Source organism: Haliotis asinina, chromosome 4, assembly GCF_037392515.1.
Source record: "Haliotis asinina isolate JCU_RB_2024 chromosome 4, JCU_Hal_asi_v2, whole genome shotgun sequence".
Taxonomy (NCBI): Eukaryota; Metazoa; Mollusca; class Gastropoda; order Lepetellida; family Haliotidae; genus Haliotis; species Haliotis asinina.
The window spans coordinates 54,057,569-54,126,586 of record NC_090283.1 but is presented as its reverse complement, the minus strand read 5'-3'; the positions used below and the strand labels follow the sequence as shown (position 1 = coordinate 54,126,586).

At 39.4% G+C, this 69,018-nt stretch overlaps 2 protein-coding genes across 2 annotated transcripts; both read left to right on the top strand.

Annotated features, from left to right (window-relative positions):
* The first annotated feature begins 18,359 nt into the window (after positions 1–18,359).
* LOC137281673 (sodium/hydrogen exchanger 1-like) lies at positions 18,360–68,645 on the top strand. The gene is made up of 23 exons (XM_067813069.1): positions 18,360–18,678; positions 29,599–29,874; positions 30,997–31,042; positions 31,415–31,456; positions 33,476–33,547; positions 33,942–34,023; positions 34,912–34,939; positions 36,949–37,064; positions 37,493–37,568; positions 39,214–39,296; positions 39,419–39,530; positions 40,975–41,152; positions 41,730–41,854; positions 42,396–42,478; positions 43,200–43,334; positions 44,231–44,320; positions 45,394–45,459; positions 47,167–47,273; positions 50,995–51,054; positions 52,827–52,891; positions 54,950–55,038; positions 63,416–66,877; positions 67,512–68,645. Exons 2-22 carry the CDS (start codon positions 29,676–29,678, stop codon positions 63,611–63,613), a joined length of 2,052 nt encoding a protein of 683 aa, XP_067669170.1. The 5' UTR covers positions 18,360–18,678; positions 29,599–29,675; the 3' UTR covers positions 63,614–66,877; positions 67,512–68,645.
* Positions 55,342–56,348, top strand: LOC137282097 (uncharacterized). Its single transcript, XM_067813829.1, has 3 exons — positions 55,342–55,429; positions 55,713–55,846; positions 55,922–56,348. The coding sequence occupies exons 1-3, from the start codon at positions 55,342–55,344 to the stop codon at positions 56,339–56,341; spliced, it is 642 nt and encodes a 213-aa protein (XP_067669930.1). The 3' UTR covers positions 56,342–56,348.
* Positions 68,646–69,018: the final 373 nt, after the last annotated feature.

Here is a 69,018-nt window from a genome sequence, read left to right as displayed (position 1 = left end):
GATGATGATGTTGATGATGATGACGACGACGATCACCATGTAAACACTGATCATTTTTCACCTGCCAAAAATAGGTCGGATGCACAAAATGATTTACATGTCCAAAATATTCTACACAGTGATACTCTGTATAGCCATGATGATGATGATGATGATGATAATGATGATGATGATGATGCTAATGGAAATACGGATGATGTTGAAGATGTTGATGATGGTGATAACAACGTTGATGATAATTACTGAGTAAACACTGACCATATTAAACACGCTACAAATGTGTCGGATATCCCAAAAGAACTACATGTAGATAATATTGCACATAGTGCTATCTGAAATGGTAGCTATTAAGTGAGAATATTGATGACAATGTTGAAGATAATGATGATGATGACGATGATGATGATGATGATGATGATGATGATGGTGAAGATAGTGGTGTTGGTGGCAATAGTGATGGTGATACTAATAATCCAAATGACACGTTGAAATTACGTTCATTAAATGTATGTAGTCTTAGAAAACGCTTAGACTACACAGAATTACAAGAAATGGTATCAAACAATGACATTGTAGGATTTCAAAAAACCAAAACTGATACCTTCGGACGAAATATCCCAGGTTATAAGCTAGTTCTCCAAAGCAGAAAGACATCATGTAGGAAATCTGGTGGTATTGGGGTTGCTTTTAGACATAAATATGAAAAACACGTGACAGTCGTTAGAGAAGAATTTTGTGAATCCATATTATCAATAAAATATATAAATCCCTATTTAATGTTCATGAAGACGTTTATTTAGGTATTGTATCATGAAAACTCATGAAAACTCATGAAAACTCAAAATATTTTACAAGTGAGACATTTAATGATATCGAACATTCTGTACTCTCTTTTAGCTCCATGAGTGAACATATTATATTGATGGGAGATTTCAGTGCCAGAACTAAGCAGCTCTGTGACTATATTTTGTTTAATAAACCAATGTTGAGTGCAATGGACATGGAAGTAAGTGATATTGATTCTAACCTTGATCCTAATACACCTGAGGAGCTCAATCTACCCTTGATTAGAGCGAGTGAAGATAAATCTAGATTAAATAACTCTGGTAATAAATTGATTGAAATATGTAGAAATCTTAGCTTATTCATAAATTATGTAATGGTAGAATCGGCCATTACAAAAAATATTGGTAGATGCTAGTGTTGTTGACAATGTAATATATCCTGCCTCATGCTTACCTTTAAGTACTGATTTGAATATACTTGACTTCTCACCCTTGTATTCAGATGCTCACTGTCCAGTAACACTCAACATCCAGTAATATCCCGCAGACTCCAACAACAGGTCTCCAACACAATGTCAATAAGTCACATAAACATCAGCGTAGGCTACGACGATATAACGAAGTCCAAAAAATGCATTAAAAACTTAGACACCATAAGGATAAATAACCTGAGCCACATGGTACAGGGCACATTTAGCCAGGCTTGAGCAAGGTGGCCCAGTAGTAGTGAATGGCATCACCGATGAGTTCGCGCACGTGCTGACAGAAGCCGCACGAGCAACCTTTGGAGTTCGCAGTCAGAGAGGAAGATGGAAGAAAATGTTAAGAACTCTAAACCGTGGTTTAATGTAGCGTGTTATAATGTCTGGAAAAGATTCAACAAAGCGAAACGTCGACGTCTATTTAAAAAATCAAACTCTGTTTATAAGAAACTCGCCTACAGGCTTGAATCTAAGAACTATAAAGAATGGATAACGTATGAAACTATACAAAGATGAATTAGGCAAAATGTTGAGAGAAAAGCAGAAACATGACCCGAAAGAGTTTTGAAAAAAAATTAAATGGTAAGTCTAACCAAGAGGATGACAATACTTGTCTAGATGTCAACGTATTTTACGAGCACTTCAAATCACTAAATGAATCAGGACAACAGGAACAAGGAGATAATGATAACACTTACAATGCTACACAGCTTACTTGTGATGTTTTAGATAGAGTTATCACGAAAGAAGAAATCATTACTGCTATTAAACAACTCAAGAGACAGAAGGCATGGGGGATAGACTTGATAGTGCTGATCTGATTGTCTCATTGTTAGTTGAGACCCGTGAAGGTCCCGGGGTAGAATAGGCCTTCAGCTGCCCATGCTTGCCATGAAAGGCGACTAAGCTTGTCGTAAGAGGCGACTAACGGGATCGGGTGGTCAGGCTTGCTGACTTGGTTGACACATGTCATCAGTTCCCAATTTTTGTACAGATCAATGCTTATGTTGTTGATCACTGGATTGTCTGGTCCAGACTCAATTATTTACAGACCGCCACCATATAGGTGGAATATTGCTAAGTGCGGCGTAAAAATAAACTCATTCACTCACTCACTCACCATTGTTAGTTGAACTATTTAATTTCATATTTGAAACAGGTGTTCTACCAGAATAATGGTCAACGGGAATAAGAAAAAAGGCGATAAACCTGATCCTAACTCATATAGACCAGTTACGCTGCTTAGCTGTTTTGGAAAATTGTTCACCAAAATATTAAACAATCGCCTTTCAAATTTCTTGGATACAAATACTATTTTAACACCTGTCCAAGCTGATTTCAGAAAGTCATTCTCCGCCGTTGATAATGTATTTATTATTTATAACTTACTGCAAATCTTGAAAGATAGGAAACAAAACCTCGATTGTGCCTTTATAGACTTTACAAAAGCTTTTGATACTGTTTGGCGAGTAGGATATTGTGGGGAAAATGCAGACGATTGGCATAGAGGGTAGATTCTTGTATTTTGTTAAATCAATGTATAATAATATCAACTCACTTGTACAATGTAATAATGAGGAATCAAACTACTTCTCATGTAACAATGGCGTCAGACAAGGAGAAAATCTGTCACCACTTATATTTTCCATTTTCATAAATGAATCTCATTTACTTCATTCAGACTGTAACGGTGTAAGTATGAATTATATTTAAAACGAAACTTTGGTGACATTTGTAAAGTTATTAGTTCTTGTATACGCAGATTATACTATAATATTTGATGAATCGCCAAAGGGACTACAAAACTCTTTGAACTCATTTAAGAACTACTGTGATTCATGGAAGCTAAAAGTGAATATAAGCAAAACTAAAATAGTAATATTTTGGGGGAGGACCATCAAAAAGCACAAAAAATAAATTCAATTTGGATGGTATGTTACTTGAAATAGTTGATAGTTATTCCTACCTCGATAAAACGCTCCATAGAAACAGACAACTCGTTTCGAGTATCAAATCTGTAAGTAATATTACTTCGAAAGCAATCTATAATTTACTTTAAAAAGCTAGAAAGTTAGACTTGCCTTTAGATTGCTTATTGTCAGCATTTGACCTATCTTGACCTACGGTGCTGAAGTGTGGTCTTTCGAAAAAAATCATTTAAAATTCTTAAGACTCATTACAGGATTAAGAAATTCAACCCCTCGTTTCATGCAGTATGGGGAACTAGAAAGAATTACCTATTAGACTTATGATATATAAACGTTTACTAAACCTTTGGCACAAGTTAACTTACCGAGAAGGTGTTTTTCAGCTTACCAACTTAATTTACAATTACCTATGATTCCAAAGAAGAACAAATAAAAAAACATAATCCCTGGCTACAGCACGTTAAAAATATATTAGACACTACTGGATTTTCTTATGTTTTTGAAAATTCATCAACTTGCACAACCCAGTGGCTGATCTCAAAAGTTGAATATATTCTTAAGGATCAGTTTATCCAAAACTGGTACAATGACATTATTTCTAGCCCCAAGGGAAGATATTATCAACATCTAAAACCATGTCCTAATTTTGATGAATATTTTATTGCCGATTTCAGATTCAGAACATGTAACCATAATTTACCTACTGAGACGGGCCGCTGGTATAATATTCCAAGGGACGAGAGAACGTGCCAGCTATGCACTTCTAAAGACATTGTGGACGAGTATCATTATATTTTCCATTGTAAAGCATTAGATACTTTGAGGAAGCAATATCTACCCACCCATCTAATCATTTTTCCTAATGAAATAAAGTTTACGAAAATATTATCTGTTAAGACTTCGCAAGATATAGTGAACCTATCAAACTATATTGTAAAACTATCATCCCTTGTCAGAAGCAGATGTTGACATGCTATTTTCCTGCCATATTGGATCTGAGTTGATTTTGTATTTGTATATATGTTTAGATTATATGCTCTTGTACCACCAAGGTGGTTTTTGAGAATAAAGAATTGAATTGAATTGAAATCAGCAATATCCCAGCTATATGGCGGCTGTTTGCAAGTAATAGAGTCTATACCAAACAATCCAGTAAACAACAGCATGTGCATCAATCTACTCAGTTGGGATACGATGACGTGCGTAAACTCTCGATCCCGTTAGTGGCCTCTTACAACAAGCATGGGTTGCTGAAGACCAGTTCTAACCCAGATCTTCCAAGGTGCTTCCCACTGGGAAGGGAAATAATCGCAATACTGTTTTTCTTGTTCTCACTACTTATGGACACTGACGACACTGGATAGGCATGAAGATGACTCAACGGACGTATTCATTTCCTCGTGCATGCGCCGATGTATCAGCTATGGTCGTACCTGGATGAATCGTAAACAAAGGCCGCTTGGAAGAGAGTAGAGAGTGATACGATGGCACATGTACCAGTGCGGGCGACGTTGCCATTCCGGCACTCAAGCGTGAGGAAGGGTGTTACACATCGTCGATCTCGTACATCATGCTTGACACTCGGCTGCATCTTCCACCTGCCCCGGAAAGACAAGAAGACAGTGAGATACTCGTACTTTCCTCCGAGCCCTGAGTCATACATAAAACACGAGAAGCATATTTACGTGTCCTGTCAATCACAGGAAAATTAACTGTCGCACATATACTTCTACTGTCAATATACAACCTCAGAAAATACAAGTATTGTACAGGTGGGTAAACAAAAGAAAAAAGACGATCGTTTGTGTGTGAGAATGTTGTTGTTATTGAGAATTAGTTGTTAATACAATAGTTCTTAAAAGATAAAAAATAATTATAAAAAATAATTAACACGTCACAATTTAATTCTGGACTCACAATAGTCCAGAAACTCTCCGCACTGTGACCGCTCTCTCACAAGAGATTTGGCAAAAATAAACATGCAGCTATTATGAATATGTGCTAAGGATGAAAAATTGAAAAAAATTTTTTTCGAAAACTGAAAATTTAAACTCGCTCGCCCATGGGCACGCCCATGGGCGAACAGCGACCCATAGACAGGCCCATGGGCAGGCCCACGGGCGAGAGTGTTTAATTTCGTCCAGAATAAATGTTTTGGAGGTTGTAAATGAATGAAAAAATGTTAATAAGTATCATGACTCAAATTTCAGCTCGATTTGACTTGACTCCGCTAACTGACAGCGATTTTAAAAAATCTCGCCCATGGGTGAAAAACATATTGGCCCATGGACGAGAATATTTACTTTCACTGAAAATACATATTTTTTCCCATGTTTTGCAGTTTGTAAATAAATGTAAGTATATTTATTAGTGTCGTGACACGAAAATTAGCTTATTGTGACTTAATTCTGATAATTTAGAGCGATTTAAAAATATCATTTGGCCCATGGGTGAGAATATTCACTTTTACTCAAATTACATTTTTTTGCATATTTTGGGTGTTGTAAATGAGTGAAAGTATGTTCATAAGTATCATAATACAAATTTCAAATTATTTTGACTTAATTCCGTTAATTTAGAGCGATGTTTAAAAATCTCGCCCATGGGTGAAAAACATTTTGGCCCATGGGCGAGAACATTGCCTTTTACCCCAAATATATGTTTTCACGTGTTTTGGAGGATGTAAATGAATGAAAGTACATTTATGAGCATCATGACAGAAATTTCAACTCATATGACTTAATTCCGCTAATTGAGAGCGATTTTAAAAACTCTCGCCCATGGGCGAAAAACATTTTGGCCCATGGGCGAGAAAATATTTTTTCACTCAAAATAGATCTTTTTACATGTTTTGCAGTTTGTAAATGAATGCAAGCATATTTATAAGTATCATGACACGACATCCAACTCATTTTGACTTCATTCTGCTAATTTAGAGCGATTTAAAAACAATCTCGCCCATGGGCGAGAATATTTCCTTTTACTCCAAATACATCATTCTTTTCCAATGTTTTGAAGGATGTAAATGAATGAAAGTGGCTTTACGAGTATCGTGACACAAAATCCAACTGATCTGATTTAATTTTGCGAATTCAGGGGGATTTTAAAAAATATACGAGAATAATTACTTTTACTCAAAATACATCTTTTCCTGTAGTTTGGAGGTTGTAGCTGAGTGAGGATATGGCACAAAATTCAACTCATTTTGACGTAATTCCGCTAACTACAAGAATCTGCACTTCCACTCCAAATACATAGATTTTTTTATTGTTTTAGAGGTTGTAAATGAATGAAAGTGTGTTTATAAGTATCACTCCTGTCTTAATTCGACTAACCTCGCTCGTGGACGAAAATATTTTCATTTGCTTGTTTTCTTTATTTTGCAAGCATATGTTAAAATTCAAATGAAAATATAATGACAAATAATTTCAGTTTAATTTAGTGAGTTTAGTTCTATGTCACACTCAGCAATATTCCAGCAACATGGCGGCGGTTTGTAGATAATCAATTTTCGACCAGACAGTCCAGTGATCAACAGCATGACCATCGACCTGCACAATCGGGAACCGATGTGGCAATCAAGTTAGCGAGTCTGGCCACCCGATCCCGTTAGTCGCCTCTTACGACAAGCATACTCACCTTTTATGGCAAGCATTGCTTGTTGAAGCCCTGTTCTACTCCAGATCTTCATAGGTCCGGAACGCAGAGAAGTTATTTGTGAAAGTCCTTACTCCAGTGACACAAAGACTATGCTGGGACACAATAAACAGCGTTGTGAGATCTTTAAGCTGTTTTGAAATATGTCTTGTCAATCCCACTGACATTCGCCAATAACCACTTAAATATAGAATATATAGTCCGTGCTCCTTCAGAACAAATAAGTAATTAAGGATCCCCAACTGGGTAATTAAGTAAACAACTCAAAATACTGTCACTTTCTGCCCAGGACATCACGCGTCACCAATCGTGAGGTAATGACCTTGTAAAACCCCTCAGAAGGAAACACAAAGCACCAAAACTGTATTTCTTTCTAGGTGACACACGGTATGCTGTCAAAATTTTCGCTGTGGAATACATTCTATAGTGGGCAAAACCTTACGCTTGGAAAGTGTACCTACCCAGTAGTTTTAAGTGTACCTACCCAGTTTAGCATGTTTCGTTTTAATATTGTGGGATCCACTTTTAGTAATTCTCGTTTGTCAGTTCTTCGACCGAGGTTTTATGGGGTATTCTCCTATTTGTCAGACCAGGAATGATAGGTCACTCTCTTGCTTTCTTTACCATTTGTACCAATTAACATGTTCCTCGCCATGCTCCAGCGCACACAGTCACTTGGTTCGTTTCCAGCGCAACTTCGGCTGCGTTTAACAGTACTTCAGCCAGTTTACTGTATCAGTCGAAATCTTACAATACACCTTACCTAATTAATTAATTAATTAAGAGCAAGATGTATATGTGAATGAATGAAAGAAATAATAAAAGAAGTACATATGTGAATGAATGAAAGAATAAATGATACGCCACGACCATCCCTTCCTAAACATGCTAAATAATGCAAAACTATCGTTAGATCACATGTGTTAACATCAGTTAATTATAGTCTCCCTTGTCAGACATAACAATTTTCAGACAGGTTTAAACAACAAACTATCTGCTTGACTGCACAGCTGCCTGTTGACGTAGTATACCCACCTTACCTAATTTTCCTGCGTAATCTTCATCTACATCACCGTAAGCAGAGAGCACAGAAGGCCGAATATCTGTAACCACTGAACCGTGGCGTCTCACTGGAACAAGCTAAGTTCCCAAGTGCGGGTGTCCTTCTCTACCTTTTCCATTAATCTTTAAAACATCTAACAAGCTCAACGCATGCAACGTTTAACTAAAATGTGATGTTATACATATAATAAAGGTAATTTTTAGGTATTATTCAGTGGATAAATTATCGTTTTATATGTATGACATGCTGGACGGGTATTGGGCATTTTGTGATAATTTACCATTACCATTTTCATGATGCATAAAAAAGACACTCATTAATCTATCACTGAGTTTTGTCATTCTTTCACTCCAATACGGCCGCTAAATCCCCTCTGATCATAGTATATGGACTCTCCCATACCAAATTCACCTGATCCTGAGAAATCAACCAGGCATGACATACCCACATCACCTAATTAATTTTCTGTACCTATCGATCAAAAAATACATAAAACGGGAGGACACCCTGTTCACTAATGGGAGTGAGCCTTGTAGGGAGTACCCTCACTCTCACAAACCAACCGACTGGGGAGAAGCTGCCGTGTTTGTCGGGGATTCTTCTGGCTTTGCTAAATAAATCGTACATAAACATGTAAAATATATTGCTTTGATTGTGTAACTACCCACATTAGGACATTGAGACCATTCTGATTTATCGAGTAAAATACGATTGTATGGTTTAGAGTTTGAATCTTGGCACATCTTACCGGTTTTGCTACTTTTGCACTCTACCTTTTTACCTGGGGCGAGCATATTTTGGTGGTTTAGTGTTTCATCTATTTGTTTAGATTTATTGATTTATTTGTTTTTGTTGTGTTTTTTTTACTGCTAGTGACCAAGCGAGTGAGTCTGCTTTGATAACTGTAAGTTTATTCTGACGCTTGACGAGAGGGACATGAACAAGAACATATATGGAGCCCTTGCATCAATACATATTTAAGACTAAAGGTTTTGAAAAATAAAATTATTCTAGACCAATATTTGTACATAACTGGTGAAATGAAACTGCGCGTTCAAGGTTCATAAGCACGTAGAGGGCACATTTATCCTACTCCATTTAAGAATGTCCATTTCTGATTGCTTCACGTGACCTTTCGAGGGAGAATGTATCAGTTTTACCCCGCCACGTGGGAAAAGCAAGCATCCATGGCAGTCAGTGAACCGTGAAGCAGTGATTCGAATCGACTATAGTCAGTACCATGTTAATAAAATACATTATTTCAGTTTGTTTTGATGCTATATTTACATAAAGTGAGATTTAAACATTCGTTATGGTAAATGCGGTGTAGCATTGTGATCCACCGATCCGAATGTTAGTATCCTCTTTTGGTTCACATCCGGAGTGCCAACTGTTTGATCGAATACACAACTGGGCTGTCGAGAAGCAGCGGAGTGTGAGTGTCGACTGCCTTGGAGAACTTGCACCTAAGAATAGGAGAAGACTCGGCTCTACTCGGCTGTAATTAACGAGGGAGAACACATACACAAAGACATCGGTGAAAGAATTAGCTGTGGAACCAATTCCTGATTGATAGTCGTCGCACGAACAGTAATCGAAAAAGCTGGCATCATCGTGAATCAAGAATCTGCGAGCATTATAAACTGCATATTGTAACAAAGTGGCCACAGTAAAGAAGACAGAAAGTTTCAGCGTGTCAAGGACCAGCTTCAGAGACAAGAGATTTCCATAATAAGCTGTGCTGATCAGACAGTCTACCTCGTTCATAGTGGCCACATGAAAACATGTACTGTTAACGTATTTTGTTTACCTTCTTGTCCGGTGTGTTAACGCCATAGTGTTAACGTCGGGTTACCTCCTTACATATTGGCCGAAACATCGAATTTACAAAATTTCAATTTTCGACAGCCCAGGTGCGTTGTTTATTTACGGAGTAAGAGGATTTTGAGGCATGGTCGACTAGGTTTCTTTGTTTAACTAATCCCACACGGCCTTCACCAATAGAGGGAATGATTTCTGTTCAGTTATGACATTGCTGTTCTCCATATGTTTCTATTTTCTCAACACATCTCCAAGATGTTGTGTTTTTTGTGTGTTTCGTAAACACTGATTGGGACTGGTGAACAAGCTTTACAGTTTATATCAGTACTTCAACCATACAACATATAATACAAAATATAAATGCAGTATGTGTCGTCATCCATATGAACTATCACATAATAACATATGCATACATATCATTACATCAAATACACATCTATCATATAAGTAAACATAAAAAAGAGTTACGGTTTGTTGTGTCTGACTAGCTCTTTGTAGAAACCCTGAACAATTGTGAGAAGGTTATTGATAAGTTAATTAATTTTCTGTAAAAAAAAAACAAGCTTTGTGTTTTCATGATAAAATCATTGACGGATTCAACTATTTTCTGGTTTTCACAGTGTATAAGTTCTTTGTTTCCGTTCACCGAAGTCATCACAGACCACCGTGAGAAAAGGTCCATCTTCAAGCATTAAGGAAGACCACGATAGAGCATGGAGTACTTGTGTCTTCCTTGGCTTGGTCATCTCCACCGTTACCCCCTCCCCCGAATCCACACCCCACAAGGGCGTATAGGATTGTGGGGCCGTGTCAGCGACAATTTGGCTCGGTGGATAAACAGGGACTCCTATAACCCCGTATACCCTTCATCACAATGCTATAATTTGTCGGCTTGGCGTATCCGGTTTTGTGCATTCTGTAATATTGTATAGTACTAGTGAAGTATTAATCAAAGCAATATTTTGCTTGTTAAACGAACGAGATTCTTTGAGAATCAAAAGATGTTTTAATTACATTTTCAAAATTGAAATACAGCATACACACAATAACTAAATTGAAAAGAATATCGTGCAGGAGAAGGTTTTCCAGAGTACATGCACATAAATGCCATTGTCTTTCACAGACTAATATGTGCAGGTCTTGAAGAAGGACAAAGTCCCCATCCCTGTTTTAGTAAATAGGATTGTTCATGCATGTATATATACTGATTTCAATATATATTTACAGTAAAATTTAATGCACATAGAATTTTACAAAAGGTCGAAATTCGAGATTATTCATGTGTATATATAAGGTCTGCATGCATTCCCAGTATAAACAACAATGTATTTAGACTCTAAGTTCACATGGAGGTTTATACACAAAACCGAAACCAATTGGTCAGCTCGACGCCTTATAAAACAATTAATTCGAGATTTCCCTTGAATGTGAGATATTTGGCTGCGCGTCATGCGCAGTCAGTCTTTTTCATCCATATACACTCACGAACACCTGTTCATTTCAAAGCTGGTGTCACCTAATGACCTAGAGTAGTCCATGGATGAGATGTCTATATGACAAGTAAAATACACTTGAAAGCGGCAGCTGGTTTATTCCAATACACAAGACCAGCGGACGAGACACGACGCGCAAATTGTAGCAGGCGCTTTGCGGAAATTACGTAACTGAACGCGGAAACAGAAAACGTCATCGTTTCGCTCAGTGGTCTTGCCTTTGCGAGTTAGGCTGAAATACTCAACAAATTAAGATAAAAGTCAGAATGATGAAGTCGTTGACAAAGTAATATCTGTTCAGGTTATGATAATTTGAAAAACAGAGAAAGTTATATGGATATAGAAGTTCTTCTAATGTAAGCAGCATTTCGGCGTGGGTGTTAAACTCGTTTTCAAGCAAATGATGTCTACGGGGTAGTTATGTAAGTTAAACCTTTGTTTTGGGTCAAGGTCAAAATCGTTTGGTGTAGTGACAACGGTGCTGTTTTAAGGGATTAGACACTGGTTTTCTAAAAAAACACAAAAGAAAATGTGTTTCTTTAGGAAACAAAATACGATACGTGTGCCAATGTAATTGAACCGATATTAGCGAGTTCACCCAGTGACTTTAGTTAATAAAATGAACTTTCCGTTCACCCCTTCCGTTAGTAATGAGTTATTCAGTTTCTTAATAAAATTGCTTGCAATGTGAATTTTGTTTTCTTTATCATTTTAACAACTTCAGTTACGGCAAATGCGCTGCTATACTTTGCGTTTCCTCCTACTTATTTTACGGGAAAACACCTTTTTGTAAACGGTTATATGTTCATTGTGAGAATATTTTTGTAGTAAAAAGGGAGAATGTATCTCGTCAAAAATGAATTTTGAAAGACTGCAGATCAACAGTTCCAACAGTCTCAACAACATAATTTCTAACATACTTAGAGACCACAACCATGGACCTGTACACAACGAAGCCACGGTAAATCTTTTCGACAGTAGCAAAAATAGCGAAAATTTATAAAAAGATAGAAAAGTAAACGCAAAATCAATCTTGAATATTTTACGTATTCCCCATAGCCCAATATAAAGATTACACATTAACAGTATGGATACGTTAATCTATAGTTTAAACTAATCTCTTCAAGTAATCGTGACTGTATTGGCAAGCACAATCATGCATATCAAAGCCACTCCATACCAATAATATAATTACATAACATACATGATAACTACACAAACCTCGTCAAACGTCAGAATAAATTTACAGTTATAAAAAAAATAAAATCAATAAATCTAAACAAATAGATGAAATACTAAAAACAACCAAAACATGCTCGCCCCAGGTAGAAGGGTAGAGTGCAAAAGTAGCAAAACCGGTAAGATATGCCAAGATTTAAACTCTAAACCATACAATCGTATTTTACTCGATAAATCAGAATGGTCTCAATGTCCTAATGTGGGTAGTTACACAATCAAAGCAATATATTTTACATGTTTATGTACGATTTATTTAGCAAAGCCAGAAGAATCCCCGACAAACACGGCAGCTTCTCCCCAGTCGGTTGGTTTGTGAGAGTGAGGGTACTCCCTACAAGGCTCACTCCCATTAGTGAACAGGGTGTCCTCCCGTTTTATGTATTTTTTGATCGATAGGTACAGAAAATTAATTAGGTGATGTGGGTATGTCATGCCTGGTTGATTTCTCAGGATCAGGTGAATTTGGTATGGGAGAGTCCATATACTATGATCAGAGGGGATTTAGCGGCCGTATTGGAGTGAAAGAATGACAAAACTCAGTGATAGATTAATGAGTGTCTTTTTTATGCATCATGAAAATGGTAATGGTAAATTATCACAAAATGCCCAATACCCGTCCAGCATGTCATACATATATGCATCATAAAACGATAATTTATCCACTGAATAATACCTAAAAATTACCTTTATTATATGTATAACATCACATTTTAGTTAAACGTTGCATGCGTTGAGCTTGTTAGATGTTTTAAAGATTAATGGAAAAGGTAGAGAAGGACACCCGCACTTGGGAACTTAGCTTGTTCCAGTGAGACGCCACGGTTCAGTGGTTACAGATATTCGGCCTTCTGTGCTCTCTGCTTACGGTGATGTAGATGAAGATTACGCAGGAAAATTAGGTAAGGTGGGTATACTACGTCAACAGGCAGCTGTGCAGTCAAGTAGATAGTTTGTTGTTTAAACCTGTCTGAAAATTGTTATGTCTGACAAGGCAGACTATAATTAACTGATGTTAACACATGTGATCTAACGATAGTTTTGCATTATTTAGCATGTTTAGGAAGGGATGGTCGTGGTGTATCATTTATTCTTTCATTCATTCACATATGTACTTCTTTCTTTTATTATTTCTTTCATTCATTCACATATACATCTTGCTCTTAATTCATTCATTCATTCATTCATTCATTCATTCATTCATTCATTCATTCATTCATTCATTCATTCATTTCGACTGATACAGTAAACTGGCTGAAGTACTGTTAAACGCAGCCGAAGTTGCACTGGAAACGAACCACGTGACTGTGTGCGCTGGAGCATGACGAGGAACATGTTAATTGGTACAAATGGTAAAGAAAGCAAGCGAGTGACCTATCACTGTTGTAGATTACTCCTGGTCTGACAAATACGAGAATACCCCATAAAACCTCGGTCGAAGAAAACCTGGGACGGGCAAACGGGAATTACTAAAAGTGGATCCCACAATATTAAAACGAAACATACTAAACTGGGTAGGTACACTTAAAACTACTGGGTAGGTACACTTTCCAAGCGTAAGGTTTTGCCCACTATAGAATGTATTCCACAACGAAAATTTTGACAGCATACCGTGTGTCACCTAGAAAGAAATACATTTTTGATGCTTTGTGTTTCCTTTGTGAGGGGTTTTACAAGGTCATTACCTCACGATTGGTGACGCGTGATGTCCTGGGCAGAAAGTGACAGTATTTTGAGTTGTTTACTTAATTACCCAGTTGGGGATTCTTAATTACTTATTTGTTCTGAAGGAGCACGGACTATATATTCTATATTTAAGTGGTTATTGGCGAATGTCAGTGGGATTGACAAGACATATTTCAAAACAGCTTAAAGATCTCACAACGCTGTTTATTTATGTGTCCCAGCATAGTCTTTGTGTCACTGCAGTAAGGACTTTCACTAATAACTTCAATTTCATAGCTCTGCGTTCCGGACCTATGAAGATCTGGAGTAGAACAGGGCTTCAGCAAGCAATGCTTGCCATAAAAGGTGAGTATGCTTGTCGTAAGAGGCGACTAACGGGATCGGGTGGTCAGACTCGCTAACTTGATTGCCACATGTCATCGGTTCCCGATTGTGCAGGTCTCATTCATTTACAACCTCCAAATCACAGGAAAAGATGTATTTTGAGTAAAAGTAATTATTCTCGTATATTTTTAAAATCCCCCTGAATTCGCAAAATTAAATCAGATCAGTTGGATTTTGTGTCACGATACTCGTAAAGCCACTTTCATTCATTTACATCCTTCAAAACATTGGAAAAGATGTATTTGGAGTAAAAGGAAATATTCTCGCCCATGGGCGAGATTGTTCTTAAATCGCTCTAAATTAGCAGAATGAAAATGAGTTGGATGTCGTGTCATGATACTTATAAATATGCTTGCATTCATTTACAAACTGCAAAACATGTAAAAAGATCTATTTTGAGTGAAAAAATATTTTCTCGCCCATGGGCCAAAATGTTTTTCGCCCATGGGCGAGAGTTTTTAAAATCGCTCTCAATTAGCGGAATTAAGTCATATGAGTTGAAATTTCTGTCATGATGCTCATAAATGTACTTTCATTCATTTACATCCTCCAAAACACGTGAAAACATATATTTGGGGTAAAAGGCAATGTTCTCGCCCATGGGCCAAAATGTTTTTCACCCATGGGCGAGATTTTTAAACATCGCTCTAAATTAACGGAATTAAGTCAAAATAATTTGAAATTTGTATTATGATACTTATGAACATACTTTCACTCATTTACAACACCCAAAATATGCAAAAAATGTAATTTGAGTAAAAGTGAATATTCTCACCCATGGGCCAAATGATATTTTTAAATCGCTCTAAATTATCAGAATTAAGTCACAATAAGCTAATTTTCGTGTCACGACACTAATAAACATACTTACATTTATGTACAAACTGCAAAACATGGGAAAAAATATGTATATTCAGTGAAAGTAAATATTCTCGTCCATGGGCCAATATGTTTTTCACCCATGGGCAAGATTTTAAAAAATCGCTGTCAGTTAGCGGAGTCAAGTCAAATTGAGCTGAAATTTGAGTCATGATACTTATTAACATTTTTTCATTCATTTACAACCTCCAAAACATTTATTCTGGACGAAATTAAACACTCCCGCCCATGGGCCTGCCCATGGGCCTGTCTATGGGTCGCTGTTCGCCCATGGGCGTGCCCATGGGCGAGCGAGTTTAAATTTTCAGTTTTCGAAAAAATTTTTTTTCAATTTTTCATCCTTAGCACATATTCATAATAGCTGCATGTTTATTTTTGCCAAATCTCTTGTGAGAGAGTGGCCACAGTGCGGAGAGTTTCTGGACTATTGTGAGTCCAGAATTAAATTGTGACGTGTTAATTAAAGTCCCGATTTAGCTAGATTTTCAATTGCGTTCTTCAAATGTTTTGGCTTGATCTCGGCGACTCCTAGTTAGATCTTTTAACCATAGTTATATAACTGGAAACTTGTCAATCACCCAGAACCATGGCATTATCACCTGTACTCCCATAAAAGGATGGCGTACTGTCACCCTGTTAAACTCTCCATATTGACTTTTATCCTTTGTAATGTTTAAAATTATTAGTGTAGACCAAACTCGTTTCATGCTTGGAAGATACATTGGAAATAATATCACCTTCATATATGAGCTACTCTTATATACAGAATGTGACCGAAATCCAGGTATGTTACTTTAAATCAATTTCGAAAAAAGCTTTTGGATCTCCATGCTGTATTAAAATATCAAGTCAAGCCTAATTGTAAATGAATCTATGTCACTTTGGATATCAGTCGGTCGTGGCTGTAGGCAAGGGGATTCACTATTTCCTTAGATTTTTCTCCTGTCTGCTTAAATTCTCGCAGGTCTTGCGAAACAGTACAGATATTCAGGGCATATCTATCAACGATAGAGATTATTGAGTTGCACACTATGCAGACAATATAAATACCACAGACTCTTGAAACTTTTATGTATATTTCGGAATCAAGAGTAAAGTTTGATAAATAGATTATAAGTCAAAGTCTGGATAGGTGCCCAAAATATAGCATGGTCAAATTTAGGACAGGCTTAAACCTTGAACGGGAACCTTTAAAATTCTAGGCGTATTGTTTCCCCGTAATTGTGATAAAACGAATCAGTGGAAGTTTGAAAGCAATGTCTTTAAAATCGTGTTAGCTATTTAAAAAAGGATGCGCTTATTATAACACTGTTGAGCAAAATTGCTGCAGAAGAAAGCCTTAAAAGATAACTAATATTCTTTTTAGGTTTTTACCGGATAGTAATGTGTGCGCTTAGTTTTACGCCGCACTCAGCAATATTCCAGCTATATGCCGGTCTGGACCAGACAAACCTGTGATCAACAGCAAAGCATCTCTGCGCAAGAGGGAACCGATGACACGTGTCAACCAAGTCAGTAAGTCCTACACTTCATAGACAGACAAGCCTTTGGGCTTAAACTGTAAGCAACACACAATGGGCTTGCCACATCTATCTGCCTTATCCAGTTTTCAGCTTGCAGCCTTTGGAAATGTCACTGTTTATTGGTTTATCGTTATCAGCAATGCAGCAATATAACTGTATGGTCCATACATCTACTTGTTTACATCAGGAGGATCAATCTTTGCAAAATCAGTAAAGTCAAGCCCTATAGTCATCTCTTACGACATCTATGGGTTGCTGAAGACCAATGTTATCCCTGAACTTCAAGGGTCTGTATATTTTCAAGTACCCATATATTTTGAAGCACAAGTATGTTTTAGAGCAGTTGTTCTGACTTCTGTTATGAGACGCCGTTGTTAAACCATGACCTATGTGACCTGCACCCCGAAGTTACAGCTTCTGAGGCTGTCCCTCAAGTGGTTTTACTCACTGGATCTGATACATCTTTGGTGTGTTCAAGAAATTGACGTGAAAGTTTTGCTTACATCTTTTTACTCCACAGCCACAACAAAGTATCATTTCGTTGCTACTGAAATTTATTTGAAAACTGTTTGGCATTGTTGTACAGATTCCAAGTCTGTGTCAGAGTTGAGTTTAAAGCTGCATCTGTTTCCACTGATTAAGGACGAAAACAAATATAGTTTCTTAAGAGGCATTTAGAAGTTGGTGTTGAAAAGTAAAAGGCAAATATTAAGGAATATAACCTCTCCTTTATTGTATATCACAGTAGTTGTTTTTTATTCTTTGCCCCTTTGTCGCAATTCACGTGATGAAGGCCAACAAATAGCCCAGAAACTTTGTGACATACGATAAAGAAAAGCGTTGGCATCCATGATAGTTGAATGCTACTTGAATAGCACCATGTCATTTCCCATAGACGGGTCCAGAAGGAGAGCTGCAGGGCTGCGCTGCCCACCCCACCCCCTAATTTTGTCCTGCAAGTTTGTTAAATAGCCATTGACCACGCAGGTGCAAACAAGGTGTGCACCCCCCTTTTTGTCAGTCTCTTGCACCCCCACTTTTTCAGAAAGTTGTATCCGCCCCTCAATCCTAAGTGAAAGTACAACTGGTGTACATTAACTTCGTTTTTGTCCAATGGTTTCAAGGATGAGTGTGTTTAATTAAAAACTGCTATAGTATTTATTTTTAAATCTACAACTGACCGAAATTACAGGAGTAGTGACTGAATTCAACATGATACATAACCGAATTTTCAGGACTCAAATCCGTTTGGTTTCGTTTTCAATGTAAATAGATACATCATATACGCTTCAACTAACATCCAATGACATCGTTCAAACATGATGCAGCGTTACCCAGTGTGTTAAACCGTAACGATACACTGCAGAGTACAGACAACTTTCGTACCCAGAGTTCTGTGCGGCTGTGTCATCGCTGCGCAGGCGTGTGAATACAGTAAATAGACTGGGAAACTTCCGGTAAACGACAGAAGCTACAGGATTCTTATCTCCAGAGTCCCGTCGATGAGGTCGAGCTTGACCCTTCTGAACCATTTACGGCAGGCATAATATACGCTTATAAACCAACAAGTGCATACATTGCGTGAGGTTTTGCACAAATCCAATAGCCATCGGAAGCATATGATTCAGCTATTCATATGTCACGCCTGAACGAAGATATGAATCACAGTGAGATCTGAAAAGAATATAATACACCTGCGCATGATATACAACGAAGGGAGGGAATCTGAAATAGTGTACAGGTGAGTGTAATGCTCGTCCGTGTCTTGCCTCCTTCTTCTTTATTGTTCTAAGAAACCCACTTGTTCATGAGTATACAGCTCGTACATCTGTCGGTTGTTAATACACAGTTGATAACACAGGACGTCATATTTTGACTCCCCACACTAGTGCTATCCATGTTTAAACGATGCAAAAATAATCGCGTAAGTTAATCGCATAATTGACCCAGACATAACGAAGACATAGCATAGTTTCAAGTCTTCGACCGCTATCTTTGTTGACACTAGCTGATTGACCACTGTGAGAAAGCGGAGCCAGCAAAGGAAAGGAATACAATTATTGGGCTGGTCCATAGCTGCATAGAGGGTACTTGTGGAGATCTATCAGAACGTATACTCTGAATATTATCGAGGACAGGATAGACTTAAATGGGTTCAATTTCCGGCAAATGTTCAGTTGTTGTCGTGTTGCCACGTCCCACCGATTGCTGGAATAATGCTAAAGGGCGTGAAACTAAACTCACTGACTCACTGACTAATACTTGATAGAATTTAGAAATACAACTCTCATTGTGTGTCAACACTTACATAGTTTACCAGAAATGCATTTGTAAGGTAGAAGTGATACATAATTGATGCATTTAGCATCCAATAATGTACCTGCATGGAATAGTATTTAAGGATGTAACCAAACGGAAAACAGTCAATATCCAGTAATGCATCTTGTTCGTGATTTGTGATCCAGATATCAGAATACTTACACTGTTTTTAAATATTTGTATAGAATGCTTCATACGTTGTACAACATATCTCTAGTGTGTATATGGTTAGAAATAAGGTTTGATGGCCAGTCGTAGTATAGGACTCGGCAGGGCCAGGATCCAAAGTGTTGACCATTCTGAAGAAAGTCATGCAACAGATGAGATCATTGGATGAGTATGTAGAGATGATCCAGTGGACAGATAGTCCAATCAGGAAAGACCGAAATTAGCTGCCTGGTGGCGAATCATCTACCTCAGTTTGGATTGAAGCCCAGATGGAACGACTTTGAAGCTGGCCTTGGTAAAGGCCCCTATGACGGCCTTGGCGAATGCACTAAGCATATGAGTCAGCGAGGTGTGGCATATGTGTGATACAGGATGCAAAGAATTTCTTTAGGTGGAGATTCAAGTCTCAAATCTGTGAAGTTCGTTTTTGTCACAAAAGACGATTGCCAAACAACCATGTATGCTGTTATGATTTTAAGTCTGAGCTAAGTTAAAGGAGTCATGGAGAAAGATCCGTGCTGTACACATAGCTGGTCTATGGAATTCATGTGTAACTGTGAGAGCGTACAGCTGTTACAGCCATGAGTGTCTTAATGCCTGGCTGGAGAGCAGAGTCCTTCGTGTTTGCTGAACAACCCCTAGCCGATCCTAAAGCCAAACTTCAGGTCAATGCAGAGCTGAGTGAGAGTGCTGATCCAGACTTAACACAAGATGAAGATGCTTCCTCCGTGTCCAAAAACAGATGCTGTTTTCAGTTGGAGAATTCGTGTCAGCTGTATATGAAGGCCGGGAGGTTTCTTGATCTCGACAGCAAAGATGACACCGTCACGCCCAGGCGGCATCTGTTGATGCCGCACTTAGGTTTTGTGGAAGATTCATCAGGCGCGTAAGCAAGCTAATTTGTTGTATAAGCCCGACAGGCTGCAAGCTTCATAGTTAGAAAGTATTTAGTGTTTACCCAGCCTTTTAAGTAACAGCCATGTGTAAACCCCGGATTCTTTGATAATATTAGCTACGCCCCTGTTCGTGAGTCAGTAACATGTGGCCAGTCACACTGAATGTAATAGATACCTAAACCTGGTTGCTGAGAAGTTTGAAAAGTGAAGTGTCCATTGCCACCTGAAAACCTAATGTATTTGGTAAAAAGCCATGATAGTTCCCATTGTTTTGTCGTTTGAAAGCTGGAGGTCCTTACTGCCAGTTGGTTTAAAGCATTCACTGTCCCCCTCATTGCTACTTCTGTAGTATTTACCTGGCGAAAATGAAGAAGCAGGTGACATGCGTTATATAGCAGATTAAGTTCAGGATCTCACAAACTAATTTAGAAGCATATCTCTACTAGTTCTGTTCCAATATATCGCTCATTTGTATGTTTGACTGTTAAATGAATCATGATCTGAAATTTATTGATTGCTACCAGTTTTTCCCTTGGTCTGTAGGTATTTTCATGTAAATAAAAAGAAAACTTAAAAGATAAGGCTTCCATCAGAATGTTTATTATGGTGTCTGCCTTATACAAACATGTGTTCCACGGTACACCCTAGTCATCTCATGTCACAAACAGATGTGTTCCACGGTACACCCCAGTCATCCCATGCCACAAACAGATGTGTTCCACGGTACACCCCAGTCATCTCATGCCACAAACAGATGTGTTCCACGGTACACCCCAGTCAGCCCATGCCACAAACAGATGTGTTCCACGGTACACCCCAGTCAGCCCATGCCACAAGCAGATACAGAACATTATTTTGGTATTTACCAAATATACGTTACAGTATTGACTTACATGAAAGACAGCTTTACCACAGTGTCTATTTTTATCCGAAATAGGAACAAACACGAAAGTCTTTAAGTACTGAGACGTTGTTTGTTTTTAAACCTTGCAGTTCGAGTTATCAAGTTGTTGATGTTTTCCTGTTCATGTTCAAGAGAGGCATTTATATTGTGCTGACTACCTCCCTCATCCTAGCACTTTTTCTGCTTTTCTGTGACTGAAATAAAACCACTGAAGTATGACAATTTGTTTGTGATCTATTTCCATATATAATGAGCAGAGGTCAGAGAATCTGGCAGCGTACATTTTCAAAACTTTACGAGATGCCAGAAAATGATACTGCACAATTCGTAGCTCAAAATAGAAAAATATCTTGAAAATAATTTAGTTTTGTTATCCCCAAATTACATGTTATGAATAGGTAATCTTTGATATATATTGTTAACGTTTCTCACATACAAACGTACGTTTTCTGGGTTTCAGAAGTCTGCAAGTAAATTTATATAATTAGTGTCAGTAAAGTCAGTAGTGGAGTGTAAAGATAAGTACTGAGACTAAGCTTACACAGACTGGTTTTTCAGTGTCTGCGTGATTTTGTGTCTGTCAGTGGCATCACTTTACACAAAAACATGAACAATTTCGTTCTAAATATCTCAATTTAATTTATTGTATCTATTTCCCATGTCCTGCTGCTTGCTACGATGCTCTTTTCATTCATATTCTAAAAACACAGAGCCACTGAAATAAATGTCTGAAAATTTGGAAACAAAATTCCACTCTGTGTATAAACTGATTATTTTTCACATCTCAAACAAGCGCAACCTTACAAGCACAGTGTTCGCTTCATACCCAAAATGCGTCGTTTGATTTCACCTGGACACGTGGAGTTGGTGAAAATGGCCATTTGTAACATAATTCTGAATGTATGAGGAATTTAGTGACGCTTTTGTCACAGCTGCCTATGAAGTATACGTGATGTAATAGGTGTCTCAATACCGGCCTTCGCGAAACGTGATTTTGCAAACACTGTCCAAAACGGAGGAAAAGCCCACATCGGCGTTCGTTTTTTATTTTTAACGGAATTACGTTTTGTTGTAGCCGTGAGAAACAGTCTCAAACCCGAGCTTAGAGTTTCATCAGCAGTAGATCTATAAGAACTGAAAAAGTAACTTTTCATCTCACCGTTAATAACATCGAATAAGCTGAAAACTGTTATGTCCGCTAAGAGCGTGTTGAGTGTCAATATCATCATCATCATCATCATCATCATCATCATCATCATCACAGCAAACTACGGTTACCACCAACTTCATATGGACGGCTTACGTTTCATTCACTATAACCATTGTTCATAATACGAACGTCAACTGAAACATATAGCAAGTTCCCTTCTTTAGGTCCATTAGTTCTTTATAATCTTGTTTGTTGTGTACGTAGCTAATATTGTTATTAAGAAACTGATTTAAAAATATATATAATCCATCGTTATAAACCTAGGTTACAGTATTGTCATTAACGGGGAACTGACTGAAGAAATTGCATTATCGTTATAAGGTTCTCCGTTTCAAACGTAACTAACAGTAATGTTATTAATCGGAAACTGATAAATTAGGAAATTACATTGACTGGGGAAGGTGGACATATATCTTTTACATAGCAGACAGCCTCGTTACTGTCTGACAGTTAAAAGACTGACCTACTTGTGTGTTGACTGTCGAACCACATGGTTGCATCTGCTAAGTCATACGACTGAGGTAACGATATAATTGTGAACGTACACAAATGAAAGAATCCTCATCTAAGCATGTCAAATTTTACAGTCCCAACTGAATGGCTTCTAAAACGTTAAAGAGTTTTGTGTATAAAGCGAGTTGTTCAGTTGAGAAGATCGGCCGCAGAGACGAAAGTGTCTTCAATGTCATGTAGGATAACCTAGCCATTTCTTCGTCAACAAGTTATGTACATTAATGACACTGGAGGATGATTTAGGTGGAACAGGTTTATTTTCATAACGCAGATTCACGTATGTTTGTTAATAAATTCTCGGCGCTATCTGATAGATGCACATGTAACCGACTGATGAAAATGGTTCTTGGGAAACTGTGCACATTCACTCGTATGTCAGATAATTTTAGAAAGACTAAGATTCTTGATCAATGTATTTTATGGATAAATCTTCTATAATCCATGAAATATCATGGTCATCTACGACAATTATATGTATATGCATGTCGCTAACAGACACTAGATTCCTGGTTTTAGAAATGGTGGACCTCTAAGAGATTATGGTAAATAGTAGAATAATAATTGTAAACGAACTGAATCTGTGAAACTTATATTTACACCAAAAAGGATATGGAGTAAAGCCCAGACGTGTCTTGTTACGTGAATCTAACGTTTGCTTTGTAACGGTTAGCATTTGGTTTTAAATATACAGTCCACAGCACTGTTGTTTGAAGTTAAATTAGAAATGGCGAGAATGAATCATGAATGTTCAGTTTTACGTGCAACACATGTTGCGAAACACGATCTGTTGACCGTGTTTTGTTCAACATGTATATAAATTAACATCCGGTAAAAATCATACAAATAGCTCTGAATACAGAGAGACAGTATGAGAAGGAAATTATGTGTTTAAATTGAAGACGTCTCCCTCTCCAGCAGCGTTGCTCCGTTTGTCCGTCACATTGCATCCAGGTGCAAGTCAATATACATGTACAGTGGAATCTGTCAAAACCGTCATCTGTCCAGTCCGGCAAGTTTCCAATACCTTCATGCAATCTCAGCCCAATTCATGGCTTGTACATTTACCATCAGCTCTAGAATCCAGTACCTTATCAAAACCGGATTATTCCTTCAGTCCCCAAGAGTGCCGGTTTAGACAGTTTCCACTGTATTCGTTGATTATTCTATGTACCCCTTGATGAAATAAACTTTCAGAATATGGTGGTCTGGTTTCCATAATGCTCGTTAACTATTGAGATCATTGATCCAAGAGAGCAGTCCAAGGTTTGCAGGTTGCAGTAAAGAGTTTGCAGGAACTTGTCGTTGTTTTCAAGGTTTGAATCCCCACCACATACCTTAAACATGAGTCTCATTAAACATTTCAGACAATGACCTACTTTTGAGCCGGTCCGAATTTTCTCGTGCGAAAGTGGAAATAATAACACATAAATAATACGAACAGCTATGGTTACACTGAATTCCAATTCCTTGTTTCATAAAAAAATGTTATTTACATATTAATTTTAGTTTTAACGTTTTAAAAAAGTGGTATTTTTATGTCGAGATTTAGGCGGCATGCCGTTAACTAAGACGTTACAGACTGCCTATATATGTTGGAAGGGGTCGTCCAATGATTTACAATTCATCTGGCTCACTGTGTTTCTAGCATTCATTAGGTGTCTTCGATTCTTGTAACGTACAATGAGATTGATATAATGTCAAGTGCGTAACAGACCGCCAAACATTTCTGGCTCCCGTGCCTTGTTTTGAGAGTGCCACGATTTCCAAATTAGTTTCAAGCGATTACATGTATCAAATAATACTGATTAATCTGTATATGTTCAGTTGAATGAGTTGGTCTCAAAACTCTAGACTGGTTATTGTACTAAGTTTCGCAACAGGACGGAACCCAATCAGCAGGAAACGAAACGCTTGTGTAATCAATGTTTTGACGATATGGCGACTGGGTGCACACTGTCCAGCAATCTAGGTCTTTTGCGTGACAACCGGCGAAGCTACCAAAACTTATTCTAAGAGATCACTAACGGGATCGGGTGATCTTACACGCTAAATTGATTGATACTAAGTCTTGCCATCGTATCCCGATTGCGTGAATGCTCATGACTGTCTGGTCCAGCCTGGATTGTTTACAGCCCGCCGCCATATTCCTTTAATATTGCTGTAGCTCTAAACAACTAACGAGCATTTGCACGGCGAGCTAACTGCATATGACTTAATATTTCGCGCACAAAACAACAATCATGTATATGCGTCTTCTGAACACGTTATTCAGACATTTACTTTATTCCTTCTCGGGTTGTTTTTACGCGAATATTTTGTAAATTTTGTGAATTTCTCAATATGAACGAATTACTGGCCGAAATGCTGTCTGGCACAAGATTACATAAGAAATGTGGTGCTTTGCCGTTTATCATTCAAGAAAGAGGGTTAATTGTAATTGTAGTTTATTCCTTTTCGTTTTTTACGTGAATATTTTGTAAATATAGTTAATTACTCAATGTGTACCAAATACTGACCGAAACGCTATCTGGGACAGAACTGTATGAATAATTTGTTGCTTTGCCGTTTATCACTTTATGAAAGACCAGACAAACATGAACGCCTACTTTTATGAGATTTTATTTTTACAAAACTTTGCCGCGAGTATAGCCTGAACATTGCTGAATGCAGCCTTAAACAACAGCCAAAACACAGAAGCCGCCACTGTAGTCTTTAGTCACCTTCCATTCATGCGAAAATGACTATTTTTGCAGGGAACGATTTCAGGATAGGAGATTTTCCTCTAGGAGACCGTGACATTGTCCTACAAGTTGTGTCTTGATTCGCCACATGGCCGCGCTCGGCTAATAACCGCATGACTAGGATACAGAATCACAACCTTGCACAGCTGAATGCATGTTCTACCAAGCAATGCAGGTCTCCACAACCCTGTGGATATATGTTACAGTCAGACATGTAAAGTCAGTCATTTCGTGAAATGACTAAAATCTTCAGTCAATCAATATAATTTAGCCATTATTGGTCGCATGTCTTGCTACCGCAGCATATCTAAGAAAGTACTGGGCCTAGATTTCCGAAGCTCTCTTAGCGCTAATATAGTCGCAAGTTAATGTTAATGTATAGCACTTACGACTATCTTAGCGCTAAGAGTGCTTCGGAAACCTAGGCTACAGTAATAACCTACAGTAATGGCATAGGTTGTCGTGGGCCTCTAGTTTAGTGATTGAGCCACCCGTAGTGGTGGCCTTACACCTGGTAAACGTCTCGAGAGTAACTGTTTCTTAAACAGACGCCCATTGTCCCTACCCCCATCGACAGGATCCTTAACTAGTTTGATCGTCATGGTACAGCCGAATGTGAAAGATGTGTTAGACTGGACATCTTACCACGCCCACGAAATCATGTTACACGGAGTGTGTGAAACCCGGGATTTTACGTAATCCCTAACAGAGTCAGTGACTTTGTGAAATCACTGTGACCACCAGAGATTTCATGTATTTTATGAAATGTCAAGGGATTTCATGAAATCATTACAAGAAAAGGACTAGAAATTATTAATAGAACGCAAGGAAATTGTAGGAAAAGAAATTCAATATTAATGACTGTGACCATCAGAGATTTCATGTATTCTCTAAAAAGTCAAGGGATTTCATGAAATCATTACAAGAAAAGGACTAGAAATTATTAATAGAACGCAAGGAAATTGTAGGAAAAGAAATTCAATATTAATGACTGTGACCACCAGAGATTTCATGTATTCTCTAAAATGTCAAGGGATTTCATGAAATTACTGATTTACATGGTGTTCCATTACACGCATTCCTGTTAGAATATCAGTGAGTGTGTGGGGTTCATGTTTGTACTTTAGGATATTTTGTAGTAAAACAATTTAAGGACAGAGTTTGACAATCTCAAACATTTCTACAGAATGTCTGGTTTAAGATTAGATATTGATAAATGCATTTTGGATACTCTCGGTGGCAGGTAGTGGCATCACTTTAAGCCAGGATCTTTGAGCTTGATTGACATAATGGAGATTTGGGTATTCTAGGAATGAGGCTTATTCCTAACTTAAATAATCCTTGGGTAATTAATACAGGAAAAGGAATAGAAATTGTTAATGGAACGCAAGGGAATTGTTGGAAAAGAAATTTGATATTAATAGGGAAAAGAATTGTTGTTACAGCTTTAGCACTTTCATCATTGGTGGAAATATTCACTTCACTCCCAAAGCTCCCAAACTGACAAATTATACAAAATGCTTGGAGAATATTTTATGAAACACACGAAACTGATTTTACAGATATTGATCAAATCTCATCAGAACCCCAAAATAGTTATTTTATTTTAAGACACTGGCATCTCATAGGTATATACCACATAATGGATTTGTGTAATGATCAAGGTATTGTCATTTGGTGAACGTCAGAAAACACACAAAATGAAAGGCATAAGGTTTCATTACAATGGGTTTTTTGAAGATGGAAAGATACCATTAGAAATATGTTATTGCTTGCACATAATTATCAGCAGACAGGTGCATTGCCAATAAAAATAGAACAATGTTACAATGTGACAGAATATGGTCATCACTATTGCATATACTCCCAGCTAAATATTGATTGTGATTTTCACTATTAGTAGTGCGTACCCGTATGACCTTTTGTCCTAGTTCTGTTGCACTGTGTATTTGGCATATTTGTGTCACTTGATTTGAATGCACGAGTCAAATTGTGGTTGTCAAGGTTTCCAGAATTGTAACTGGGGTCCTAACCAGTGTAAATCAAGACGGTGTAAATGTTTTAAAGCGGGAGTGCATTGTAACAGCCGGTACTATAACAGCCTGTCTTGTAGTAACGATTCAAGCTAATCAGCATATACTCTGAACGCGCATTATAAATGGTTTGTTCTCTATTTCAAGAAAGGCTGGCAGGGGTTTCATGAAAACCTTGAGCTAATATTTCAGTAATTTCATGAAATTCCTGGAAATTTGAGGAAATACATTAAATCCCTGGGGGGCACACAGATATTACGAATATACATACATACATGCATGCATGCATGCATGCATGCATGCATACATGCATACATACATACATACATACATACATTGAAAGGGCTATATCATCACTCTTTTCTAGCATAATGCTCAAGGCTTGTTATAACATGTCATACTAACCCCTATATGCATACCTTCAGTCAGCGACAGGAGATAATGTCAGATAGGCTACCTGTACATATTATTATTATGTCCATCTTTTTCTAATGTCTTGGCGAAGGATTTACCTCATTCAACCAGTATTATTTAATGCCGGGTTTGAGTTGACGAGTCTGTGTATTTTAAGAAGAATACAAAGAACAATAATCTTAAAGCGACCTTCACACGGCAAACAAAAGTCTGACAACACATATGTTGTTGAAGTTTTAAAAGTTGTCAGACTCCCTCTTTCACCTGTCAAACACGTCAGAGTTTTGTGTCATTTGAGCGTCATGTCTCTATCGGTGCGCTGAGTGTTTCGTTGACTGCGATTGATCGTTTCTGAGCAACACGAGTTTGACAACATTTTATACATCAAGCTCGATTTTGACAACACTCAAAGTTTGATGAAAAGTCGGTGAGAATAGAGACAGATCCTATTTCTCGACAACAGTTTGACAACTCTGAAAATGGTGTTGGTGGTGAGTTGCTGGAATGTTTACACTCTCAAACTCGAGTGTGACAACATGTGTTGTCAAACTCTATTATCCATACAGTGACATATAACCGAGTACATGAAAATCATATGTTGCACACGTGTAATAAACCCGAAAACGAATTTCATTGGTCAGTTATCCGACCATGACCTCCAGGACCCCATTGGATTGTGGAACTACTTTTTTCATTCATAACGTTTTACTACACATTTACTGCGAATGTTCAGTCTCGCTACTACGAGAACAAACAAATGAAATGCTGTCAAAGACAAAACGTTACAAACAAACGCTTTTGCACACACCGTGTTTGTTGATATTAAATTACATGTAAAGTTAAAAATTGGCTCGGCTCGATAATGACAAGTGTAGCACACATCACTGACGACAAACGGCTAACTAATCACAGTGCCCGCAAACATTTGATTCAGAAGTTGCAGGGCAATAACGTAGCTCCAACGCATATCATGCAAATGTCTGGACATAAACATGTACAGAGTGTGAACAATTATTCACACTTTTCTGATGCACAACACAGGGAAGTGGGAAATCTGTTGCCTGCGTCCCGAAATCAGCCTGCTCGCTCTCACTCGGGAAATATGAATTTTTCTGAAACTCGTTTTGTAGAAACAATATGACACAATCGCTCGTGCATTAATCTCTGTTTATTTTGTCCCGTGAAGGCCGCTTACGGAAGCAATGCTGTAGGCAAGATATTAATATAGGTGACGTCATGTAATTGATTTCCGACGTCATGAACAATGGATGACGTCATATCATATTTTCACACTGTTGCACTAGGACGTATTGGTGGGTTCGACTAGGCAGCACTTTCTGAGAGTACTCCCATTCGCTGTATGGGCTGCATGTAGAAGGAGGAATGGCCTTGAGTTGATGGTGAGCCCTGGCTGCAGTTAAGTTTTGCATATTAATAAAAACTGACCCTTATTTATTTCCAAGGTTAGTGCCTCAGCGTCGACGGCCCTAAAACCCAGTCTGGAAAAGAACGTGGTTTGTATTTTGGCACAGATTCGAACATGACGCTTGCATCAACTTTATCTCTGTGCATATTCTCCTGCTTTATATATGCGGTATCAACGTCAAGTGCGCCGTCTAGCAACACACATGGGAACAGCACAGCACATGGCATTGAAATCGGCGTTGTCCTGTTTGAAAATGTGAGACAACCCATGATATACACGATCGTTCTCGTTGTGGCAGCCGTTAGCAAAGTTGGTGAGTGAGATTATTGTCTATAGTAGTATATTCATGACAAAAGATATGATCACAACTTATTTATTCTGATTGATATTAGTATTTCTTATATTACATGCACATTACATTTATTACATGGATCCGTTAAGCAACCGATTCGTGTAAGAGGCGACAAACCGAGTGGTCGGAGTCGCTGACGTGGAGTACATGTATGATCGTTGCTGTTACTATAACTAACTGGTTTTCTCATCACGATCCGATTATCTGCTAGCCTCAACGCTAGACTATTTCGGATTGCTGCGTAAAAGCATGCACTCATGCAAAAGACCAAAAATAGCTGTGCGTTCAGTTTTAAATGAAATTTAGAACCATATATTATAATTTCCTTGTACACCTCTGATTTTCCAACACAGTATGTTTATCTCTTAAATACCTTACTGCAGCTTTTCATCATGCTCATTTCCGATTGATATCGCTTTTCTATAAATATGTTGCTGCAGCTTTTCATCATGAGTATTTGATATCACCCAACAGTAGATATATTGTTGCAGATTTCACCATGCACATTTCCGTTTGATATCACCCAACAGTAGATATATTGTTGCAGATTTCACCATGCACATTTCCGTTTGATATCGCCTAACAATACATATCTTGTTTCACCTTTTAACATGTACATTTCCCTATAATATCTCCTAACAATATATATCTTGTTTCAGCTTTTCACCATGTGCATCTCTTTTTGATATCACTGAACAATAAATACCGTTTAGCAGCTTTTCGCCCTGAATTCTTCCGTTTAATACTGCTTAAGAATAAGTAGCTTGCTGTAGTTTTTCACCATGGATAGATCCGTTTGATACCGAATAACAATAAACATCTTGCTGCAGCTTTTCCCCATACACAATGAATATGTTGTTGCGCGTTTTCACTATGCACATTTCCGTTGATATCCCCAACAATCTGTATCTCTTGCAGATTTCACCATAGATATTTCCGTTTAATATCACTTAGCAATACATACCTTGTTTTTCACCAGTGATATTTCTGGTTGATATCGCTAAACAATAATTATTTTGTCGCAGTTTTTTACCATGGATATTTCCGGTTGATACCGCTTAACAATAAAATATCTTGTTGCAGCCTTTCACCACGCACATTTCCTCTCATCAAGGATTCCGGAGTCATGGTGAGCATAAATATTTTGTATTTATATTTGTTTGGTCATGTCACAACCCGTCATTTTATAACATGGCCCAACATCCACTGTGAAGAATTGTGTCTCAAGATCCTCCGTTGTTTCGGTTATATCTCTATGTCTGTCCGCCGCAAAGACCTGCTTCAAGTAATTTCTAAATCAGTATTCGTGGTCTGTCTGAGATATTACCAATGTGACGGATAATTTTCCTTATTCCTTCCCAATCGGGATTACACGTCATGCTATATTTCATATACCATTCGAAGCGACCACAAACCATCACCCGCAACGCTACCATCGGAATCTCCGCTCAAACTGACTGGTCTGATATTGTTTACATCACAAAGCCTTTTCTTTTTTCAGCCTGCTGATCATCCTTGGCCAGATATTCGGGGCGATTCTTGAGTGAGTAGACCCGTAAAGATCCGGAGTAGAACAGATCTTCAGCATGTAAATGCGACTAACGGGGTGGTCATGCTCACTGACAAATCGTAACTACTCGCGTGTCATCCGGCAAGCCTTCTTGCAGGTCACGGAAAGAGGCGAGTAGTTACGAATGACTCGCTGACTTGGTTGACACATGTCATCGGTTGCCAGTTGCGCAGATCGATGCTCATGCTGTTGATCACTGGATTATCTGGTCCAGACTCGATTATTTACAGACCGCCGCCATATAGCTGGAATATTGCTGAGTGCGGCGTAAAACTAAACTCACTCACTCATTCTTCAGTGAGTATGCCGTGGTGCTGTCTTCATTCCACCCTGTTGCAGCGAATCATTTAAAGTTCATAACCTTTAAAGTTCAAGTCTTGAGGAATTCATATACCCTTCAGACAGAGGTAAGCTTTGGCGTATCAGGCCCCCGTGTCGTGCCGATGATTCATGAACGTGCGCCATGAAGAAGTTTATGAGCCATAATTTTTCTTGCTACGAAGTGCAATTGACAAATTTAAACACATTTTACAAAAAAATGATGTTATATCTGGCGCACGTTCGTAATCATCGGCACGACTTCGATGTTCAGATGTAAACAAACTACAGGGGCATGACTTGTGACACTCTCCTAGAGTGACTATCTTTTCCTAAAAACATAAGCTATTGCCCCGACAACACCTCATACCTAAACGCATTTAACACGGGTGGTCAAAGATGGATAAGTATAAAAATATAATAGTAGAAACTAAAAACAAATCTCACCGAGACGGGCGCTTCTTCCAACGACGCCATGTTTTGCTGCGTGAGTTTCCGCTCGCGACCGAAAAATCTCCGAAGATGGCCGATCGTGTTTCAAGTATTACCGACATTGCTTCCGATAGGGCCGATGTATTTCTGTTATTACCGCTAAATTACCGATATCGCTGCAATTGTTTCGCGAGTGGGCTGCGTTTGTTTACATTTGAGATGCAATTCCTTCAAATTTGCTGTAATTCCTTCAATTACTTAGGGGGGCCTGCGTATGTAGTCAGTACGTTCTAGCCTTTCTGAAGACATGTTGTTCTGTGATTAACAGAAATAAATTATTTGACAATAAGGCTTATCCTTTTATGTAATGACGAAAGTATACCATGTAACCGGTTACATGGAGCAGTAAGATAAACTTGTAGAATTCTGGTCGGTCAATAACCAAAGCGTCGAAACCATTTCTGCGGATTTGCCAGTGTGTGAGAGCCTTAGAGGGAATGTGACTGCCAAACAGCTGATCGCTTAGAAACTTCACAATTGGCGTGTATAGATATGAGAATAAACAGAGAAATAAAAGCGTTGCCATGATTTCTTATTTGTTTGATTCAATAGAAATGTTTTAAAAAATAAAACGTTGCTGTAAATCACAAACCTCAAAAGCAAGCATTTTTATCATAAACTAAGCCACCACGAGTTATCTCCCTTAACTTGAGTGTTCACTGTTTCATGAAACGTATAATATAAAGTATATTGTCGTTTTTGGTATTTTCAGTTGAATGCTGGCTTTGATGCACTAAATAAAAATCTCGTGAGGATAATATATTCGTCACATGGTATTTTGAAAGAATGTACAGGACTGAAATACGGAATTTACATTGTCAAGAATCTTACAGTCCCAAAACCCTTTCTAAAGGAATTAGGGCACAAGTAGCCTTTACACTGAGGAAAGTTTGGAGCAGGCAGTAAACGTTTATCACCTTTCGGAAGACAGTTTGTTGTGTGATTAACAGAAATTAGACATATGAAGCAGTTTGTCGCGTGGTCAAGACGGTAGTATCAAGTATATATGTCCGACTGTACAGGAAAGGAATATTATATTGCAGACATGTATTCCCCACTGTTTAGGGTGGTTCGTACAAATGCATGTAAGTGGAGTTTGATACCGGAAGGAGTTTTAATGATTGCACATGACAGATTTGTCCATCTACGTGGTCTGGCTGATTTCATGCCACCTTCTTTCAGATATTCCGGAGGTGCTGCCTACATTCCAGACTTCTTCTCCCCACATGATTTTTTCCAGTATCTTCTCCCTCCGTGAGTACCTTCTTCTCCGTTAATATCTTCTTCCTCCGTGAGTACCTTCTTCTCCGTTCATATCTTCTTCCTAGGTAAGTACCTTTCCTCCGTGAATATTTTTTCCGCCATGAGTACCTTCTTCTCCGTGAATATCTTCGGCCTCTGTGAGTACGTTCTTCCTCCGTAAGTACATTCTTCCTCCGTAAGTACATTCTTCCTGCGTGAGTATCTTTTCCTCCCTGATGATCGCCTTGATATCGTGAGTACATTCTTCCTCCGCTAGTACCCTCTTCGTCCACGAATCGTCCTCTTCTTCCTCTCATTCGTGCTGTGTTACGTAAGACACCACTTGCCTCCACATTATACAGTTACCGATAGCCATTTGTAACGTAGTTTCCAACACGTATTTCAGGATCATCCTGGAAGCAGCCTACAGTCTTCATGACAGGACGTTTGCTGACAACCTCGGATCTGTCCTTCTGTTTGCTGTGGTTGTGAGTTCTTCAAATTTGACATCTGATCAAAGTCTCGTCACGATATGGCTGAGATATTGCCGATGTGACGTTAAATATTAACTCACTCACTCACTCACTCTGATCAAAGTTTGCCCATGTTTTCACGCGCATCGCACGTGGGATTCCCTGTACCATTACAGCGCCCTCTGGGATACTTAAGTTAAGTCATTCGCATTGTCATCACTTCCTGCTCTGAGTAGATTAGTGTATTACTTCAATTAACTTTACTTTTCTTAAATTCGTAGATATTATTACTTCTGGGTACTCTCTTAGTCATATCTATTATTTTAACTTTACACCATTTGTCATATTGACCCAGTTAGCTTTTCTTTATACTTTGTGTATACTATTTAATACTGGGTATTCTCTGGGCATCAAACGTACACATTATGCTTTTCGTGAGAGGCAGCAAACGGGGATCGGGTGGTCAGGATCGCCGACTACGTTGACACGTGTCATAATAACCCCGTAGATTGTGTAGATTGATGCTGATGATGTAGATCACTGGATCACTGATCACATCACCGCCATGATGCAGTTGGAAAATTGTTGAGTGCGGCGTAAAACTAAACTCACTCACATAGTCATAGTGTTTTGTACTCTCTCTCTTTCATTTTAATCTAGTTTGCTTTTTCTTCAAGTCATACGTTTAGTTAATTCTTGGTACGCTCTGTGTCACCTAACATGTGACTAAGGATAAGACATCTTAAGACTATGGCAGTGCGTGAGTTAAACAAGAACTGTAATTGTGGATCTCAAAGGAGACAAACGGTGTCCTCGAATCCATCGAGGGCTAAGTTACTCTGCTGATTACTGATATTATTCTGACGTAAGACTCATTCAGACACTCTCTCACTTTCGTTTCAGGGAACCATATTAGCTTTCTTTGCTCTGGGTGAGTATTTTATAAACGTGCTTCAGACAACATCTTGTCTCCGTAATTCCCTGGTGGATTTTACTGGTAAACACATATAAGATGATCCACGACCTGACAAATGACCCCAGTTTGCATACTTGGGAACGCCCCACAGAACGATCCACTTGAAACAACATTGTATAATATCTAAAATGCTTGTTAATGCCTCATCTATTTGTCTTCGTCTTAACTAAAGGTTAGCGTGGAATATCAGTATCTTACGCCTGAAATTGAAGTCTTAACATTCGAAGGAATATGCGGTGTTGATTTCATGTCACGGTTAGCATGTATTGCACGTGCATAATCGTCAAGCTACCTGTAGCAGCCAAGTGTACTCGCCCAATTCGTTGTACCGCCTCTCTTGTCACAAATGCATTTAGTGCGCAGGATCATCTAGTATGTGTCTAGCAGTCTGTCTGTCTGTCTGTCTGTCTGTCTGTCTGTATGTATGTCTGTATGTCTGTCTGTATGTATGTATGTATGTATGTCTGTCTGTCTGTCTGTCTGTATGTATGTATGTATGTATGTATGTCTGTCTGTCTGTCTGTCTGTCTGTATGTATGTATGTCTGTCTGTCTGTATGTCTGTATGTATGTCTGTCTGTCTGTATGTATGTATGTCTGTCTGTCTGTATGTATGTATGTCTGTCTGTCTGTATGTCTGTATGTATGTCTGTCTGTCTGTCTGTCTGTATGTCTGTCTGTCTGTCTGTCTGTCTGTCTGTCTGTATGTATGTATGTATGTATGTCTGTCTGTCTGTCTGTCTGTCTGTCTGTATGTCTGTATGTCTGTCTGTCTGTCTGTCTGTCTGTATGTCTGTCTGTCTGTCTGTCTGTATGTATGTATGTATGTATGTCTGTCTGTCTGTTTGTCTGTATGTATGTATGTATGTATGTATGTATGTATGTAAGTATGTATGTCTGTATGTCTGTCTGTCTGTCTGTCTGTCTGTATGTATGTATGTATGTCTGTCTGTCTGTCTTTCTGTCTGTCTGTATGTATGTATGTATGTATGTCTGTCTGTATGTATGTATGTATGTATGTCTGTATGTCTGTATGTATGTCTGTATGTCTGTCTGTCTGTATGTATGTATGTATGTAAGTATGTATACATGCATGTATGCATGTATATTCATAACATCTGTGTGCCCCCCCCCCGGGATTTAATGTATTTCCTAAAATTTCCCCCATGTGTCTAGCAGTAGTACTTTCATTGTTAAGAAATTTGACGTATTTCTTCCTGAACCAAGTCCACAAATCAGGGATGCAACATTAACACACAATAATTAGGTATCCGTGAAGATCTGGGCTGACTTGCACGAAGTAATCATAGCGCTACAACGACTGGAACTCCCATTCATCAAAATGGGCCTAAGACAGTCTCAGCGGTAAGACTGCTTTGTGCAAGTGGGCCCAGGATCACGACCGACCTTCAGAAACCCATGCTAAAAGTCTGGTAACAGGATCAGGACGTCAGGCTCACTGACTCGGTTGACAATTCCAGTAGTGTAGCGGTGACTGCCTGGTCCGGACAACAGTAGACGCTGTCTAAACCGGCACTCGTCGGGGCTGAAGAAGCAGTAGTTTCTTTACAGACCGACGTAAACTCAGTAGGATACGGCAGAATTCGGAGAAATTTGAATTTGCTAGTGGATTTTTTTTATCTTTTCTAAAGAATAGAATAAGTACTCATTTGACACCATTTCATAACAGTATATGTCAAATCACCTACCTTGGGAAAAAATAGTGTCCTGAGTGTCTCATTCTCAATGACCTCACTACTGTCACGCAAATCGTGAAGATCTCAGATCTGTAGGACCTGCTGTGTTGGCCAGTAAAGAAAGTAAATCTTGTCAAAACCCTTTTTGATCCACGATATAACAGATATAATGGTATCTCTAAAGCTGATGTGGCTGGGGATTTATCAAAGCGTCCTAAAATAATGTTCATTCACTATTATTTCTAAACGCCGTTTATGCCTGCTGCAGGTTTCACTCTGTACGGCCTTGCCATTAGCGGAGCGATGGGGGCTTTCACCTTCCAGATAACACTCACACAGATCCTCATCTTTGCCGCACTCATCGTCGCTGTCGACCCTGTGGCGGTAGGTAAACGTTGTCATTAGGTGATTTATGTCACCTTTTCACAATGCCAATAGTTATCACGACTGATCCCAACACAACATGGAATCTGAGGCAGCCATATTAAAAATTTAGTTCTTTCTAACATCATGTCACAACATGAATTTGCCACCCAAAAATGTTCGCATAATCGAACATTAATTTAGTAGAGAAATGGACGTATCAAAATGAAAGTAGAGTATGGTAGCCTAGTGGTTAAGGCGTTCGTCCGTATCGCCGAAGAATCAGGTTCGATTCTCCACACGAGTGCAGTGTGTGTAAAGCCTATTTCTGGTGTTCTTCGCCGTGATAATGCTGTCATATTGCCAACAGTAAACTAAAACCAAACGCTGCCTCACATCATAACTTCAGTTAAAGTGTTAAAGCAGACATAAAATTGTTTGTCTTTCAGGTTCTGGCTGTGTTCCAGGAAATAGGCGTCAACAATCTTTTGTATTACCTGGTTTTCGGAGAATCTCTGCTCAACGGTAAGGTCACGTCAAGGCTCTGTTCTACTCCTTACTTTATCTATTGTCATTAGGCAGATGTGATAGATTTACAAATGAATGAATACAAATGCTAAACATAGGAAAGTGACCACTGAATCGCGTAGTCGCTACCTTTCTTGTATTGTCCATTATTTGCTTAAAATGTAAGTTCTTTTTACTCTCAGTAATATTTTCAAAGTTGTATCCAAACGTACAAGATCCATTCATTTATGATAATATATAGTGGAATGATTCACTATGAAATAACACGTAACGTCTGTTGCCACTATATGGCGTGACTGTCGGTTTATTCTTTGATGTCGATATATAGTGGAATGATTCAGTATACAATAACACGTAACGATTCAGTATAAAATAACACGTAACGTCTGTTGCCACTATATGGCGTGACTGTCGGTTTATTCTTTGATGTCGATATATAGTGGAATGATTCAGTATACAATAACACGTAACGATTCAGTATAAAATAACACGTAACGTCTGTTGCCACTATATGGCGTGACTGTCGGTTTATTCTTTGATGTCGATATATAGTGGAATGATTCAGTATAAAATAATATGTAACGTCTGTTGTCTCTAGACGGCGTGACTGTCGGTTTATTCATTGATGTCGATCTATAGTGGACTGATTCAGTATAAAGTAACATGTAACGTCTGTTGTCTCTAGATGGTGTGACTGTCGGTTTATTCATTGATGTCGATATATAGTGGAATGATTCAGTATAAAATAATATGTAACGTCTGTTGTCTCTAGACGGCGTGACTGTCGGTTTATTCATTGATGTCGATCTATAGTGGAATGATTCAGTATAAAGTAACATGTAACGTCTGTTGTCTCTAGATGGTGTGACTGTCGGTTTATTCATTGATGTCGATCTATAGTGGAATGATTCAGTATAAAGTAACATGTAACGTCTGTTGTCTCTAGACGGCGTGACTGTCGGTTTATTCATTGATGTCGATCTATAGTGGAATGATTCAGTATAAAGTAACATGTAACGTCTGTTGTCTCTAGATGGTGTGACTCTCGGTTTATTCATTGATGTCGATATATAGTGGAATGATTCAGTATAAAGTAACATGTAACGTCTGTTGTCTCTAGACGGCGTGACTGTCGGTTTATTCATTGATGTCGATCTATAGTGGAATGATTCAGTATAAAATAATATGTAACGTCTGTTGTCTCTAGACGGCGTGACTGTCGGTTTATTCATTGATGTCGATCTATAGTGGAATGATTCAGTATAAAGTAACATGTAACGTCTGTTGTCTCTAGACGGCGTGACTGTCGGTTTATTCATTGATGTCGATCTATAGTGGAATGATTCAGTATAAAGTAACATGTAACGTCTGTTGTCTCTAGACGGCGTGACTGTCGGTTTATTCATTGATGTCGATCTATAGTGGAATGATTCAGTATAAAGTAACATGTAACGTCTGTTGTCTCTAGACGGCGTGACTGTCGGTTTATTCATTGATGTCGATATATAGTGGAATGATTCAGTATAAAATAATATGTAACGTCTGTTGTCTCTAGATGGTGTGACTGTCGGTTTATTCATTGATGTCGATCTATAGTGGAATGATTCAGTATAAAGTAACATGTAACGTCTGTTGTCTCTAGATGGCGTGACTGTGGTCCTGTATCAGGTCATGCAGACATACAACAAACTCGCTTCGTCAGGTCAAGCTGTTGACGGTGACCAGGTAAGACAACAGGTCTATCAGGTCATACAGACATACAACGATCTCACTTTATCAGGTAAGTACGAATGAATGTTTGATAGACCCACACAGGACATAATCTGACATTTACCTTCTCTCCCCAGATTGGACTCGGTATCCTGAAGTTCTTTGTGGTGTGTTTTGGTGGCCTAGGGCTCGGTGTTCTCGCAGGGATTGCGACTGCGCTCTTGACGAGGTGCACCCGGAAGGTTAAAAGTAAGCAGCCCCATGATTAATGACCAATGCAACGTTTCACAAAAATGTTTACTCAAGAAGGTGTTAGAGTACGGCAATTGAAATCTCGGAAATATGTTGACATGTCATGGTATTACTTGTACCTTTTCTAGTCCTTGGTTTCTGAGGGGATTTTTGTTTTGGGTTTTTTGTTTGCTTGGTTGTTTGGTTGGGGGTTTGTTTTTTTTTTGTGTGTGTTTGTTTGTTTTTTGTTTAGCTATATATTTCTGTATTGGGGTGGGACACATCTAGGAAGGGTAGGTGATGGTTTGCATTCGTTTCCATGGCTGCGTGTTGAGGTGATTGAGCAGTTTTGTGGGATCGTCATGGGGAGCTATGATAGGAGCTACGTCGACTTTGCAATGTATTTGCAGGGGCCCAAACAGCCAATCTTAACATACCTGATGGCATGGCTAGTTGCTTTTACTACCTTCTTGCCATGAGTGTAGCTTTAACTCAGAAGTCCATCCATGGTGCGGGCCCCATGGAACGAGCCTGAGCATATCAAGGGCGTGTTGGAAAATGATGCTTTCAAATTTGTATGGAATAGGCCCATATACAACAGAAGAATCAGAAGAATTCCTGCCAACAAATCTCATCTTGTCCTTTTTGATAAATACAGTAATTTATTTGCTATTAAATTTTCGGCCCCTTTTGACAGCAATGCGATTGGCAAGATTCGGGAAATGCATGCTGTCCTTGCCTTTGCATTGTCTCGCTTGCATTCCCAGTACACTGTCGCAAAACTTCCCATTGTTGTCGGTGCCCTTGGTTTGGTACCTCCTGATCTCATTGCGCAGATCAGGGGGTCCCCGCGAGTGCACCGGGAGCACAGCCTTCCGAATCTCTGGGTAATGGAGATGGCTGGAGTGTACATATTCTCCTGAAAGTTCTTGGTGGATCCGATAGCAGGGCTATGACAATATATCGTAGTATCGATAATCGTGATTCTTTATAGGACGATAACATATCGATACTTTTTATCGTATCGTTGACCTTAAAACTGTTAATTTTCACTAGAAATGTACGGTTATGTCAAAATTTACATTGTTACTTGATAGAAAAAATAAAATATAGAATTGTGAAAAAATATATATCTAAAGATAGCATATGGTGACGAATCGTATCGTTTCAAGATATCGCAATACGTATCGTATATTGAACTTTCTGTATCGTCACATTCGATAGGCAGCATTTCCCGGGAGAAGGCCTATTATCCGGCCACCCATTTTCTCCCGGGTGGACAGAGGCAGTTTTGAACAACTCACGTGTATTACATGTATCACATGTGTTTCGTTGTGGTCCAGAAGCTCTCCGCGCCCAGCGTTGACTGATTGTGACCTCAGCTCGCTCGCTCACTCACTCACTCAACCCTCCACTCACTCACCCCTCCACTCACTCACTCAATCACTTGACGCTGTTCCAGTTGCCCAGCCTCTAATCGTGTACACAATGGTGTATCTCGGCTTCCTCCTGGCGGAGCTGTTTGAGTTCTCCGGCATCATCAGCATCATCGGCTGCGGCCTCGTCCAGGTCCACTACGCCTTCCACAACATCAGCGAGAAGTCCAAGACTACCATCATATACTTCACCAAGGTCATCAGGTTGGGAACCTTAACGTCTGTAGCACACAGGGAACCGCTTTTATCGGGTAGATAATAAGAGGGATAAAAAAATATATTCCCGACTATCCCAAATACAATAGACAGCACGATGTTGCATTCACTATTCAAATAGGCTAAGTTAAACAAAAGAAAGGCAGGTGACAGGTTGTAAATTTTGGCAAATATACGTTAGAGTGTTCTCACTTATTTTGCACATACCTTTGACTTAACACATATCCTTGATGGCCGTCTCGTAGAATACAAATCGTGAAAGAAGCCTTTAATTTTGGATGGACTTAGAGAAGAATAAAGATGTAAAGATTTCAATAGTCCTTTGAGCAATTATAGCAATAAAGTAAGCTTCGTGTCTTGCGAGTAAACAACAGGCTAACATTATCCATCTGAAAGTCAGAAAACTGTGACTTTGGGTTCGAATCCCGATTCGCCCGATTACAGCCCCAGAATCATGATTGGGTTTATGTCTAGGCTTTTTAAAAGCAAAATACTTTTCAAAGCGGCTTCAAACCCAGTTCACTCACTTACTCTTGTATCTCAAAGGCTTCCGTTTATTCATCAGCACCACCAATGAAATCATCATCTTCCTCTTCCTGGGATTGGTGATGTTCCGGAATGACGAGCGTATGTGGCACACTGGCTTCGTGCTGTGGACGGTCTTTTTTTGCTTCATATACAGGTTCATCAGTGAGTAGCAACCACTGGCAGCTAACCAACGTCAAAACCCCTTAGTGTGCTAAAAGCAAAGGGACCATTCTTGTGAATTCTTGAGTTTTCTTAAATGAGGAGCTTGTTGAGAAATGTGACCAAATAAATAGTGTATTGGCAGCAGTTATAACTTTTAAGGATAGCTGTTTCTTGAGTTACATTCACAGCAGTTGTGTTTTAGTGACATCAAATCATCGATATTTTTGTGTAAGACCGATATTTGACTTGTATACCTAAAGAAAAGTGTTCACAAAGTCATTACACATATTTGAATGCATTAAATTCAAAACTGTCCCATTCGAAACTTTGTTTCGAACAAAATCTTTCTTGGAAAATATCACAATGTCAAAATGGTTGTGCTAAAAAGTCAAAATGAAATAATATATTTGCCGGTCCATAGAATGTTCCTTGGGTGCTTTGGGAAAAAGTCCCCACCCACCCACCACCACCCAAATCTAATGGATGTGCCGAAAAAGAAAGAAGCACCGTGTAACTCTGTTGTATTTGTGTATTTCTTCAGTCACGTTCGTCTTGTCCTTCCTGATAAACAAGCTGGATGACGACAGAACCAGGGACATCTCTTATGATGAACAGTTCATTATTGTAAGTACAAGCTGCAGATCCCGCTGTTGATGATTGTACATAGAAGCTACTTATCCCTGAGTTTATAATTGCACCAAGAAGAGACAGAAGCCGAAGTTAATTCGAAATTGTACGTTGAATCTTCAGATCCCTGAATTCATTATTGTACGTTGAATCTACAGATATCAGTGTTTGTGTTTGTACATAGAATTGACAGATCCGAGATTTCATGACTGTACATAGAAACTACAGATCCCACACCTACCATGATTGTACATAGAAACTACAGATCTCACACTCCATGACTGTACCTAGGAACTACAGATCCCACACTCCATGACTGTACATAGAAACAAACAGATCCCACACTCCATGACTGTACATAGAAACTACAGATCCCACACTCCATGATTGTACATAGAAACTACAAATCCCAAACGACTGTATGACAATCAGTGATGCATAATGATTGAGCTTCCCACTCGAACAGAATTGCAGTGCGCTTCAACGGCACTGGTTGCTGTGGTGACAGAGGAGCCGCAAATTTATTTGCAGGATTATGTCTCTTAGTGGTGCCAGGATCTGCGCGTCACACTGGTCGTACGTAGCGACTTACATGATCGGGTGATAGGGCTCCTCATTCAGATTTATAAAGTTCACAGTGTAACATGCATCGTTAGTAACACAGCTACGAACCGGGTCTTTGTGACAAATGATTTCATTCACAACAACTGTTCTCCAGGCGTATGGTGGTCTGCGGGGAGCCGTGGCATTCTCCCTCGTCGCCCTGCTGGATGAGAAATCCCTACCCCCGGGGATGAAGGCCATGTTTGTCACTGCCACCCTCACCGTCATCTTCTTCACGGTGTTCATTCAGGTATTGACGTTACATGTGTCTCACGCCAGGACCGGGCCCTCTGTTGTTTATTGACGTTAAACGTGTCTCACACCAAGATCGGGTCTTTTGTTGTTTATGCACAATGTTAAATGTGTCTCACGCAAGGGTCGGGCCCTTTGTTGTTTATGCAGGTATTGACGTGAAACGTGTCTTACACCAAGATCGGGTCTTTTGTTGTTTATGCATGTATGGACGTTAAACGTGTCTCATGCCAGGGCCGGGCCCTTTGTTGTTTATGCAGGTATTGACGTGAAACGTGTCTCACATCAGTTTTGAGCCCTGTGATGTTCGTACAGATATTGACGTTAACCAGGAAGTGTTGCATATGTTGCAGTCTGCCTCTACATAACGATTTTCTGAAATTTACATTTGAGATTTGTGTGAAGTAGTACTCGCGATAGTGTTGAGCATAAGAGAGTGAAAAGCTTGTACGGTCAACCCTCGCTTATCCAACACTGTGGTACAGCTGAATCCTGTCAGGAAACTCCTTACCCAAATTTTACGGAAGCAAAAAAACTCTTATATATTGCGAGACATTATTCGAGTGATTCGAGCCCAAATGTACATCGCATCCTTCACCGAATACAGGCAAACACAGAAGTAATAAGAAACTTTATAACAGAAAAACGACATTTGCGATTAAACTTCATTTGCCACTGAGATTTCACATGTAAACTGTATTTCTTGCTGCAGGCATTGTTTTACATGCAAAGATTAGATCAGAGGGACTCTTGGCGCAGTTACTTTAGAGGGTGTTTGGTCTACTTATAAACCATTTCTGGTATTCCCTGATGTGATATTGCTGGAATGTTGTTAAAACCGTCGTAAAACTATTCTCACTTACTGTCGTTCATATCTCATGTTCTGTTTCGAAGGGTATCACCATCAAGCCCCTGGTAAGGCTGTTCCGTGTCCGCCTGGCTCAAGAGAAGGAGCTCAGCATGTTCCAGGATCTCAACGAAAACGTGAGTCAGGAACTTGTACTTATCTCACTTTTCACATGAATGTCGGATTTCGGGTGGCTGTGACACGTTCCATTACTTTCGACATACATCTGTGAAGATCTGTATTAGAACTGATCTTCAGTAACCCATGCATGCTTGTCGCAAGAGGTGACTGACGTGAGCGGGTGGTCAGGTTCGCTGACTTGGTTAACACGTCATCATATAGCAGTTGCGTAGATAGATTGACATTGTGTTGATCACTGGATTGTCTGGTCCAGACTCGATTAGTTACAGATCGCCGCCATATAGCTGGAATAGTGGGTTAAAGTGTGGAGTAAAACAGCATGCTATTTTTTCACGCCATACCGAGTGCAATACAGTGATGTGAAACAACTTATCTGGATGTGCACTGGTATATGGAGGATAAAATACATCCAGGGGGAATAAATTTATGGTCGTTTTCTGACGGGTTTTTAGATAAATGGTAGAAATAAACACAAAGGGTAACACCCTAACCAGGTGGTCTTATTGCTGCGGGTGCGAGCATGCAAAAGACGCTGCAATATAATCAGATTTGCGATAATGTATCTTCCTTGTCCACCATGAATATCTGGGTTACCATTGATCTTCAGTGACCCATTAGTGTCGTAAGAGGCGACTAACGGGATCGGGTGATCAGGATCGCTGGTTTGGTTGGCGAATGTCATCGTATCCCAGCAATATGGTACAAAAAGCGGCGTAAAACCATATTCACTCACTCACTCCCTCACTCGAGTAATGTGTCAGGCACATAAGCTTTTCCTTGTGACTCATCACCCACCTGACCGAACTGAATTTTCATTCTGACGTAAGTCTTTAAATGTAGGAGATGAAATTTAAGGATTACAGACGTGACATAGTATAGACAGTTATATTATTGTTTCGGAGCGGTGGGGTAGCTGACTTGTTACAGCGTTGGCTCGTCACACCTAAGACCCGGGTTCGATTCCCCACATGGGTATTGTGTGTAAATATCATTTCTGGTGTTCATCGCCGTGATGTAAATGAACATTAAAAAACGGCGCATGAAAATACTTACTCGCTTATTATTTCAGCTGATAGATCACGTAATGGCAGGTGCGGAGGAAATTATCGGTGTGCGGGGAAGATACGCTGTAAAGGTGGGTCTGCCTTGTCCAGTCTTTCATGTAGCCCAAGTATTTGGCCACATAGTTTTGTACAGAACTTTGATTTTGAGGATGGAATATTTCTGAGTGCAGCGTAAAACTAAACTCACTCACCCATGATTTTGAAGAAAACCCTTATCCACGGAATGCCGGGTAAGACTACTTCCGCCATCTATGATAGCAAGCGACTTTACTATTGGTTAGGGTTAGAGTAAGGTTCAGGGTTAGTGTATGGTCCAGATCGTTAAGGTTCGTAAAGAAAACCAAGGTCAACAGATTAAGCAAGGGACATTCATAGCCTGTTATATACAAGGGTGAGAATCAACTTCTGTAGTATGTAGACAAGAAAGTTGTATGCGCGATCAAAGACAGTGTCCAAAGTTCTAATTGTTGATATTATACACTAATAGAATTGGGATTTTACGCGGCTTCAGCAACGTCCAAGCAATATCCGCCATCATCTGAATCTGGCCATCTCTGCCAAAGGGTTGAATATGTTATTAAGACAACCGTCAACTAGATTATCAGCCTCCCGTCAGGAGGTTCTTACTAAATATATTTGGTTTGAACAGACAAAATTTGTCCGTTAGAGACTGGTACGTGTAATTAACAATATTGTCTGTGGAAATTACAAACATTGGTAACATACACTGAACTGCAAAAGAAACTCAAGTTTGGACACAAAAGTAAGCGATCGTGTTTATGTCTTCTATTTAAATACTCGACAGAAGTGTTTCGTTTCTTTTGCTCTTCAGTTTATATTTGAGGTTGAGTTCCATGAGACGTTCAACCAACACTCTCAGAGTAAGGCATCAGTCACCTCCATTAAAAAGTCTGTCAATGAAGCCGGGTCAATATAAAGTTATCATTGTACATTGTGCGGTTCTGAGCCTGAATCCATATCTCTTTGTGTAGAATTGTAAAAGGTTTTGGCAAAATTGTCTCCGTGGATTGAGCTAAAGAGTTCACACACAGGTATTATAAACCTTCAGGATGATCTGATCCTTTTTGGTTATATTTCCACATTTCGAACTGATGGTGCTCTAGATCTAATTCTTCTGCTTGCTGAATATTGTATGTATAAACATATAAACGACGATGAAAATATCACCCACTTCATGTCATTTCAAGAAGGAATTGTAATTCTATTATTTGATAGATAAAGTAAGATGTTGGAATAACGCACTGTATAATTACTTTGAAAGGAAATGGCCAATCTATGAGAATTTACTTAATGAAAATGTGTGATCTGTTTGCTTGTTGAGGTCTATGCATGGGTATGAAAGTGAAAGAATGATGTTATTTATTTATTTATTTATTTATTTATTTATTTATTTATTTATTTATTTATTTATTTATTTATTTATTTATTTATTTATTTATTTATTTATTGGTATTTGAAAATATTGTTTGTTATTTAAATTATACATTTTAATTGTTCATGTCCTGTAGTATATATCAGATAAATAAGAAAAATATGCAATATGTTTATAGGAATATCACAAGGTACGTGATCTCGACTATCACATGTCAGACCTCTGTATTTGTTGCTGGTGATGACACGTCATGCCTGTGGGGTGTCTGAGACAAAGTAATATTTATACGACCGTTGTGGTGTGTCGAACCTTTGCCCCTTGGGGCCATCTTATATTTCGACCTACCTCCACTGAGTTAAGACCACCTAACTCACTCTCGACACAGGGGGAACTGGATCGTTTTGATGACCGCTATATCCGGAAGGTGCTACAAATAAATCCAGAACTCGGACAGACCCAGTTCCAGGAGCTCCACAACATGATCCTGCTCAAGTGAGTGTCACGCGTCCATGAAATGTCGGAGGGTGTTTGATTATTGACAACGCATCTTAGCAAAGCCCACATGGCCCAGTTTAAAGAAAGTGTGAGTTCCTTGTTGTGCGAACCCGTGAAGATCCGTTCTAGACCTAGTCTTCCGTAACGCGTCCATGAAATGTCGGAGGGTGTTTGATTATTGACAACGCATCTTAGCAAAGCCCACATGGCCCAGTTTAAAGGAAGTGTGAGTTCCTTGTTGTGCGAACCCGTGAAGATCCGTTCTAGACCTAGTCTTCCGTAACGCGTCCATGAAATGTCGGAGGGTGTTTCATTATTGACAACGCATCTTAGCAAAGCCCACATGGCCCAGTTTAAAGGAAGTGTGAGTTCCTTGTTGGTGCGAACCCGTGAAGATCCATTCTAGAACTAGTCTTCCGTAACGCGTCCATGAAATGTCGGAGGGTGTTTCATTATTGACAACGCATCTTAGCAAAGCCCACATGGCCCAGTTTAAAGAAAGTGTGAGTTCCTTGTTGTGCGAACCCGTGAAGATCCGTTCTAGACCTAGTCTTCCGTAACGCGTCCATGAAATGTCGGAGGGTGTTTGATTATTGACAACGCATCTTAGCAAAGCCCACATGGCCCAGTTTAAAGAAAGTGTGAGTTCCTTGTTGTGCGAACCCGTGAAGATCCGTTCTAGACCTAGTCTTCCGTAACGCGTCCATGAAATGTCGGAGGGTGTTTCATTATTGACAACGCATCTTAGCAAAGCCCACATGGCCCAGTTTAAAGAAAGTGTGAGTTCCTTGTTGTGCGAACCCGTGAAGATCCGTTCTAGACCTAGTCTTCCGTAACGCGTCCATGAAATGTCGGAGGGTGTTTCATTATTGACAACGCATCTTAGCAAAGCCCACATGGCCCAGTTTAAAGAAAGTGTGAGTTCCTTGTTGTGCGAACCCGTGAAGATCCGTTCTAGACCTAGTCTTCCGTAACGCGTCCATGAAATGTCGGAGGGTGTTTGATTATTGACAACGCATCTTAGCAAAGCCCACATGGCCCAGTTTAAAGGAAGTGTGAGTTCCTTGTTGTGCGAACCCGTGAAGATCCGTTCTAGACCTAGTCTTCCGTAACGCGTCCATGAAATGTCGGAGGGTGTTTGATTATTGACAACGCATCTTAGCAAAGCCCACATGGCCCAGTTTAAAGAAAGTGTGAGTTCCTTGTTGTGCGAACCCGTGAAGATCCGTTCTAGACCTAGTCTTCCGTAACGCGTCCATGAAATGTCGGAGGGTGTTTCATTATTGACAACGCATCTTAGCAAAGCCCACATGGCCCAGTTTAAAGAAAGTGTGAGTTCCTTGTTGTGCGAACCCGTGAAGATCCGTTCTAGACCTAGTCTTCCGTAACGCGTCCATGAAATGTCGGAGGGTGTTTCATTATTGACAACGCATCTTAGCAAAGCCCACATGGCCCAGTTTAAAGAAAGTGTGAGTTCCTTGTTGTGCGAACCCGTGAAGATCCGTTCTAGACCTAGTCTTCCGTAACGCGTCCATGAAATGTCGGAGGGTGTTTGATTATTGACAACGCATCTTAGCAAAGCCCACATGGCCCAGTTTAAAGGAAGTGTGAGTTCCTTGTTGTGCGAACCCGTGAAGATCCGTTCTAGACCTAGTCTTCCGTAACGCGTCCATGAAATGTCGGAGGGTGTTTCATTATTGACAACGCATCTTAGCAAAGCCCACATGGCCCAGTTTAAAGGAAGTGTGAGTTCCTTGTTGGTGCGAACCCGTGAAGATCCATTCTAGAACTAGTCTTCCATAACTCCTGCTTGTCATAAGAGGTGACTAAGGAGAGTCGATGGTCAGACTCGCTATCTAGCTTGACATATGCCATCGTATTCCTCTTGCGTAGATGGATAGTCGCCATGTTTATCACAAGATTGTTTGGTCCAGGCACGATTATTTAGAGATTGTCGTCACTCTCCAGTTAACATAACATAACAGGGCCGGTACTAGCATCGTTCCGGCCTGTAGCGTTGGTACTGGCATGCTGTACCACGGTACAGAGTCAGTGCTGGACCACTGATTGTTTTCTGTCAGAGGCCCGTTACAGGCATAGCTGTACTGTGGTAGGTTACCGTAAATACTGTACCGCAATACTGTACTGGTCCAGTGTAGACAGTGACTTCCTGTCTGGTGAATTGTGGGTAATTATCTCAGGCCCATGTCGTCCTTTCGAGAGACATGGCCAAAAGGTAGAGCCTGACATTTTCATCATTTCTGAATGTAAAGTTACTTACTGCTTGACAAGTATTAGATGACCCACGACCTGTCAAATGACCCCAATTTGCATATATGGGAACGCCCTCGAGAACATTCCATTTGGAACAAGAGGGGGACAGGTTTTCGTTTTAATTGTCGTGGTGGTGTTTTACTGAACTAAATCGGTCTACGAGACACGTGTTAAAGAGTAACGGTATTGATTTCACGCCACGGTCAGAATGTATTGGACTTGCTTAATCGCCAATCTGCCTTTAGCAACCAAGTGTATTCGTCCAGATTACTTGTTCCGCCAGTTACTTGTTCACCGCGCTGGCTCTAATACTTGTCAAGCAGTAATGTGGCTCTAAAAGGAAACAGTGTTTGTTGACAAGCACTCATATAGAGTTAGTTTCCACTAAGGTTATGTGTTGAGCTAAATTACGAACAGCAACACGCAGCATGAAATTCGCTGGGACATTCAGCCTGTCTAATGTTGTTAGATCATGGAAAACCTGTTGACATGCCTCATTCAAGAACACACATTTAATATATGGTCTGCATTATAGTATTGCTTGATAATCATGTCATACTGTACAAAACGCCAAAAGACTGAATACTAAATGAAATTCTGAAAACGCTTTTAAAAGAATCGAATTCTGAAGTTTGTGTATAACCACAGGCAAACTGTAGCGCAAATGGGGTTATGCAGCGTAGAGAATACGACCAGTATTCATATATGAAGACTGGTCATTTTCTCTACGCTACTCAACTACATTTGCGCAAGAGTTTGTGGTTTACCAAGCTCATCCAGAAGGACAATGAAAGAATAAGGCGTCATGTTTTCATTTTGTTTTATGAATCACATTCCTATGGATTTTTTTCAAAGTTTCTTTTGCTATCAGCTTCTTTTGAATAGCAGACACGTAACCAGGCCAGTGCCGGCCAAACTGTAACCGGCCAATTTGTAACCGTTACAGCTGTGTACTGACTGGCAATACCTCTTTGGTGTACTGTGTGAGTTCATCGCCAGTGTGCAAACTAGTACAGGCCCAGTTCCCGAATGCCTTGACTGAGCCAGATTTCATGACCTTACCTGATATTAGCTTGGTCACTCACTCACTCACCTGATGGTGTGGATCGATGCTCATGCTTTCAGTCACTGGTTTACCTGTTCCAAAATGTTTCAGTTCTGCTTAATGAGATGCATGTTGAATATTGCTACGTACACCTGCCATGTAGAGAAACCTTTAACTCAAATGGGCGATAGGGTAGCGTAATGTGTAAAGCGTTCACTCGTCACGCTGAAGATCAGGGTTCTATTCCCTACATTAATTGTTTAACACGTGAAGCCTATTTCCAGTGTTCCCCGCCGTGATATGGAAGAAATATTACTAAAGGAGGAGTAAATATATGTACTTGTTAGCGAACATCAGATGTTTGACAAAACAGTGCATATCTTTTTTCCCCCATTCCAGAGAACACTACGATAATCTTCATCAAATGGGAGCCTCTGCTGCGCCTGCGCAAGACATTACGTAAGTGTAATATACATTCTTTAAGCCATTATAATTAGTGTTTTAGCATTCAAGACAAGCTGACCCGTGAAGGTCCCGAGGTAGAATAGGCCCTCAGCAACCCATGCTTGCCTTAAAAGGCGACTATGCTTGTCGTAAGGGGCGACTAACGGGATCGGGCGGTCAGTCTCAAAGGTTACCTGACGCGACCTACTACTAGTGTTTGTTAGACACAGAAGAGGGGTGTCACGCATAATACTAAGATGAATTTTCCTTAGACTGGTAAAAGAGAGTGATAAAAATTAGGAAAGTGCGTAACCCGAGAAAACCGTGATAGCCAGAGACCATGCGAAATACATAATGTTATGAAATTCCATAACATCAAATAGAAACGTGTCAGTTGAAGTGAATACAATGCATTATCACATTCTTTGGAAGATGTATCACGGGAAATCAAGTCGAGCAGATGACATTCTAAGGGACGTAACTCCAATTTCTTATCACCTGAATGTTCTTGTGATCAATAACCGACCAGTTGAAATACGGGTTTGTTTATTGCATCCCATGAGATATGACCGTCTCTATATTCACTCTACCGCATGTGTAAGTGTATTATAGTCTTCAAAGGTATATGATAAATATTCATATATCAGACTCTAGAGACTCTTCACTCAGCATTCGTAACTACTCGTGTCATTCCGGCAAGCCGGATGGCCTCTCCTGGCCATGTTTACGACTGGGTCCTGTCTAAGCGCAAACGGGCATGGAGATAAATAATGTCTAGTACTATTCCCAGGAAAGATAACTCTGAATCTCCAAACATGGCTCTTAGTATATCCAACAACCCGTGGACAAAACTGCAATACGGTCATTACTTTTACATAGATGTTTTAGTGTTGGAAGTTGTTCATCCTTAAGCCCAAAGTTTATGTTTAAATTGTGCTTGGTATAGGTTAGCGAAGTTTCAAAGTTCAACGGTACCGCCATTTTCATGGTTTGAAATGCGTTTTACTACGCGCGATTTGATTGGTTTGCCACGATTCTTGGCAATAATGGCGTACGAGAGGGGTACGAGTCTTCTTGTAGGTCACAGAAAGAGACGAGTAGTTACGAATGTTCTTGTAGGTCACAGAAAGAGACGAGTAGTTACGAATGTTCTTGTAGGTCACAGAAAGAGACGAGTAGTTACGAATGTTCTTGTAGGTCACAGAAAGAGACGAGTAGTTACGAATGTTCTTGTAGGTCACAGAAAGAGACGAGTAGTTACGAATGTTCTTGTAGGTCACAGAAAGAGACGAGTAGTTACGAATGTTCTTGTAGGTCACGGAAAGAGACGAGTAGTTACGAATGTTCTCTCAGATGTACGTCCTACTCGGCAGTAGGAGTCAAAGACCGATAAGTGTTATTGTCAAAAAATGAAACTTATCGTACATCATACGGAGTTCATATATGTAAAAGGTAACATGAATACAGACATCACTGTACAATCAAGCACAAACGGTAAACATAACAATCATAGATGCGAAAAATAATACGTAATCATGGCACTCTTCAATAGGAAACAAAGTAAAATGACAAAAACCCTTTAGAAGTGTAAATTTAAGCTTAATTAAGAGCATGGATCTAAGAGTTAGCTTGTATGAGATAACAATGGGTCACACTCATTGATTGCCGGTTTGTGTGTGAATCAGTATCCAAGGTCTAAATAACTTGCCCCGACCAAGCATGCAGACTTTACCACATGGAAATGTTGGAATGAATCTGTAATAATACAAATTGTTTCGTCTTTTAAGTCCCCAGACTGAGACCAGCTTACAAGAAGACAATGGCACCAGTGTTCCTCCTGGTGCTATGGCAGGTAAGGCTTGGGAGTAATCTGTTTTTCTCCGGACACGATGTCCAGGTCAGGTGGCTGGCAATACACACCATACTGCTTTACAAGTAGGAATTTTAAAAGTCCTTTGAGAAGAGCTGATTACAAATATTTAGATTTTATTTGTTAGCGGTTTATTTGAACTTACAAAGCAATCGACATGACAAGAATGTTGTGAAAGAGTTTGACTGCTTTTTACAATATGCAGCATGCAGACTGATATATATTTTATGTAGTGAGTGTGTGTGTATATATGTGCTGATTATAACACAGGGGCTTATAACACTATAGGGGTCTTTGGTCTATATTGAAAGGATATATAATACTTAATCTGCCATCAAGGTATATACTGTCACTGACGGGGTCTTAGTACTATATTAAAGGAAATAAAAGATTAAACTTAAATGAATGTATATACTGTCACTGACGGAGTACTATGTTTAGAGAATAACCCACGAGGTACGAGTGATTACGGGAAAAATGTCCCGAGTGAAATAAACATTACTTTCAAGAGGGATAGATTTCCCGTAATCACCCGTACCTCGTGGGCTATTCTATTTATTACCCATTGCGTAATTAAATCGAGAAACCATGACTTACGAGCTCCATGTCGCATCTTGCTATGTGTTAACAACGTAATCAGCTGATCTGTATTAATGCGCGAGTGAAACCAAACTGCATACGTGCCGCAATACAGTACTGTAGAAAACGGTATGAAAAACAACATATACATCATTAGTTTCCAAATTTGTTTAATGGCAATTTATTAACCACACCACCTTGTAAATACTAAGTTTATTTTTAACGAGTACAATGGCATATTTGATATTTCGTCATAGATCGCTAATGTGTAGCCTAGATGTACACGTGTCATTGACAGTGGCTGGACACAAAACACCCCAAACCTGTCACATTTCTAGAAGGTTAACTACTGCAACAGTGGAAATCTTCAAGGGAAGCATAAAACGCGGTAAAGGTGAACCTGTTTCTAAGAAGACGGTTCACAATTATCAACGTTAGTAAACATTTTGTGGAAAGGGACTGTGACCTAGTTTGGGTTCACAACAGTGCCCTTGTCAGGAACGATAACTCTGCAGTAACTTTAGTCCGAGTCCGAGTCGACAACTGGCAAAATACGCCTCTTCGGCGCAGGTGGTTGGTTGAAAGAAGAATCGTTCGAAATAGTGAAGTTGAAAAACCCCACCGTAAATTGGGCCAAAGAAAAGAGTATGGACGGCAGGGATGTAATTGGGAAACTGACCTGACTGGTTGGGACTGATTCAACTGACGCTTCGGTGCATTGGTTAGACAAGGGAGAGACAACCCTGTGTCAAGTGGAGTGGAATCAGTTGGAAGGATCTATAACACTAAAACCGCTGTCAAGGTATTTACTGTCAGAGACGCGGTCTTAGTACTATATAAGAGGATATATAATACTAAAACTACCGTCAAGGTGTGCACTGTCTCTGACGGGGCCTTGGTCTCTATAAAAGGATATATAACACTAAAACTGCCGTCGAGGTATATACAGGGCAGGGCCTTAGAACTATATCAAAGGATATATAACACTAGAACTGTCGTCAAGGTATGTACTGTCTCTAACGGGACCTTGGTCTCTATAAAAAGAGACACTAAAACTGCCATCGAGGCATAGACTGTCACTGATGGAGACATGGTACTATATAAAACATGTACAAGACTAAAACTGAAAATAACGTACTGCATAAAAGGTTCTATCCTTTTACATAGTAATAAGACCCCGTCAGCGACAGTTTACCTTGATTTAGTTTTAACGGTCCAAGACTGTATCGTGTAGGGACTCCAGCCTGATTAAATGTCCCATGATCAGGTCATTCAAAGTAATGAGTTCACTCATTCGTTCTACATATCTAACAAACAAATTTCTTTTGTGGTAAAACTGCATTTGACTTTGGCTTAATGCTTCAGCATCACCTATGTATATTACTTTTCAAATCTCTCTCTCTCTCTCTCTCTCTCTCTCTCCATCTGCTCACCACCATGATAACTGCATGTCTTTCACAGCGGCCGAGAAGAAGAAAGGGGAGAATAAGACTGAAGACATTGTTGCCTCTTTCCTGAGTGGCCTGCTGAAGAAGACCAAAGGTGTCACTGTACGTAGAATCATGAAGAAATCCATTTGGTGTTATCATCTTCACGACACAAGGTCATTCAACCCCTGGGGCTTGTAACTTGAAGCAGTCGTTAAATCTGTCCCTAACTCATTGTTAACGAACGCTTTACGAACGTCCTCAAAATAGTTAAGTTGTGTATCACAAAGCATGCGCTAAACAATACTTACGCGTTCATTAGGCGTTCCTTAAATAAGTGTAACTCGAAATATAGACAGCTTAAGACAATGTTAAAGGCAACGGGATTCCCTGTGAATCATGTGGTTTTATAGCAAACATTGTGAAATGACAGACAACAACACAATTACGTTTGACACTTTGTACTTTTCCATCTGTTTGACACACAATTCAGTCACAATTGAGCGTACTACAGGTAGTGCTAGCACAGTTACGTTTGACACTTTGTACTTTTCCATCTGTTTGGATAGTGCTTTTAATGAAGTTGAGAAACTGTATGGGTTCACACAGAACACTACCAACAGTTTGTTCATTGACCACATCACAATATTGGTAATCTGCTTTACTTGCCGATCAATTCTACATCTTCATTTCTGTCTTGGTAGAACTGAGATGGACAAACCCGACGTTGTTATAGTTCTTGAAATTTCCAATCTTAAGTGTCAAACGTGTTCTGATATATAATGGAGCAGGATAAGAAACACATCGGAAAGCCCGGTTCAACCACGAAGAGAGATCGATTCTCGTACAAGAATTCTCTAAACATAAAGACGTTTTATTCAACAAGTTTTCCGACGTGGCTACTCATAAAAAAAGGCTTGGGAACAGATCTGCAATGCCGTGAATAGACCCGTCAGTAAGAAGAACATTATCAAAGAATTGGTAAGACATAAAATCACCCACTAAGACAAACGAAGCATTACGAAGAAAACAAATGAAGAAAACTGGAGGCGGTAAACTTTGTTGTGATACCCTGGACGAAACAGAACAATGTGCTTTTAGGATAATAGGTGACACCGCCATCGAAGGTGTTGAGGAGGGTACTGACACATTTGTCAGCGAGCCATCCACGTCTACAGCTGTTGTGAATGATCACGTTCTCGTAGATGAAGATGTAAACGACCCAGAACCCAGCAAAGACAACAAAAGCGAACCAGCGTCCTCAAAATCGATGACATCAACAAAACAAAGAAATATCATGAAAGAAAATAGCAACGAGGAAGAGATAATAACAATTGAAAAAGAAAGACTGGAAATCGAGCGTCAACGATTGGCTGTTGAAAAAGACGCCTTGACGTTGAAGAGCAGAGATTCAAAATATAGATAAATACAATGGCAATCCTACTGCAATGACTTGTCGACTGATGTTGTTTTCCACTACCAAGAGAAGGGGGCAGTACCACTGACAAACATGGAGGAGAGGCACTACCCCACATCACCGCCCACAGGGACAAAGATTGCATGAACTGGTGATGTATAAGTACATGTTTCTGAACGTACCCCTGTTTTATTTCTAAGGCTTATGATGTGCATTAGTTTGTATGACTATGACAGTCTTGAAAAGAATCTTAAAGTGTGAAAACAAGTACAATACTGAAATCATGACAAATGAAATATTTTGAAAGGCTGTTTGCTGACACGTTTGTATATGTTGAATTTTGTTTTACACGTGTTCATTTTCTGTTGAACTATCATTTCCTGGCAAAGGTTGTTTCAAGTAACTTGTTACGAGCTTCAAAGCCACTTCTTTGTTGTTGATGTCCAGGAACCAAGAAGTCATCATCGTCCTCATCATCGTTGTTATCGTATTCATTGTCATCAAGTTCTTCATGAAGTGGTAGGCCATTTGAAATGCACATATTGTGCACCGTTGCCGTTGCAACTGTTATTTTGCAACATTTGGAAGGTTGAAATAGCAAACAACCTCCAGATATGTGACAACGAAATCTCATTTTCCACACCCCAATTGTCCTTTCACTTGTGTTTCGGGTTTTACGCTGAGCGATGTTGTACCATTGTTCGTTTGGGGAGGTAGGATTCAACACAGGAGTCATCATCCATGGAGCACATGCATACCCACTGTCTCCCGGCAACCAGTCATCTCCCACCAAGCCTTGTTCAAATGTCAAATTTAGGTTGCACATATTCCAAATATAAGAATCGTGAGTGCTGCCAGGCCACTGTGCAACTATGATTTGCACCTGAGCTCTATTCACAATTTACACATTTATGCCATGGTATGAACCTTTCCTAGACACAAACAAATGTTCATCTTTTGTGGCGCTTTGATTGGGATAATGGAAGCGTGTATAGTTCCAAGCACATGTGGAAAGTCAGCTATTTGCTCGTTTTTCAACTTGTGTCTTTGGAAAATGAAAATTTTCATTGGCACGTTTGCACAATGATGTTGAAACATCGTGGACACATCTTGAAGCTGCAATTTGGACAAACCTTGTACATCTGCGCAAACGGACAAGAAACTGCCAGTTGCATAATAACGCAGCGTTGTCACCACTTGTAGAGACATACTTAGAGCATATGACCGACATGTAGGACGTACAACATTATCTCTGATTAAATCACACGGTTCAAAAATCAGTGTTCTGTGGAGTCTGAGTCTTGCCTGTATTTCATCATCATTCAACGTATCTGAAGGGTTATCTCTGTCGTGGAACACAGGGTTCACATTATGCATTCTCCGCTTTTCCCATCTGAGTCTTGCCTGTATTTCATCATCATTCAACGTATCTGAAGGGTTATCTCTGTCGTGGAACACAGGGTTCACACTATGCATTCTCCGCTTTTCCCATCTGAGTCTTGCTTCTATTTCATCATCATTCAACGTATCTGAAGGGTTATCTCTGTCGTGGAACACGCGGTTCACACTATGCATTCTCCGCTTTTCCCATCTGAGTCTTGCCTGTATTTCATCATCATTCAGCGTATCTGAAGGGTTATCTCTGTCGTGGAACACAGGGTTCACATTATGCATTCTCCGCTTTTCCCATCTGAGTCTTGCTTGTATTTCATCATCATTCAACGTATCTGAAGGGTTATCTCTGTCGTGGAACACGCGGTTCACATTATGCATTCTCCGCTTTTCCCATCTGAGTCTTGCCTGTATTTCATCATCATTCAACGTATCTGAAGGGTTATCTCTGTCGTGGAACACGCGGTTCACATTATGCATTCTCCGCTTTTCCCATCTGAGTCTTGCCTGTATTTCATCATCATTCAGCGTATCTGAAGGGTTATCTCTGTCGTGGAACACGCGGTTCACATTATGCATTCTCCGCTTTTCCCATCTGAGTCTTGCCTGTATTTCATCATCACTCAACGTATCTGAAGGGTTATCTCTGTCGTGGAACACGTGGTTCACATTATGCATTCTCCGCTTTTCCCATCTGAGTCTTGCCTGTATTTCATCATCATTCAACATATCTGAAGGGTTATCTCTGTCGTGGAACACAGGGTTCACATTATGCATTCTCCGCTTTTCCCATCTGAGTCTTGCCTGTATTTCATCATCATTCAACGTATCTGAAGGGTTATCTCTGTCGTGGAACACAGGGTTCACATTATGCATTCTCCGCTTTTCCCATCTGAGTCTTGCTTGTATTTCATCATCATTCAACGTATCTGAAGGGTTATCTCTGTCGTGGAACACGCGGTTCACATTATGCATTCTCCGCTTTTCCCATCTGAGTCTTGCCTGTATTTCATCATCATTCAGCGTATCTGAAGGGTCATCTCTGTCGTGGAACACGCGGTTCACATTATGCATTCTCCGCTTTTCCCATCTGAGTCTTGCCTGTATTTCATCATCACTCAACGTATCTGAAGGGTTATCTCTGTCGTGGAACACGTGGTTCACATTATGCATTCTCCGCTTTTCCCATCTGAGTCTTGCCTGTATTTCATCATCATTCAGCGTATCTGAAGGGTTATCTCTGTCGTGGAACACAGGGTTCACATTATGCATTCTCCGCTTTTCCCATCTGAGTCTTGCCTGTATTTCATCATCATTCAACGTATCTGAAGGGTTATCTCTGTCGTGGAACACAGGGTTCACATTATGCATTCTCCGCTTTTCCCATCTGAGTCTTGCTTGTATTTCATCATCATTCAACGTATCTGAAGGGTTATCTCTGTCGTGGAACACGCGGTTCACATTATGCATTCTCCGCTTTTCCCATCTGAGTCTTGCCTGTATTTCATCATCATTCAACGTATCTGAAGGGTTATGTCTGTCGTGGAACACACGGTTCACATTATGCATTCTCCGCTTTTCCCATCTGAGTCTTGCCTGTATTTCATCATCATTCAACGTATCTGAAGGGTTATCTCTGTCGTGGAACACGCAGTTCACATTATGCATTCTCCGCTTTTCCCATCTGAGTCTTGCCTGTGTTTCATCATCATTCAACATATCTGAAGGGTTATCTCTGTCGTGGAACACGCGGTTCACATTATGCATTCTCCGCTTTTCCCATCTGAGTCTTGCCTGTATTTCATCATCATTCAACATATCTGAAGGGTTATCTCTGTCGTGGAACACAGGGTTCACATTATGCATTCTCCGCTTTTCCCATCTGAGTCTTGCTTGTATTTCATCATCATTCAACATATCTGAAGGGTTATCTCTGTCGTGGAACACAGGGTTCACATTATGCATTCTCCGCTTTTCCCATCTGAGTCTTGCCTGTATTTCATCATCATTCAACGTATCTGAAGGGTTATCTCTGTCGTGGAACACAGGGTTCACATTATGCATTCTCCGCTTTTCCCATCTGAGTCTTGCCTGTATTTCATCATCATTCAACGTATCTGAACGGGTTATCTCTGTCGTGGAACACAGGGTTCACACTATGCATTCTCCGCTTTTCCCATCTGAGTCTTGCCTGTATTTCATCATCATTCAACGTATCTGAAGGGTTATCTCTGTCGTGGAACACAGGGTTCACATTATGCATTCTCCGCTTTTCCCATCTGAGTCTTGCCTGTATTTCATCATCATTCAACGTATCTGAAGGGTTATCTCTGTCGTGGAACACAGGGTTCACATTATGCATTCTCCGCTTTTCCCATCTGAGTCTTGCCTGTATTTCATCATCATTCAACGTATCTGAAGGGTTATCTCTGTCGTGGAACACAGGGTTCACATTATGCATTCTCCGCTTTTCCCATCTGAGTCTTGCTTGTATTTCATCATCATTCAACGTATCTGAAGGGTTATCTCTGTCGTGGAACACAGGGTTCACATTATGCATTCTCCGCTTTTCCCATCTGAGTCTTGCTTGTATTTCATCATCATTCAACGTATCTGAAGGGTTATCTCTGTCGTGGAACACGCGGTTCACATTATGCATTCTCCGCTTTTCCCATCTGAGTCTTGCTTGTATTTCATCATCATTCAACGTATCTGAACGGGTTATCTCTGTCGTGGAACACAGGGTTCACATTATGGATTCTCCGCTTTTCCCATCTGAGTCTTGCCTGTATTTCATCATCATTCAACGTATCTGAAGGGTTATCTCTGTCGTGGAACACACGGTTCACATTATGGATTCTCCGCTTTTCCCATCTGAGTCTTGCCTGTATTTCATCATCATTCAACGTATCTGAAGGGTTATCTCTGTCGTGGAACACGCGGTTCACATTATGCATTCTCCGCTTTTCCCATCTGAGTCTTGCCTGTATTTCATCATCATTCAACGTATCTGAAGGGTTATCTCTGTCGTGGAACACAGGGTTCACATTATGCATTCTCCACTTTTCCCATCTGAGTCTTGCCTGTATTTCATCATCATTCAACGTATCTGAAGGGTTATCTCTGTCGTGGAACACGCGGTTCACACTATGCATTCTCCGCTTTTCCCATCTGAGTCTTGCCTGTATTTCATCATCATTCAACGTATCTGAAGGGTTATCTCTGTCGTGGAACACAGGGTTCACATTATGGATTCTCCGCTTTTCCCATCTGAGTCTTGCCTGTATTTCATCATCATTCAACGTATCTGAAGGGTTATCTCTGTCGTGGAACACAGGGTTCACATTATGCATTCTCCGCTTTTCCCATCTGAGTCTTGCTTGTATTTCATCATCACTCAACGTATCTGAAGGGTTATCTCTGTCGTGGAACACAGGGTTCACATTATGCATTCTCCGCTTTTCCCATCTGAGTCTTGCCTGTATTTCATCATCATTCATCGTATCTGAAGGGTTATCTCTGTCGTGGAACACAGGGTTCACACTATGCATTCTCCGCTTTTCCCATCTGAGTCTTGCCTGTATTTCATCATCATTCAACGTATCTGAAGGGTTATGTCTGTCGTGGAACACAGGGTTCACATTATGCATTCTCCGCTTTTCCCATCTGAGTCTTGCCTGTATTTCATCATCATTCAACGTATCTGAAGGGTTATCTCTGTCGTGGAACACGCGGTTCACATTATGCATTCTCCGCTTTTCCCATCTGAGTCTTGCCTGTATTTCATCATCATTCATCGTATCTGAAGGGTTATCTCTGTCGTGGAACACAGGGTTCACACTATGCATTCTCCGCTTTTCCCATCTGAGTCTTGCCTGTATTTCATCATCATTCAACGTATCTGAAGGGTTATGTCTGTCGTGGAACACAGGGTTCACATTATGCATTCTCCGCTTTTCCCATCTGAGTCTTGCTTGTATTTCATCATCATTCAACGTATCTGAAGGGTTATCTCTGTCGTGGAACACAGGGTTCACATTATGCATTCTCCGCTTTTCCCATCTGAGTCTTGCTTGTATTTCATCATCACTCAACGTATCTGAAGGGTTATCTCTGTCGTGGAACACGCGGTTCACATGCATTCTCCGCTTTTCCCATCTGAGTCTTGCTTGTATTTCATCATCATTCAACGTATCTGAAGGGTTATCTCTGTCGTGGAACACACGGTTCACATGCATTCTCCGCTTTTCCCATCTGAGTCTTGCTTGTATTTCATCATCATTCAACGTATCTGAAGGGTTATCTCTGTCGTGGAACACGCGGTTCACATGCATTCTCCGCTTTTCCCATCTGAGTCTTGCTTGTATTTCATCATCATTCAACGTATCTGAAGGGTTATCTCTGTCGTGGAACACAGGGTTCACATTATGGATTCTCCGCTTTTCCCATCTGAGTCTTGCTTGTATTTCATCATCATTCAACGTATCTGAAGGGTTATCTCTGTCGTGGAACACGCGGTTCACATGTATTCTCCGCTTTTCCCATCTGAGTCTTGCTTGTATTTCATCATCATTCAACGTATCTGAAGGGTTATCTCTGTCGTGGAACACGCGGTTCACATTATGCATTCTCCGCTTTTCCCATCTGAGTCTTGCTTGTATTTCATCATCATTCAACGTATCTGAAGGGTTATCTCTGTCGTGGAACACGCGGTTCACATTATGCATTCTCCGCTTTTCCCATCTGAGTTTTGCCTGTATTTCATCATCATTCAACGTATCTGAAGGGTTATCTCTGTCGTGGAACACGCGGTTCACATTATGCATTATCCGCTTTTCCCATCTGAGTCTTGCCTGTATTTCATCATCATTCAGCGTATCTGAAGGGTTATCTCTGTCGTGGAACACACGGTTCACATAATGGATTCTCCGCTTTTCCCATTTCTCACGTAAAGATAAATCGCCATTTTGACATGTTATGACCACTTAAAGACTGCTTAAAGGCTGGTCGGGGGCACACCTTAAACACAGTCGCTAACCTGCCTTGTAAGGGCTGTCCTAACTTGAGTTACGCAACCTTAAAGTAGTGTCTGCTTACCGATTGTCCTTAATTAATGACAATCTAACGACTGCTTCGAGTTACGAGCCTGTATTGTTTCGAGTTAGAACTGCCCTTTAGTAAACCCATGCTTGTCGTAAGACTCGCTGACTTGGTTCACACGTCATAATGTTCATAATTCATAATGCTCATAATGTTGATCACTGGATCGTCTGGTCAAGTCTCGGTTATTTACAGACTGTCATTATGATGTAGTTAAAATGCTGCTGCGTGCAGCGTTAACAACATAGGGACGAAAGATAAAAGAAACTCTATCAAAGTTCAGTTTACTGCAGTATGCAAAATGAAATGTTCAGAAACATTTCCCTTATAAGTTATTAGCAAAATAAGATTTACTTCTAAATGTAAATTCGGTAAACTTTGGTTATAACTTGTAACGAACAGAATTTCTGATAATTCCCATAAATGTATTTTGACTAATATACAGCAAGTCTCCAGGGCAGAAAAGGTTGGTTATATCCATAAGTGGGCTACAAGCTCTTTCGTTATAAATACAAGTTACTGTTACATGAAGTGAAAACACGTGACCTTAAATTTTAATCTAAAGATTGCCATAACTGCTGATTCTTTCAGACAAAGCGGAAGTGGGACAGGAATCTGACCGAGGACGACGATAGATTTGCCAACCAAATCCAGGTAACCACAGACGTGAACAGGCGCAATGAGGATCTTCAGGGGACACCACGAGTACAGAGAGCGGCACCAGCCAGTCACGTTCAAGAACACGCAAACCCCGAGTTTGGAAACGACCAATCAGTAACTTACATGTGAGGAAAGAAAATCTCGGAAATCCCCATGGGTTCCCAATTCGCCTAACATTAACTTGATTGGAATGTATACAACATCAAATTTTACTTATTTTCTGAATATAGAATATTTGGTAAAGAAATATCAGTTTCACGTAAGTGTAATCTCTGCATATCATGGGTCTCAGGGGAGTGAGGATGGAGGACATTTTCACAACCTGCCTGAAATATAAAACCCTGAATGAGACATTTCCCCACTCATAGGCATGTTTCTATGGAAACGCACCTCCTCTGGCCACCTGGCACAGTAGGAAATTCAAATCTGGATATAAAAATGAGAAATAAATTTTCAAAATGTATATGTTTTGTAGACTCTGTGCGTCCATAGGTTTTGCTGTGCGTCTTCATAACATACATCTGTACCCTGCTTAAATCAGCCTGAACCAGTAAGTGATGTTTCATGGAATGTACTTGAAGACTCCTTTGCTTTGCATCAAACAAAAGTTTTGGCGAGGAAAGCAGGCCACACCCCATGTGTGTACACGTTTGAACCTCAGTCTTAAGACTCAACAGAGTTTTTAAGATAGGTCATTTTTGTTCACAGCATAAAATTAGGATGAATGTGCCATTATGCATGTTCAACATTAAAACATCATGTTGAACCAGATCTATCTAACGACGTACCATGATCCAGAGGAATGCTTAATGCCATAGTGCAATACTAGTACACGTTTTAATAGGTTACATGTCGTAATACGCTACATGTCGTTCAAGACGATACGGTGTTTGTCCCAAACACAATCTTTCTGGACGAACATAGTCGTGCAATGACGTCATGTTTCGGATAATATCATTTTTTTCGACGTTTTTTTCCAGATCGTTTTTAGAAAGTTCATATTTTACCCAGAACACTTTTTCGTTATTAACAACTTTGAACAACTCACAATTTGTTTAGCTCAATTGTTTTTCACAAAGTTTAGTTTTCACTTTGTATGCCCTCTTTTGAAGTCGGTAGACAGAGATAATCCCGATGATTATCCTGGCTTCTCAATGATTGGTGTTTTGTGTAAAACGTTCTCATCAGTTTTAAATTCGAGACTTCAAAAATGGTGTGACACCTAAAATATTATTAATGAATTATAGGCAGGCTTAAAAGCCAATTATTCAGCCTGAGATAACATAATTTATTACAGGCGATATTTTTCATACAAATACTGACAAGAAAAGGGAACATTTTACTGTTTGCTAATTAATTTCTCTAAAACTTATGAAGTATGATTCTCTTTTCAAAGTCTTAGAGATGTTGATATCAATAATTAAAGGTATTGTTCTGAAGAGACTGTTAGTTAATTTAGTACATATATCTGATAAGTGAAAAACAATAGCCAAAACGCTCCTTTTCAAGAAACATGAGCATTGCATCAAAACGCAACTGTCACGCCTCGTGCATTTTTCGGTTTTTGCATGTGCGGGGTCGTGTATATGCGCTTTGGACGGCGAGTTGTAGGGTCGAAAAATAGAGTGTGTATCTGCACTGATGTGAATTAAGACAAATAGTTGCCATATTCTGGCATCGTTCATAGTTCGAAACAGCTGTGTAAATTCAGATAACTTATCTAGTTTATGTAGTTTGGATAAGGTGTCAATATTTAGTTTGGTGGACAGAGTCCTAAAAGGTGTCAATTTTTAGTTTGGTGGACAGAGTCCTAAAAGGTGTCAATATTTAGTTTGGTGGACAGAGTCCTAAAAGGTGTCAATAAGTTTGGTGGACGGAGTGGCAATAACATTGTTTGGTTGCCATTTAGTTGAGTACATTTTTTTCATATTTCTCACTTACAAAGTTTGTTTAACAATTCCACTGCGCAAAGGGTATATTAAGGAATTTAATGTCCTGGGAATTATATATAATGCAGAATTGAAGGATCTATGGATCATCAATACAAAGAAAAACTAGAGGAAATTAATAGATTATTGACAGTGTGGCCAATAAGACATCTAGCACTTACTGGCAAAATCATTGTTATCAAGACACCGGCTATTTCAAAATTAGTTCATATTTCAATGCTTTACCAAATCCACCCCAAGATTTCCCTACCTCCCTTGCTAAAATATTTTTTATTTGGAATGACAAAAATGAAAAAAAATCAAGAGAAGTACTTTGCAAAAAGTTTATAAGCATTGAGGTTTAATAATGGTTTACATAAAAACCTTCATCAGTGCCTTGAAACTATCTTCTTTGAGACTTTATTTAAGAAACTCAGCAATATGTAATTCGTGCAGTTTTCCTTTACATGATATCAAATATTTTGTAATGTTGTTGATATTCATAATGCATATTGGAAAGATGTTTTAAAAGCGTGGAATGTGTATTGTACTCACAAACATCCATATAGAGGAAAGCAACCTTGATCAAATTTTAGCGCAGCCATTATGGCTTAATAGTAAATCTGAAAACCAAAATCAAAACATCTGACATCAGACAAGGACTATTAACCATCAAAAAATACAATAAGAAATCAAAGGTATATACATATCTACAACATAAATCTAAGTTTGTATCAAAAGAATTTTATGAAAACAATACTTGGATCAAGATAATTTTATGATATGCTGTCATTTAACAATAATATTGCTCATATGTGTCATAAATGGGAGAATATGTTTGATGATACAAATTTTGATTGCCCATGGTATTTTCTATAACAGAAAGGAACTTTAAAAAAATTAACCTTATTCAAAGTGCCTCATGCAGCTATTGGAAAGATGAGTATGAAAACTTGTGCTATGTTAATTGGGAATGTTTTGGAATGATCTTCAAATCTTGATTAACTCTTACTTGATACAAAAAGGTAATCTGTCAAAATGTTTGGTGTATTTTGGTGCCTTAAATAAAAGCCCATTACTTAACGATACAATCATTTCAGCAAAAAAAAAATCTGTCTCTTCTTTGAAAGGAAACATAGCAAAATATACTAACTTTGTAAAGACTTTAAAATATATTTTCACTGTTGAAAGCTTTATTACCAAAAGGGATAATGAAATGAAGAAATTTACAAATAAATGTATGTTGGGTGTAGTGCTGTATAACGAAGCAGTATATCAGATGTTTTTGCATTAAAAACATGACATGTTACAAGTGGTGCTATTAGCAACATAATATGTCAGATGTGTTTGCAATATATAACATATGCAGGCTGTGATGCATTATCATTTATAGAACATGATAGATCAGATGTAATGCAATATACAATAAGATATGTTGGATATGATGCAATATACAGCATAATAGGTCAGACCAGTCTAAGTAAACTTGTCCTCAGGACTTTTCGTTACACTCCACTACTTATTCTAACAAAGCCTTATGGGAGGTCGCGTCAGATAACCTTTAAGATTGACCAATCAGAACACAGCTTACCAAATTACGAAAGTGGACATTCGCACATACCTTTTGAACTTTATATCTCGAAAAGGTTCGTACCCGAACGATTCCAAATGCTATATAGCGTACAATCGCTTCCGGGAAATGCACACGGCGTACGTACAACCATGACAACAGTGAGTAAACAGTCACTGAAAACAGTGTTTCTGGCAATATTCAAGGATGTCATCATGCAGAAATATTAACTAATGGTAACCATGTCAACAGAACCCCAAAGCGTATATACTACAGGTCAAATAACTGTGTTATATGCGGATATTTGTTTGTGGAGAGATCTGTGTCAGTGACCTGAATATTTTGAAAGTCCCTCCGATCCCTAAATAGTAGCCGTTGTCTGGTTGGTTAAATCTATTTAACGTCTCGCTTTGACTGGACGGTCATTGGTCGCTCAAAGGTTACCTGACGCGACCCTCTACTAGGTTTTGTTAGACTCAGTGGTGGAGTGTAACGAAATATACTGAGACTAAGTATACTTAGACTGTAGGTCAGATATAAGGGTATTGACAATATGATATGTCATACATGATGTTACATGTATGTACAACATGACTCGATGTTATGATGTTAAGAAGTATGATGTTATGATATATCAGATATAACACTGTATATAGCGGAATATTATGGATATGGTGACTGTGTACAACATATATCGGATATAAACCCATGATATACCATTGTATACAACATGTACAGCACTATATGGAATGTGGCACAATAAAAAAAGAACACAAAAATAAAGGTATATTTCTTGGCATTATTATTTGATCTTGTGGTGGGACAAGCAATTATTTGTCAGAATATTTCTCTCGTCAGACTGGCACACGTCAAGTCCGTGTTTGGATGGTGTGGTGGGATTATGACAGATTAGCCCTTATGTCTTTATGAACGACGTAAAACTATTAAATATCGGTACAGATTTTGATCACTCAAGACTACCTTTCCAGTGTTATGAGATGCCTAAGTCACTCGATTAAAGTTGGGTCACACACATAAATAACATTATTTAGGCGTGGGTTTGGTTTGGTATGGATGTCACAGGAAATTGGAAATCTATTTTATATCTTCGTTTAAGTAGAGATTTTGTGATAATCGTTTGCAACTCAATCGTTAAAAGATTGAGTGATATACCTAATTCCCCCGAGTGTGTGTATTACAAACAGTTCAAGTCATTACTGCATGTTACATCTTATCTCACATGTAATATGTGTGAAGGGATGTTACCGTGAAGTTTCAGATTTCGATGTCGTAACAGGTTTGACTAAAGTAACCGGAAGATATTGTACTCTTAAAGGCACTGCTCAATATAAACTTACCAGTACATTTACTCAGAAAGATTACCGATCTGTGCAACACTTTGTAAATTTGATGTCATATAAGGATGTTGCGATACGCTCACATATTCTGTGAATCGAAACCGTAGCCCTTCAGGAATTCTGTTTGTTATTCGTGGTCAACAGAACCGAATAAGAATGAATATTTACGTTTTGTTAATGGAGCATGTTTTACATGAGCCTTTATGTCCTTTTTCAATGTGAGATATACAAGAATGGAATATTTCCCAGCCTTACAGTAGTGCAAGTAATGTTAGTTTGCAATGGCTGCACGCGTGGTACTGTGTATTATACAGTATGGTTCAAAATTATTGAGAATAGCTAAAGCATTTCATATTATTAAACGAGAACAAATCAGATAAAATTGAATGTATTGTGAAAGTGAACTGACCTTTTCATGTTGTGTAGGTAACAATTTAATATTTTATCAAGTCTCCTTGAGCTTCACGGCACAGTCTAAGACGGGTAGGCATACTTCCTATCAGAGAGGTTAGTGTCTCGTGAGTTATGCTGTCCCAGTATCGGACCACTTCTCTCTTCATGTCTTCAATTTTTGTCAACCCCTTTTGATTCACACATTCCTTCATCATCCCCCAAATGTTCTCAATGGGATTTAAGTCACGACTATATGCAGGAAATGGTAATGCAGTCACATTTTTC

Excerpts from the sequence above, each read along its gene's own strand:
- LOC137282097 (XM_067813829.1), top strand. The coding sequence starts at position 55,342 with ATGACAGACAACAACACAATTACGTTTGACACTTTGTACTTTTCCATC. Across the intron at positions 55,430-55,712 it reads CACAATTGAGCGTACTACAG|AAACACATCGGAAAGCCCGG; the intron begins GTAGTGCTAGCA and ends GAGCAGGATAAG. Across the intron at positions 55,847-55,921 it reads AAAGGCTTGGGAACAGATCT|ACAAACGAAGCATTACGAAG; the intron begins GCAATGCCGTGA and ends TCACCCACTAAG.
- LOC137281673 (XM_067813069.1), top strand. The coding sequence starts at position 29,676 with ATGACGCTTGCATCAACTTTATCTCTGTGCATATTCTCCTGCTTTATA. Across the intron at positions 31,457-33,475 it reads ATATTCGGGGCGATTCTTGA|ATATTCCGGAGGTGCTGCCT; the intron begins GTGAGTAGACCC and ends ACCTTCTTTCAG. Across the intron at positions 33,548-33,941 it reads TTCCAGTATCTTCTCCCTCC|GATCATCCTGGAAGCAGCCT; the intron begins GTGAGTACCTTC and ends CACGTATTTCAG.